The 72,089-nt window shown below is 41.0% G+C and overlaps 2 protein-coding genes across 3 annotated transcripts; one reads left to right on the top strand and one right to left on the bottom strand.

The window, feature by feature from the left end:
* Nucleotides 1-8,852: 8,852 nt before the first annotated feature.
* Nucleotides 8,853-26,892, bottom strand: LOC115109260 (ATP synthase subunit delta, mitochondrial-like). 2 transcript variants are annotated; one of them, XM_029633985.2, is made up of 5 exons: nucleotides 26,663-26,892; nucleotides 25,535-25,688; nucleotides 16,281-16,369; nucleotides 10,354-10,497; nucleotides 8,853-8,992 (listed from the first exon to the last, which is right to left on the bottom strand). In XM_029633985.2, the coding sequence occupies exons 1-4, from the start codon at nucleotides 26,777-26,779 to the stop codon at nucleotides 10,375-10,377; spliced, it is 483 nt and encodes a 160-aa protein (XP_029489845.1). In that variant the 5' UTR covers nucleotides 26,780-26,892; the 3' UTR covers nucleotides 8,853-8,992; nucleotides 10,354-10,374. The 2 variants fall into 2 exon arrangements, with proteins under 2 accessions (XP_029489845.1, XP_029489846.1); XM_029633986.2 differs by having other exon boundaries at nucleotides 8,853-9,011.
* Nucleotides 26,893-28,897: 2,005 nt separating this feature from the next.
* On the top strand, nucleotides 28,898-50,337 carry LOC115109261 (voltage-dependent calcium channel beta subunit-associated regulatory protein-like). The gene is given in 11 exon segments (XM_029633987.2): nucleotides 28,898-28,917; nucleotides 29,605-29,677; nucleotides 31,389-31,537; nucleotides 34,455-34,516; nucleotides 38,160-38,331; nucleotides 43,084-43,255; nucleotides 43,614-43,784; nucleotides 44,609-44,843; nucleotides 45,563-45,764; nucleotides 46,753-47,419; nucleotides 47,422-50,337. Coding segments are annotated over 10 exon segments (2,709 nt in total). The 5' UTR covers nucleotides 28,898-28,917; nucleotides 29,605-29,629; the 3' UTR covers nucleotides 48,253-50,337.
* The last annotated feature ends 21,752 nt before the right edge of the window (nucleotides 50,338-72,089 follow it).

Genomic DNA, 72,089 nt, shown 5'->3' on the forward strand with positions numbered 1-72,089 from the left:
CTTGACTAGAATACAGTATATACGTGTAAAGGGGGTAAAACAGTATGTAAACATTATTAAAGTGACCAGTGTTCAATGACTATGTACATAAGGCAGCAGTCTCTAAGGTGCAGGGTAGAGTACTGGGTGGTAGCCGGCTAGTAACAGTGACTAAGGTTCAGGGCTGAATTAGGCAGTATCAAGGCAGATGCAGATACTGTGCACAGATATACTGTGTACAGTACACAATGATCAGTACAAGATACACCCATTTCCTATCTTGGTCCAAACAAGTTGAGAAACCACCCACTCACCCTCCTCCCACACACATACATGAACACATCCACACCTACATGCCTGGACTCTGCAGAATCCCCTGGCCACTAATCCTTGCTTATCCTGGGCTTATCGTTGGACGAGCTAGGCTAATTTAATCAGCACTGGACGGGCACTCCTCCTCCCCCTTTTTTCTCTCGCTCTCTTCATGCAGTCTTTATTTACTCCATTTCTCCTCACAATCTCTCTTTCTCTGCATCTCCTACTCTCATGGTTCTCTCTCAGAGCAGGGGCTCTGCTCTGCAGTGACTGGCTGCAGACCTGCAGCAAACTGACATTTCCCCTGTATCCTCTCCTCTCTCCTGGCTGCAGTAATCCAATCATTGATACAGAAGGTCATTATCAGTCACAGCCTGCCCAGCCAGTCAAGGCTAGCAGAGCAGCCTGATTTCATCTATGACGTCAGGGGAGTAGAGCGCGCTGGCTGCGGCCTTCTCCCTATCACACGCTTCAAATAGCACTCAATCGTCACTGGAGAGAGACGTCATTCACTCCTGTCTCCTTCTGGTTCGGTCCCGGGCGCCCCCTCTTCTCCCCGACTTTCCTCTCTCCCTCTGCCAGATCCTTTCTCTCTCCCCCTTCTCTGATAAACAGTGGAAAGCTTCAAGTTCCTCGGCGTACACGTCAATGACGATCTGAAATGGTCCACCCACACAGACAGTGTGGTGAAGAAGGTGCAACAGCTCCTCTTCAACCTCAGGAGGCTGAAGAAATTTGGCTTGGCCCCTAAGCCCCTCACAAACGTTTACAGATGCTCAATTGAGAGCATCCTGTCGGGCTGTATCACTGCCTGGTACGGCAACTGCACCGCCCACAACCGCAGGGCTCTCCAGAGGGTGGTACTGTCTGCCCAACGCATCACCGGGGGCACACTGCCTGCCCTCCAGGACACCTACAGCACCCGATGTCACAGACTGTTAAATAGCCATCACTAGCCAGCTACCACCCAGTTACTCAACCCTGCACATTAGAGGCTGCTGCCCCATATACATAGACTTGGAATCACTTTAATAATGGAACACTAGTCACTTTAATAATGTTTACATACTGCTTTACTCATTTCATATGTATATACAGTGGGGGGGAAAAGTATTTAGTCAGCCACCAATTGTGCAAGTTCTCCCACTTAAAAAGATGAGAGAGGTCTGTAATTTTCACCATAGGTACACTTCAACTATGAGAGACAAATTGAGAAAAAAAATCCAGAAAATCACATTGTAGGATTTTTAATGAATTTATTTGCAAATTATGGTGGAAAATAAGTATTTGGTCAATAACAAAAGTTTATCTCAATACTTTGTTATATTCCTCTTTGTTGGCAATGACAGATGTCAAACGTCTTCTGTAAGTCTTCACAAGGTTTTCACACACTGTTGCTGATATTTTGGCCCATTCCTCCATGCAGATCTCCTCTAGAGCAGTGATGTTTTGGGGCTGTTCCTGGGCAACACAGACTTTCAATTCCCTCCAAAGATTTTCTATGGGGTTGAGATCTGGAGACTGGCTAGGCCACTCCAGGACCTTGAAATGCTTCTTACGAAGCCACTCCTTCGTTGCCCGGGCAGTGTGTTTGGGATCATTGTCATGCTGAAAAACCCAGCCACGTTTCATCTTCAATGCCCTTGCTGATGGAAGGAGGTTTTCACTCAAAATCTCACGATACATGGCCCCATTCATGTATCGGGCTTCCACTAGATGTCAACAGTCTTTAGAAATTGGTTGATATTTTTCTTTAGAGAAATGAAGAAGTACAGCTATTCAGAATGAGGGTCCAGCCTAGTGTACTCTTTTGTTTGGGGCACGTGACCTAAAGCTTGCTCCACTTTCATTTTAGCCGCAATTGAACACAGTGTATTCTGTCTTAAATTTTATCGATTATGTACGTTTTAAAATCCCTAAAAATGGATTAGGAAAGTTGTTTGAAAAAGTTGGACCAAGATTACAGGTAACTTATTTAGTAAATGGTAGTCATGTTGGGCGAGTTGGAACCGGTGTTTTTCTGAATCAAACACGCCAAATAAATTGACATTTTGGGGATATAACGACGGAATTAATCGAACAAAAGGACCATTTGTGATGTTTATTGGACATATTGGAGTGCCAACAGAAGAAGATCTTCAAAGGTAAGTTATGAATTATATCGTTATTTCTGAGTTTTGTGTCGTGCCTGGAGGATTGAATTATGATTGTCATGTGTTTGTTTGATGGTGTGCTGTCCTCAGATAATAGCATGGTTTGCTTTCGCCGTAAAGCCTTTTTGAAATCTGACATGGTGGCTGGATTAACAAGAAGTTAAGCTGTATTTTGGTGTATTGCACTTGTGATTGTATGAAAGTTAAATATTTCTAATAATTTATTTTGAATTTCACGCTCTGCAATTTCACCGGATGTTGTCGAAACCCCTAGCCATAAAAGTTTTTTTAGTGCTCTCAATGGATCATTTCTGACTTCAAACTTACCGTCTATATCTACACTATTATATCATATGACTAATGTAGGGGAGACTTGAGAGATCAAAAGGACAGAGTTGAGTTCATAAGCAGCCGAAAAGGAATTTGTGGCTCGACTTCTTAACTACCCACTGCCAGAGAAAAGCATCCCGTAGCTATAAAACTTGTGAGGGGAGAATTCTCCGCACCAGAGACACTTCTAAATGTTTTATTTCAAGGATTGCATTATTCTCTGAATAATTTATATTAATAGATATTTTGTTGCACAAAATCCTCACACTGTCTAGAATAATCTGGGGGAAAAAGACCCTAGTCAAGGTTAATACTGCAAACTAAGTCCAGCGAGATAGCTATCTGGCTATGTTTAGTCAGGTTGGTGTACTATTTCTGTTGACGTTACTTGATACAGCGAGTCAGCCAACAAAAACTTCAGAGTTAATTAGTCAGATGTGTCTATTTTTACCGTCCAGTTGACATCTGACATTAACTGCTTGTTAAGGATGTGTTTATCATGCAGACCTAATATTAGCCAAATGAATTATTTAAGAAAATACTTGGCAAGGGAGTCAGACACCTAATAATGGATAATGCAATAGTCCTGGCCTAACAGTTATGTTCTCATAGATGCAACACTACATTATTTACTTTAACTGTCAATGAATGATAAGTACCAAGTACCACTTCAAACACACATTTCCATCTTTCAGAACATTTCGGAAAAATCCCCTGAGAATCTATTTGTAGGGAGTTCTGGAATTACCTCCGTCCTTTCCTAACACATGTGGGGCATTGACAAATGACGGCATATTGTGGATGCCTGACCGCCCTGGCCGGGGCTGAACGCACTCATAACCACTGAAATACAATATGTCCTCTGACAAACATAGCTGCAATGGAAAGGGGCAAATTGGACCATATCTGACCCTGTAGCCCTGTTTGGTCTGACATATTAGGTCGCTAGGGCACAGGACATAATATGCAGAGATACGCAGTGAATGTGGTTTTCAAGACCATGAGGGTGGAAAATCCTAAATGGGCTGACGTGGGGGGGGGGGGGGGGTGAGCCGAGCCAGGGTATAGGAGGTTGACGCAGGACGGATATCCTTGGGAATCCTCTATGGAACATTCCCCCTTTTGAAAGGGATACATTCTGAAGGACAAGCTGGTGGTGGTCTCTAAGCCTATACCAATCTACACGTGTCTATCTTTGGGGAGTCCTGCAGTCCAAACAGGTTCACTGCTATCAATTGAGATATTGCCAAACCCCTGCATGGGCGTCCCTGTCATCGTTGTTTTTGTCATTTCCCACAAAGTGTTACTGGCCAATCAGCACGTGATAACTGTATTCCTCTGTGCCCTTAGTGCCGGGCCACAGCCACACGACAGGCCTTCGGAGCTGACATTGGTGCCTGCGCCACTGTGCCCTGGACTGGAAGTTGTCGGACGGAGGTTGCATGCAGGCGTGAGGAGGACAGAGCTGGAATCTGGGCCCTGCCAGAGCTGGTCTAAGCGTTTTAAAGGAGTTATGCCTGCTTGCCTGCCTTGGTTGTCCTCGGTGGAAACTAGCTCAATGACATATTTTCCAAGTGCTTCAGCAGAGAGGCATGTGATTAGGGAACCACTGAGCACTCAGTCACACAGGGAGAGGAGAGTCACCTAGCGAGCCAAGGAGAGGGGAGGAGGTGACGTGAGTGACAGACCACGCATTGTGGGTAAATTCTGTTTTAAAGTCCACTGAACTTCACTGCTTGTCAAAAGTTTCCAAATAACTCATGAGCCAGAAAAGAGAAACAAGATACCCAAAAAGGTGTTCCCCTTGGTATCCGTTCCCTCTGGCACTACCCCCCAATAAAAGTTCCTTCCAATCATATAACCACGTTATACTTGTCTGGACCTACCAGTACGCTGACATGCCTGAGCCATCACTTGACTGTCTTGAGTCCTAGATGTCTGTCTGTGCGTGACGCACGCTTGGGTGTGTGTAACAAATGCATTCCTTTGTGGTGCTCTGTGTTACAGAAAGAGAGAGAGCAACCAGCTTAGTACTGTAACCTTGATACAGAGGAAAATGGACAGCTCATATAGGAGTGACTGATGGAGAGTTGGAGGAGGAAGAGCCAAGGAGGAGAGGGATGTAACTGGACAGGAAAGCTCCACACAGCCAAAATATATTACTAAGACAAAGGCTAGTGAACTCAGGTGCACTGAACCAGCATGGCTACAACAGCAATCTGCAGTGATACGCCATCCCATCTGGTTTGCGCTTAGTGGGACTATCATTTGTTTTTCAACAGGACAATGACCCAACACACCTCCAGGCTGTGTAAGGGCTATTGAACCAAGAAGGAGAGTGATGGAGTTCTGCATTAGATGACCTGGCCTCCACAATCACCCAACCTCAACCCAATTGAGATGGTTAGGGATGACTTGGACTGAAGGAAAAGCAGCCAACAAGTGCACAGCATATGTGGGAACTCCTTCAAGACTGTTGGAAAAGCATTCTAGGTGAATCTGGTTGAGAGAATGACACGAGTGTGCAAAGCTGTCATCAAGGCAAAAGGTGGCTAGTTTGAAGAATCTAAAATATATTTAGATTTGTTTAACACTTTTTGGGTTACTACATGATTCCATGTGTTATTTCATAGTGATAATAGTGAAGACATCAAAACTATTATTCTACAATGTAGAAAACAGTACAGTGGCTTGCGAAAGAATTCACCCCTCTTGACATTTTTCCTATTTTGTTGCCTTACAACTTGGAATAAAAATATATTTTTTGAGGGGGGGGTTGCACGCATCACTATTCTGTTTTTATTTTTTAGAATTTCTTGGAACAAGTTATGTCTTTCATTTCACTTCACCAATTTGGAATATTTTGTGTATGTCCATTACATGAAATCCAAATAATCTATTTAAATTACAGGCTGTAATGCAACTAAATAGGAAAAATGCCAAGGGAGATTAATACTTTTGCAAGGCACAGTGAAAAAGAAAAACCCTGGAATGAGTAGATATTTCCAAAACTTTGACTGGTACTCTCTCTCTCTCTCTGTGTGTTTTATTGTAACATACACTGGATTGGTGCAGTGAAATTTGTTGTTTTACAGGGTCAGCCATAGTAGTACGACGCCCCTGTAGCAAATTAGGGTTAGTGCCTTGCTCAAGGGCACATTGGCAAATGTTTTACCTTGTCGGCTCAGGTATTCGAACCAGCAACCTTTCGGTTACTGGCCCAATGCTCTAACTGCTAGGCTACCTGTCGCCCTAGAAGAGGCTCTTCCAATGGGCCAGGCCGCCATGCAGTATAATGGTAGTAATACGCTGTGAATAACACCTAGAATTGACTGTGCGTGATCAGTAATGACAATACATCACAGGATGAAAAGGTTACTATGACATACAAAAACATAAAAGTGTTCGTCCTTCGCAAAGTCCCCTCTCCCTCCCAACATGATTACATCACTGGCCAATTGGACATGAATGGCTTGGCAAATTAACAACGTTGGTGCAACGTTATATTTTTACCGCTGCTGCAAAGTCATTTTCGACCAACCTATTTATTGACTAAATCTAAATGTACATAGGCCTACAATTTTAGTGGGAGCATGAAAGCACATGCTGCTTGCTCGATGAGTGCTTGCCCCCACTTACACAGTGAATCACACAAGTGTTAGTAAGTGGAGGGGGTTAACACACTTCTAGACCCATGTGCCCACAGCCTCAACCTGGCACTCCCCAAATCCCTCTAGAATGTGACACCCCTCCTATTGGAATGAAACACTGAAACAAAAACATTGTCAGCAGTCCCAGGAAGAGCCGTGGATATTTTACACATCGACCCCAGCCAAGTCACAACCACGCCTAGACCCAGAGAGAGACACACCCTTTCAGCCATTTTGTACTGCACAACGTCAGAGAGGATTCATTAAGGCCCAAATCTATGGATTTCACGTGACTGGGAATACAGAAATATCTGTTGGTTTAAGATACCTTAAAAAAATGGGCCTCAGTGCCTCGTCACGGTATCGCTGTGCATTCAAATTGCAATTGATTAAATGCAATTATGTTCATTGTCCGTAGTTTATGCATGCCCATACCATAACCCTACCATGGTGCATTCTGTTCGCAACGTTGACATAAGCAAACCACTCGACCACACGCGGTCCGCGGTTGTGAGGCCGGTAGACGTACTGCCAAACTCTAAAACGATGTTGGTGGCTTATGGTAGAGAAATTAACATTCAACAGCTCTGGTGGACATTCCTACAGTGAGCATGCCAATTGCACGCCCCCTCATGACTTGAGACATTTGTGGCATTGTGTTATGACAAAAATGCATAATTTAGTGGCCTTTTGTCCCCAGCAAAAGGTGCACCTGTGTAATGATAATTCCATTTAATACGATTCTTGATATGCCAAATCTATCAGATGGATGGTTTATCTTGGAGAAAATGCTCTACTGCACAAAATGGAGAGAAATAAGCTTCGGGTGTATGGACAATTTATGGGATCTTGTATTTCAGCTCATAAAATATGGGACCAACTCTTGTTACATTGATGTTTTTGTTAAATGTACATTGCTTTTATACCATTAAAGAAGTCTTTACAAACAAGTATCCAGTGCGCCCTTTATACCCAAAAGACACGAGTGGCTGTAGGGCTGAAGTTTGTCATCTCATGAACAGACATATCTACTATATAAACATCATTTGGTCATAACTACGGTACCATTTATGCAAGATTTTAGTTTTGGGTTAAATTAGATTAGTAAATGAGTCACCATCTGTCAGCATAGACTGAAATAGAAGTTCAATAAGCCTGGTGCAGTTAAGGGGGACTGACAAAACGTTTAACCAGCATATGGCATCATGTTATGACATATTGTTGAGCAATGCCATTGCAAAACCGCTCAGCGATGAAGCCACTGCTCCAAAACCGCCATAAAAAAAGCCAGACTACGGTTTACAACTGCACATGGGGAGAAACTGGAGAAATGTCCGCTGGTCTGATGAAACAAAAAAATAACTGTTTGGCTATAATGACCATTATGTTTGGAGGAAAAGGGGGGATGCTTGCAAGCCGAAGAACACCATCCCAACCGTGAAGCACGGGAGTGGCAGAATCATGTGGGTTGCTTTGCTGCAGGAGGGACTGGTGCACTTCAAAATAGATGGCATCATGAGGGAAAACGGACAATATTGAAGCAACGTCTCAAGACAGTCAGGAAGTTAAAGCTTGGTCGCAAATGGGTCTTCAAAACGGACAATGACCCCAAGCATACTTCCAAAGTTGTGGCAAAATGGCTTAAGGACAAATAAGTCAAGGTATTGGAGTGGCCATCACAAAGCCCTGACCTCAATCCTATAGAAAATTTGTGGGCAGAACTGAAAAAGTGTGTGAGCAAGGAGGCCTGCAAACCCGACTCCGTTACACCAGCTCTGTCAGGAGGAATGGGCCAAAAGTCACCCAACTTATTGTGGGAAGCTTGTGGAAGGCAACCAGAAACATTTGTCCCAAGTTAGATTTAAAGGCAATGCTACCAAATACTAATTGAGTGTATGTAAACCTCTGACCCACTGGGAATGTGATGAGAGAAATCAAATCTGAATAAATAATTCTCTATGATTATTCTGACATTTCACATTAAAATAAAGTGGTGATCCTAACTGACCTAAGACCAGGAATTTTTACTTGGATTAAAATGTCAGGAATTGTGAAAAACTGAGTTTAAATGTATTTAGCTAAAGTGTATGTAAACTTCCGACTTCAACTGTACTTGCACACAATAATAATGAGGCCTGGTGAGAGTAAACATTAATAAAACCGGTTGTGGTTGGAGGACTGAAAGTCTTGAGTCAGAACATGATTAGAACTCTGGAGTGCTTTTTAACACTAATTGCGGTTTTAAAATGGACAGCACCACAAAAACCTGAGGTAACCATATTGACTCAAAGAACTTTCCCACACCGAGAGACAAAGATGGAATGATGAGATCTTTACATGGTCAACATGGTATTTTTTCCCTTACAAAATTTAGCACACAATACCAGTCATTGAATCCTACATAAAAAGGAACAAAAATACAGAATTATTGGCAGATAAATCCAAATAAATTTATTGGTCATTTCATTCCACTGTACAAAGCAAGCATGAGATCTTGCAGTTACTGACTCGACTGGTCCGGGAAACAGTTGGAGAATTTTCATTTCCTTTATACCAACACGACACCTGGAACAAAGGCGAAAATCTGATTACGGTAAGTACACAGTCATCCAGAAATAAAAACAGTCAGACATAACATTGGGGTGTGCTAAAGACCCAACAATCCATACAAATACTTACTGAACCATAGAGATAAAATGGAAGGCTCAGCTTGAACCCCTCGGTCAAGGACACTTGGACCTTTGATATTTTCAGTGGTATTGTTAACAAAACACACCCCCATAAAGAAAACACAAATGTTAAAAAAACAGGTCCAGCCCCTGTCTGTGATCTGGCAGTTACTCCACTTCTGTTGGTCTAACCCCAAGTGGTTCTGGAAAACAGTTAAAGAAAATAAACCCTCCTCACAGCTGCCCATGCCCCTTAAAGTTTAAGTGTTTTTTACTGACAAGAAGCACATGGCTGAGCTCGAATCACCACTATTAATTCAGGATTCCTATGCCTCCTTGCCCGTCCAATATTTCCTCATCTCCCACCCCTTCTAATGCAACTATACCTGATGCTTCACTCTTTTCCCCTGCCCCTCTACAAAGTTTCCCTCTGCAGGCAGTCACCTAGTCCGAGGTGCTAAAGGAGCTCCTGAAACTTGACACAAAAAAACTATTTTTATTGACTTGGCCAAAGTTTTTGATAGGGTGATACCTACTGCAGCCCTCGTCCTCCACATACAACACCCGTTCTGCCAGTCACATTCTGTTAAAGGTCCCCAAAGCACACATATCCATGGGTCACTCTTTTCAGTTCGCTGAAAATTGATTGTCCGATCCCTCCTGATGACCCAATTGGACATGACTCCAACAGGGTCACCAGGATGGATCAGCCAATGAAGTAGAAAGTCCAACCCAGTTGACTATATTAAAACGTTATAAGCCCTCAATGGCGCTACCCATGCCATTAAAGCCTTTTGGCTACCAGAGGCCTCTATCATTCTCTAGGGTCCCACCTAGTTGACTACTAAAACGGTGAATGTACTCAATAGCGCTGCCCATGCTGAAACACCCTCTAAACTCACTTGCGTGATATCAGTGATCAAGTCATGGAAATCTCTCCTTCAAACAGAGCGCATGCTGGCAATTCTGTTAGCCAACGTCAAAGCTTGGTAACAAGATCTACCCTGCACCTAGTGGCTGAAATGTGCATAACTCGTCATTCATTAAGTCACTGTGCTGTCTGCTTTCAAAAAAAATTGCTGGTAGGCGATTAGCTCGGCAAATGTAAGCCTTTAAAATACACTGATCGCTTCAAGGAGGATATGAGCGAGGATTGGATGCATTTTAAAGATTTTCCAACAGCATCTAGGTCAGATGTGAAGCTCATATGCTCTACACTTCTACCACCTGACAGAGGTACATGGTTGCAATACGTACCACAAAGACCAGTCGCGCGGCCTACTCCAGGGCTTTGACGATTGCCTCGTTGGCGTCTATGTTGATCTGGACCTCGGCCCTGGCAGCCTCGTCAGACGCAGACGCCATTTCAGACTGGGCCTTCTCCAAGTTGACCTTGGCAGCCTAAAGAGCAGAGAGGTCAAATACAGAACCATAACCCAATATCCATACTACAAAGTGCTGGACATCATGCATACTAAATATGCTAGCACAGTACCAGTCTTTTTTTCTTCATTCAACTGAATAACCAATTAAGGCTAATAGTTTTTGGGATGCATTTACACAGGAAGCCGAATTTACATTTACATTTAAGTCATTTAGCAGACGCTCTTATCCAGAGCGACTTACAAATTGGTGCGTTCACCTTAAGACATCCAGTGGAACAGCCACTTTACAATAGTGCATCTAAATCTTTTAAGGGGGGTGAGAAGGATTACTTTATCCTATCCTAGGTATTCCTGAAAGAGGTGGGGTTTCAGGTGTCTCCGGAAGGTGGTGATTGACTCCGCTGTCCTGGCGTCGTGAGGGAGTTTGTTCCACCATTGGGGGGCCAGAGTAGCGAACAGTTTTGACTGGGCTGCGCGGGAACTGTACTTCCTCAGTGGTAGGGAGGCGAGCAGGCCAGAGGTGGATGAACGCAGTGCCCTTGTTTGGGTGTAGGGCCTGATCAGAGCCTGAGGTACTGAGGTGCCGTTCCCCTCACAGCTCCGTAGGCAAGCACCATGGTCTTGTAGCGGATGCGAGCTTCAACTGGAAGCCAGTGGAGAGAGCGGAGGAGCGGGGTGACGTGAGAGAACTTGGGAAGGTTGAACACCAGACGGGCTGCGGCGTTCTGGATGAGTTGTAGGGGTTTAATGGCACAGGCAGGGAGCCCAGCCAACAGCGAGTTGCAGTAATCCAGACGGGAGATGACAAGTGCCTGGATTAGGACCTGCGCTGCTTCCTGTGTGAGGCAGGGTCGTACTCTGCGGATGTTGTAGAGCATGAACCTACAAGAACGGGCCACCGCCTTGATGTTAGTTGAGAACGACAGGGTGTTGTCCAGGATCACGCCAAGGTTCTTAGCGCTCTGGGAGGAGGACACAATGGAGTTGTCAACCGTGATGGCGAGATCATGGAACGGGCAGTCCTTCCCCGGGAGGAAGAGCAGCTCAGTCTTGCCGAGGTTCAGCTTGAGGTGGTGATCCGTCATCCACACTGATATGTCTGCCAGACATGCAGAGATGCGATTCGCCACCTGGTCATCAGAAGGGGGAAAGGAGAAGATTAATTGTGTGTCTGCATAGCAATGATAGGAGAGACCATGTGAGGTTATGACAGAGCCCATGTGAGGTTATGACAGAGCCAAGTGACTTGGTGTATAGCGAGAATAGGAGAGGGCCTAGAACAGAGCCCTGGGGGACGCCAGTGGTGAGAGCGCGTGGTGAGGAGACAGATTCTCGCCACGCCACCTGGTAGGAGCGACCTGTCAGGTAGGACGCAATCCAAGCGTGGGCCGCGCCGGAGATGCCCAACTCGGAGAGGGTGGAGAGGAGGATCTGATGGTTCACAGTATCACGAATTCTGAAATATTTCACCATGTGTCTTTATTTTAGTTTTTTTTTTTTTTACCCCTTTTTCTCCCCAATTTCGTGGTATCCAATTGTTTTAGTAGCTACTATCTTGTCTCATCACTACAACTCCCAAACGGGCTCGGGAGAGACGAAGGTTGAAAGTCATGTGTCCTCCGATACACAACCCAACCAAGCCACACTGCTTCTTAACACAGCGCGCATCCAACCCGGAAGCCAGCCGCACCAATGTGTCGGAGGAAACACTGCACCTGGCAACCTTGGTTAGCGTGCACTGCGCCCGGCCCGCCACATGAGTCGCTGGTGCGCGATGAGACAAGGATATCCCTACCGGCCAAGCCCTCACCAACCCGGACGATGCTAGGCCAACTGTGCGTCGCCCCACGGACCTCCCGGTCACGGCCGGTTACGACAGAGCCTGGGCGCGAACCCAGGGTCTCTGGTGGCACAGCTGGCGCTGCAGTACAGCGCCCTTAACCACTGCACCACCCGGGAGGCCTCACCATTGGTCTTTTGACCAATCAATTCAACTCTAATGCCAATAACTGGGCAAAAGAACTGGGCTGCATGAGTAACAGCCTTAGACAAGGGTCAGAGCTAGGCAGCGGGTCCCTGTAAGCATAGTTTGGGGAAATACTGCTTCAGCGATGCTAAAGCTGCATAATCCAATCCTGTGCGGATATATCTTTGTGAGCATAGAACATATTTCAAAAAAATGACATCCTGTTCTTTATGCTTCTGCCAGGCAAATAAACTCTTTTCAGTGGGTTTTATCCTAAATTAAATTGAGGTGGTATCAATAACTCATTGTTCTAGGTGAAATGTAGGGGTAATGATTATTCTAATAATTAAATTACTGGATGCAATGTAGTAGTCTAGCTTACTGTTGCCAATTTGGACTATGAAACTGAACTAGGCCTATGGGCTTGTTCCAGATCTCCATCTCTGACCTAATCCATCAAGTTAGGTGTGATTACTACCATTCATTCAACCATTCATTCAACATGCCTTGTCATTGATGAACTGACTATTATCACGTCATTAGTAGCCCATTGTAGACATTTGCCAATATTCCAAAAACATGCTCCCTGTTTACAACAAGGCACTATAGTAATATTGCATAAAAAAATTAAAGCAATTCACTTTTTTTCTTCTTCCATGAACACCAAACATTACTGGATTTTCCCCAAAAATACAACATTACTGAGTACTACTCCATATTTTAAGGCACAGTGTTGACTTCATCAATCTTATGGGTATGCTTGTAATCGTTAAGGACTAGGGAATTTATCCAGGACAAAAAAAAAGAAATGGAGCCAAGCACATGCAAAATCCTAAAGGAAAACCTGGTTCGGTCTGATTTCCACCAGAAACTAGATCAAATTCACCTTTCAGCAAGACAATAACCAAAAACACAAGAACAAATCTATACTGGAGTTGCTTATCAAGAAGACAGGGAATGTTTCCAAGTGGCTGAGTTACAGTTGAGACTTAAATCTATGGCAAGACCTGAAAATGGTTGTCTAGCAATGACCAACAACCAATTTGACAGTGTGTTGAGTACCAAGCAGTTAAGTAGGCTACTAATGACCATCAGAAGCATCAGAGCTTGGAGAAGCCTAGTTACCGTGACCAAACAGTCACAGGCAATTTGACTGCTGTCACGACTTGTGACCGCCGGTAATATGGTCAGCGTAACAGCCCTAGGCCTAACATGTCCTCTCCTTGCAAGATAGACTAATTGAATAGGAAGTTTAAACAAACCTGGTACATTTCTGCTTTACTAGATCAACTTGACAGCCTATGGAATTTCTGAAGGCACAATATATTTTTCCTACACTTTGAAGTAAACATACCTTTGACAAGATACAATTATAAATTAATATTTAGAATATTGTCAACATTTTTATTTAGGTCCTTGAACTGCACAACAGGCAATAGGAATGAACAAAAAATACATTAATAGAATCTAAGCCATGGGGGTATCTACTAAGAAAATATGGAATTGTTTTAAGATAGTCATACCATGGATCATTTAGCTATTGGAATTGGAATTTTAGGACCCCTTAAAAATGATCAGAACTGATTTTAATTGATGAAACATTGAATTTGGCCTTAGTGCTATTCGCCCATAGAAACATTTAATAACAGCTTCATACATGGATAAAAACTAAAAAAAATTGGAAATAGGAAGTTTGTTCTGAAGTGTATGTCCTATAGCTGACAGATAAGGATCACTATGTATTTATTTTGACAAGCATTTAACACATTTTAGGGATTAAAATATCTCCATATATAAACTCAGCAACTAAAGAAATATCCTCACTGTCAACTGCGTTAATTTTCAGCAAACTTAACGTGTGCCCACTACATAGAGGACGGCAGATCGGCTGTACCGACTACAAAACGAGTCCCATGATGCTTGTGGGTCATAGAGCACTATCGTGAGGCTCTCAGACATGTTCGTGGGAGCCAAATCTTTCCATAGTGGGGTCATAGTTTTGTAGGCCAAACCGTTTGGGCACCAGACTTTGAGAGAACACCGCTCTAGTTCGTCACCTTTCACAGCAGACGCGGAAGGGCAACGTTGGCAGATGTGGTGGATTGAGACGCAGCCCATGCAAAACATATTTTAAACTGACAAGATTGATGGGGATTCTTTTATTATGCTAATTAGATTCCCCACGGGGAGCAGACAGCGACTCTAGAGGGCTAATATTCTTTTTTTTAAAGGTAGGCAAATTAGATTTTTTTGTGAAGGATGGTATCAGCAGAACAGCTCTCTGCCATGTCTGTCTCCATCCATGCAGAAACGCACACTGAACTATCGCAACACCACATTTCCTTTCTCGCCAATGCGCTAGCACCTACAGTTGTGGAGATTAAGTGCTCACAAGAAAGTATTCTCTTAGTCGACTAAATGCTGTAGCTAACTACTTTCGTCGTAATGATGCCTTTTCTCCTCGCCCAAGTCTTCAGATTGGATCAGTTCCAACTTCAGACAGTTGGGTCAAAAACCAATGTGCCAACGAGAAGCCTATTTTAGGGCATCTTTTCATTCCAGCATACTTTAACCTAAAATTGTGTGCATGTTGGTAGGTCTGGAAGAGAGAGACTAGCATTGCAAATTCACATTGCCTCTTTCCTGTGAAAGGCCCATTTGTTACAGTAGCGATTACAGTGTAGAAATGCCAAACATAGCTGGGAGTTAAAGGTCTCCCAGTGGGAACTTGGCACATCTGCTATAACTCAACAGTGACTGACCTTTCCTGCCTTATTAACAGCAGGGTTTCTCCTGTGCATTGTTCTCAGAGAAAAAAAAAGGAAAAGTTATCAATTTCTTTGGAGTCAACTTGACAGTATGTGCCCTTCTTAGGACAGGGTCAAAGAGAAAGAGGGAGCTCCTTTACAATGAACGGGTTTAGTCGGCTGATGGGGCTGTGAAAAGTAAAGAGCAACATGGCCTTAGGGACATCACACACAAATACATATTTTGACTGACATTTGAGCCAATGCTGTGCGGAATTCTGTTGAGTAAGGGATTTGGTCATTTCATAGGTTTCCTTTTGCAAAACTATGGCTAAGGTCTGACTGAGCAGAGCTGCACACAGTTAACATCTTTATAAAAGGGTTTGGGTTTCAATCAATGACTGACTGCATGGGCTGAATGACGCCAATCACAACTCTAGCCTAGCTTTTCAGAGAACAAAGCAATCCTAATGTAGAGGATGGGAAATATTCATGCAATTGTTATTGCTCTGATGAAGAGCATCTTGTGATTGCTCTGGTTCAATGATTTAAGGACATTCTGCTCCCATTGGCAAAGGAAACGCAAGGTATCCCTCTGCGGCCAGTCTTCCTGCTCAGCTCTAACACACTACACCAGGTGTGTAACCATTAGCCAAACAGTTGAAAAAGAACAACAAATTCAGGTAGGTCCATCAGTTGTTTGCTTCAATTAAATAAATGTTTCGCAACAGAATTGTATCCACCCCAGGGGTGTAATCATTCCGCCGATGCTTTGCAAAATATTTTGTCTGTTGCAAAACGTTTAACAGAAACAGTTTACCCCAAAAGGAAAACAAAAATTAATTTATATTTGATAAATTCAGGTAGGAACCTCCGTTTGTTTTTTTTCTTCAAATGGTAAACGGTTCCCGTAACGAATACACCCCAGGCCAACTATACAACTATGATTAGTTGATTACTAGAATCAGTTGTGATGCGGTGGCCTGGAAGACAAGCCTGCCCACCCTGTGGCCTGCAGGACAAGAGTTGCCCACTCGTTGCCATAGAGATAATAAATAGGTCTATGAGTGGGTGCTGGGTACTTACAGCCACATCCAGCTGGTCCAGGGGGAAAGCCTCTTCAGCCAGTAGTTGCACCGAGGAGTCTGCGTTCACTGTGATTGACCCGCTGCTCACTGAAACAGACAGAATCTGAGTAAAGCAACCTAATCCATTCAGCCACCCACCCATCATACCGGGCAGACTCTTCTCTGTATACATCAATGATGTCGCTCTTGCTGCTGGTGATTCTCAGATCCACCTCTAAGCAGACATGGTACTTCTGGCCATTCTTTGGACACTTAACTAATCTTCAGATGAGCTTCAATGCCATACAACTCTCCTTCCGTTGCCTCCAACTGCTCTTAAATGCATGCTCTTCAACCGATCGCTGCCCGCCTGTCCAGCATCACTACTCTGGACAGTTCTGACTTAGGTATTTGTAGTTGTCCACATATTCTAAGTGTCTGGTTAGACTAAACTCTCCTTCCATACTCACATTAAGCATCTCCAATCCAAAATTAAATCTAGAATCAGCTTCCTATTTCGCAAAACAAAGCATCCTTCACTCATGCTCCCAACATACCCTCGTAAAACTGACCACCCTACCGATCCTCAATTATGTTATTTACAAAATAGCCTCCAACACTCTACTCAACAAATTGGATGCAGTCTGTCACAGTGCCATCCGTTTTGTCAAAGCCCCATATACTACCCACCGCAACCTGTACACTCTCGTTGGCTGGCCCTCGCTTCATACTCGACCTGGAGCCAGTGGGTTTGGTGACATCAAGTCTCTGCTAGGTAAAGCCCTGCCTTAGCTCACTGGTCACCATAGCAGCACCAACCCATAGCACGCGCTCCAGCAGGTATATCTCACTAGTCACCCCCAAAGCCAATTCCTCCTTTGTTCCAGTCATTGGCAGCAGAGAACTGGAAGGAAACTGCATTTTTTTTTTTAAATGGGTGATTATTATTTAACTGAAACTAGAAACACTTCTCCTTCACTAGCTTTAAGCACCAGCTGTCAGAGCAGCTCTCAGATAACTGCACCTGTAAATAGTCCATCTTACTACCTCATCCACATACTGTATTTCATTATTTATTTATCTTGCTCCTTTGCACCCCGGTATCTCTACTTGCACATTCATCTTCTGCACATCAATCACTTCAGTGTTTAATTGGTATATTGTAATTACTTCGGCACCATGGCCTATTTATTGCCTTAACTCCCTTATCTTAACTCATTTGCACACACTGTATATTTTTCTACTGTGTTTGTTTATTCCATGTGTAACTCTGTGGTATGTGTCGAACTGCTTTGCTTTATTCTTGGCCAGGTAGCAGTTGTAAATGAGAATGTTCTCAATTAGCCTACCTGGTTAAATAAATCAAATATACCTCCCAGCCCCATGTAGACAACTTAACCTATTGAAATTAAATAAATGCATTGCCTTCATGCACAGACTGCAACAGTCTCTTAAAGTTCAGTACAGTCACTAACATAACATTTTATTTGAGCTGATTTCAATCCAGGGAAGTAAACTATGATTTGAAAGTGTTACGCCAAGTGTGATTTCTCCAGGTCTAGGATGCAGTCATCCCCACAATTCAAGATAGGCCTGACCCCTGCTGGAGGTTCCATGTTAAAAGAGGTCCAATGAAGCAATTCTCAATATCAAATCATTTCTGGGTGACAATTAAGGGTCTTTGTGATTAATTGAAAACAAATTGTAAAAAATAGCAAAGAACAATCAAGCAATAATGTTGCTAGGACTGGGTTTGAGTGGAGAAAAGTGAAAAGGAGCCGTTATTAGTAGATGGGTTTGAACTGTTATGTCTATTAAATAATTTACCACCTGGTGATATCACCAGACATGCCAAAACTCCAGCCCACCAAAACAGGCTGAAATTTTTTAAATATAATTTTTTTACAAACAGCTCTTACACTAAAAAGGGGCATTATAAATTTTCAGAAATCCACTGTATTATTCCAACATCACCGTGGATGGAGAGGTGTATCTCTATATAAATAAAACTGGAAAATACAAGTTAGACTGCACTGGGACTTTAAAGTAAGGATGGGCAATGTGTAGTGTTAAGGTATGGATCCACATAACGACATACAATATTCATACTACCATCTATTTCTACTCCCTAACCTCGTTTCACATACACCCATTAAAAATGTTCAGTGCAGCCACTTCTGCAAATGTGCCATTTTGTTCTATTCTAGTGGATTTCAAAGCAGGGGGAAGTAGGGTAACACTTTCAAATGTAGGCTAAGTTATATTTCTCCAGGTCTAGGATGCAGTCATCGTCCTCCCCACAATTCGAGATAGACTAACCCCTGCTGTATGGTCCACATTCAAGTGGCCAGTTATTGATATGGAACTTACTATTGCGATCACCTAGAAAACACAGAAGGCATGCGCAAGCACTGTCCCCATTTAAGTAGCTTAAATATCTGATTAATAAAAGCAATGATTTCTAAGTTGATATCACAAGGTCATTAAAAATGTAATCAAAGTGTCCAAAATGATGTACCGGCCTACCACATACACTGGTATTTGTACACATATGGGTGTCAGAGGAAAAATCTAGCCATAGTGAATCAAATAGATTTTAGGTGATACCACTAGTCGCCTCATGCCATAAACGTCAGAGGTCAGAGACTCACCCACCATTTCATAAAGGGTTAAGAAGAGGAATTCCCACCATGTTGCTACACCTATTGAACTAACCCTTTTAGTTAGAGCTCATGCAAGGGACTAGAGGTTAGGGACAGAGCCTATGGGTCGTTTTGTGCGATCCTGGAAAGCATCCTGTCTCACAGCATAGACTTGTGTGGTAAGAGATTTTACACACTATGAAACAGACAAGACAGACGCACACAAACAACGACGTCACCCCTGCCCAGACCCACATGCTCCCAGCACCTGCGAGACTATTGCATATGACCTCGAAACTGCTCCACTGCCTTGGTTACCCACACCCTTTTCAATATTCAAATAATAATGCATTTGATTCTTCCACTGTCGCAACAATGGAGGATCACTTGATTTCCAGTTAAGCAAAAGTTTTGAAATGATTGAGGAGAAAAGTACAGTCCAACCCATTTCCTATCTCAAACCACCCTCATATGCAATCTCTTGAAACAGAGCACTTACATTTTTGTTAACTGTAATTTTGTTAATTATATTCAAACACTCCATCTTCAGTTGGATTGGCTTTCTGCAAAGTTTTGTACATATCTGACCCATCATTTTAGTATTGTTTTACCTCTACATTGCTCTGTCCAAAAGATATCAGCTCGAACTTGTGATAAAAGTTGCATGTACAGTTGAAGTCAGAAGTTTACATACTTTTCAACCACTCCAAAAAATCTCTTGTTCAACAATTGTTTACAGAGATTATTTCACTATATCACAATTGCAGTGGGTCAGAAGTTAACTGTGCCTTTAAACATCTTAGAAAATTATATCATGGCTTTAGAAACTTCTGATAAATTATGTCAATTAGCCTGAGTCAATTGGAGGTGTACCTGTGGATGTATTTCAAGGCCTACCTTCAAACTCATTGCCTCTTTGCTTGACATCATGAGAAAATCAAAAGAAATCAGCCAAGACCTCAGAAAAAAATTGTAGACCTCCACAAAAGTCTGGTTCATCCTTGGGAGCAATTTCCAAACGCCTGAAGGTACCACGTTCACCTGTACAAATAATAGTACACAAGTATAAACACTATGGGAACTGTTTGGCCATAATAACCATTATGTTCGGAGGAAAAAGGGGGAGGCCTGCAAAGAACACCATCCCGTGAAGCACGGGGGGGGTGGCAGTATCATGTTGTGCTTTGCTGCAGGAGGGACTGGTGCACTTCACAAAATAGATGACATCATGAGCATGGAAAATAATGTGGATATATTGAAGCAACATCTCAAGACATCAGTCAGGAAGTTAAAGCTTGGTCACAAATGGGTCTTCCAAATGGACAATGACCCCAAGCATACGTCCAAAGTTGTGGCAAAATGGCTTAAGGACAACAAAGTCAAGGTATTAGAGTGGCCATCACAAAGCCCTGACCTCAATCCATAGAAAATAAATGTTTACTAAGATTAAATGTCAGGAATTCTGAAAAACTGAGTTTAAATGTATTTGGCTAAGGTGTGTGTAAACTTACGACTTCAGCTGTATTTGTAAATGTCAACATTGGTCAGTCCAAATTTCCTTTTTAATTCTGTCATTGAAATGTTATTTCAATGCTAGGTTTTCCATGTGGGCGAATTTCAGAAATACTATGGATCGTTATGCCATTTGATTCTTTAGAGATCACGTGCTGTAGATTGTTGGTACCCATCCAGGCGCTAGTGTGTCACACTCCTCGCTGAATGACAAATGGATGAACAGGTGATAATTGTGCACCTTACTTCACAATTCAATTTAAAATTAGGCCTAACTGAATGATGAGGGTGAAGAGGTTGATTTAAACTTAGAAGGACAAATTGTGTAAGGAGTGTGTTATGCCTATTAAAATCAGCAACAAATTATTTGACAGTGCGCCTTGCGGGTTGACACGGTTCTCTTTTACATTTAACTTTGTAAAAATAAGCAGTTACAGGATAGTTTTATTTAATGTAACCATTACTAATCAAATGTGTTAATAGAAATGAAAACATACTGTGTTGCAGTAGGCCTTCACAATAATGCAAGACATATCCTTGACTATCAAACTTGAGCGGGAATCAAAATATGCCAGTCAGCATGCACATCGAAACTAATTTCACACAATAAGAGCCTATAGACAAGATTAAATTGACAATCTGATGGGTGACAATATTAGGCTTAACAGCTGTCAGATTGTACATAAAGAGATGGGCGCACCGTTAAATTTAAAGATGAAGGAAAGGATCATCCCGATCAAATCCTCCTTCAGTCACATGCAGGTAAAACATTGATTTCTATACCGTATTAGAAAGCATAATCTGGTGTTTCGATGAATCTTACCTTTGTCATAATTCAAGAGGTGCAGCTCTATTTCCAAATGTCACTTTTTGCAAGAATATGCGAGCTGTCCATGGCTTCAGCACGACCGCACACACAGCAGCGTTGCTCTGGCTACTAACCAAAAATATGCCATTTATGTAATTCATCCCTTACAATTGTTCATCCACTGGTGCTTTTGTTTAACTTTAGCACCTGTCTGGTTATATTAATACATTATTTGTTTCTACCATGTCAAAAGAAGCTGTAACTTGACTTAACTAATCAAATCAACAAATAAAGTTGATCAAATGGATTGCACTAATGTTATTGTAAGGGAAACTAAAATAAGTTATAGGCATTGTTTTTCTAGGACTGTGGAATTATACTAAACATATCCTTCACTAACAAATAACTTCTTTCAAACATATATTCCCACTAATAAACTCAGCAATCAAAGACATCCTCTCACTGTCAACTGCGTTTATTTTCCAACTTAATGTGTAAATATTTGTAAGAACATAAGATTCAACAACTGAGAAACTGAACAAGTGGAATAATGTGTCCCAGAACAAAGGGGAAGGCAAAATCAAAAGTCAGTCAGTATCTGGTGTGGCCAACAGCTGCATTAAGTACTGCAGTGCATCTCCTCCTCATGGACTGCACCAGATATGCCAGTTCTTGCTGTGAGATGTTACCCCACTCTTCTACCAAGGCACCTGCAAGTTCCCGGACATTTCTGTGTGTGTGTGTGGGGGGGGGGGCCTCAATCCAATAGGTCCCAGGTGTGCTCAATGTGATTGAGATCCAGGCTCTTTGCTGACCATGGCAGAACACTGACATTCCTGTCTTGCAGGAAATCATCCATACGGCTCATTCTGTGCGTGGTGGCATTGTCATGCTGGAGGGTCATGTCAGGATAAGCCTGCAGGACCGGTACCACATGAGGGAGGATGTCTTCCCTGTAGCATAGTGTTGAGATTGCCTGTAATGACAAGCTCAGTCTGATGATGCTGTGACATACCGCCCCAGACAATGGCGGACCCTACACCTCGATCCCGCTCCCGAGTACAGGCATCGGTGTAACACTCATTCCTTCGACGATAAACGTGAATCCGACAATCACTCCTGGTGAGACAAAAACCGCCAATCGTCAGTGAAGAGCACTTTTTGCCATTCCTGTCTGGTCCAGCACGGTGGATTTGTGCCCATAGGCGACGTTGTTGACGGTGATGTCTGGTGAGGAATTGCCTTACAACAGTCCAGCCTCTATCAGCCTCCTGATGGAGGGATTGTGCGTTTCTGGTGCAACTCAGGCAGTTGTTGCCATCCTGTACCTGTCCCGCAGGTGTGATGTTCGGATGTACCGATCCTGTGCAGGTGTTGTTACACGTGGTCTGCCACTGCGAGGACAATCAGCTGTTTGTCCCGTCTCCCTGTAGCGCTGTCTTAGGCGTCTCAGTACGGACATTGCAATTTATTGCCCTGGCCACATCTGCAGTCCTCATGCCTCCTTGCAGCATGCCTAAGGCACGTTCACGCAGATGAGCAGGGACCCTGGGCATCTTTCTTTGTGTTTTTCAGAGTAGAAAGGCTCTTTAGTGTTCTAAGTTTTCATAACTGTGACCGTAACAGCTTACAGATGGTAGGCAATTAAAACACTAACAACCGTTCCACAGGTGCATGTTCATTAATTGTTTATGGTTCATTGAACAAGCATGGGAAACAGTGTTAAAACCCTTTACAATGAAGATCTGTGAAGTTTGACTTTTACAAATTATATTTGGAAGACATGGTCCTGAAAAAGGGACATTTCTTTTTTTGCAAAGTTTATTTATTCATGCAATTAATCCTTTATTTATTAAGCATTGGCGCTTATGATTCCTGCACCTTTCAGGATAATATGCATCTGATGCATATGCTTAAGTAGACGGCCAGCAATGTTCTCTAGCAGGTACTTATAGCCTGAAAGGCCAGGCAGTTCTAGTGTTGAAGGATTTCTGTAGACCCTGAAGTTGTCTTTTTCCCTATAGTTTTTTTTTTTTTTTTTTCCCATCTCAGGATATAAAATTATTTTCAAAATTTTAAAGGGGGCATTTAGTTTAATAACAGTCAGTTATATCGTTGGCAAATAAGCTTAGTTTATATTCATCTTTACCAATACCTGCTACTTTTGGGTCCTGTCTAATTCTTTCTGCAAGTGGTTCAATTGCTAGTGCAAACAGGATGAGGGAGGGAGGGCATTCCTGTCTCGTGCCCATTTCTAAAGCAGTTTAAAATCAGATAGTGTATTTAAGAAATTATCATTTGAGCTGAAAAGTTGAAGATTTGAATAGAAAAGGCTATTCAAGACTTTCGACAACAGCCATTATTGATATATCTACATTCATTTTGTTAGTGTATTATATTGAAACATGTTCTTGTATGGTAAGACTTGCCATTCTGCTTATGAGTTACATTCTTTTCGTTGCCACTTATGGGTCTGAAAGCTGCAGAGGACTCCAGATTTTCCTGGATTTTATATAACGGTTTGATACATGGAACTCTGAAGCACCGACTTGAGTGATGTGTGACATCATTTGAGTAAATAGGGGCGCTTCTTCTGTCCCAGAATGTCAACTCAAAATTCTACGGGAAAGCCGTCCATACTTTTTGCCTTGAGAACTTTGTAACAGCACCTATTTATTTATTTTTGGGTGATATTTATTTTTAGATTCTTGGTCTGCTGATAAATCTTAACTATAGAAGCTTTTAAAATTGTTATGTTCAGAGAATATATTTTCATTACCTTATTAAAACTTACCAAGACTTATTTGTAAGTCGCTCTGGATAAGAGCGTCTGCTAAATGACTTAAATGTAAATGTAAAACAAATTTACAGTCTTCAAAGAGCCATGATATAGGATCATTCTCCTGTATCATGCAGAATTACACCAACAGAAAAGTCTGTTGAAAATGCACTTAGCGAAGGAATATGGAGAACAAACAGAGCTAAATTTCTTAAATGCGTAAACGTAAAAATAAAGACCTTTTAGCATTACAAATGTAGACAGAGGAAAGCAGACAGATGACATAATTTGGGATCCTTTTTATGCATTCTTTAGGGTAATGATAATCTCATACTCAGTTCAAGTTAAATATGAGTAAAGTTTTTAAAAAAACACTAAATGTTAGAAAAGCCCATAAAGTATTTACAAGATAAAAAAATAACATTTCTGAACATAGGCCAGAATATGATATGTTAATTTTGAAGAGAGCCAAACTACAGGTTAAACAAAAATAAAACACTGCAAATAAACCTGGTAACACCTCAGACATCCCAGATTTCATTGTCATTCAGATGTCAACTCTGGAGTTCAGATAGCAATAGAAATCATGCTATATTAGAGCAAACCCAAAATAGATTATTTTGGAAGGTGACCTAAATCAGTCATCTCGTTTGACATAGCAATAAAGGAAAATAAAATGTTTATAGATAAATCCTTCTTGCCTGCTTTCACAAGCCAAAAATGTCCCTCTCCAGCCCAGTTCTTTCCTCCATAGCAGACAGGTCCTGGACAAATCAAATAGTCTGGCCTTGGATTGACCAACTTCCCCCTTGACTTTGGTCTGAAAGTTCCATAGTTTGATGATACCCATGAGTGGGTATTTAGCATTGTTCTGTTTCACTCCGATCCAGTGGTATCGTTCCAGATCCTCTGGTGATATACCCATGACAAGTTCCTCTGATAACAGCTTGACCACATTGCTGGAATTTCTCCTTTTTCGTAATCTTCTGGTCAGGACAATACTCTCATGTTACATCGGATTGTGTTTTCTTGCTGGTCCAATTCACAACCTTGTTCCCAAAAGGCTAATTTTGTTAATTCATGCGCACGTCTTGTTTGTGCGTATCTGACACAATATCCTCTGTCTGAGCGAATCTGCTATTTTTTTTCTTCAACAATTGTAGCAGTTTTGGTGTGCATTGAGAGTATTAAAGCTATGTTTTCCTGGACAGCATTTAACTTTTCATAACTTTTGTTTACGTCTCCAAGTTGCCATTTCCTTCGAAGGCGGCAATGGTCTGTTGGATTCATGTCGCGGCGCTGTTTAACAAACGGATTGCTCACTCTCCCAGTTTCTTGGAGACTTGATTAATCAAGGGGCTTGCTTTAACTTTATCTGGTTTCTACATATAACCACAGTTGACCGTACAAAACAGAGCTACTCACACCTCATGCGTCCAACCGGTACACTCATGAGCCTCTTTGCCCTTTATGTTTGAATTATAAAATCACATGAGGTTATCAGACCACTGAGCCATCAAGCAAAATCTCACCAAAGAACTTTGCTGCGGAGCCATCATCGTTGAACACGGTGACCACTCCGGGCCGGAGAACCTGCAGCGTGGGGACATGGGCAGGGAGGATACCGAAAGCACCAGTCAGCGTGGGCACGTCAACCTGTTTCACACTGGCCTCCTTGAAGTACACCTGGGAGAAGGAGAAACATGCATTACATTGACTATTATTGATTTTCTTAGAATTGAAGTTGAATATTATCTGTGGAAATATACAGTATCTGCATGCAGTACTAGATAATTGTTCTAATGGATAAAGTCCATGCATATTTACTGAGATGTTACTATATTTTAGTTGTCAATGAGGTTCTGGTAAGGTACATTGCAGTTATGTTATCATACGTGATATAATATGCCATTAGTGTCTGACAGGTTGAAAAGCAAACATAATTATCTTATTTAATGTTGACTTATGTAACTAGGTAAGACTGTTTCCAACTAGCTAGCAAATTACCGTCAAATGCACTTCAGTGAAATCTAGCTAGCTTTAACGCTAACTTGTACCTAGCTAACTAACAGAATAGCTAGCTAGTTGTGTGGGTGACAAAGAAGGTGGAGTCAGCACACTCCTGAAGATTTAGCCAATCTAATTATTAAATCAGAAATGGTTGCTAACAATTGAAGAGTACTGTAATCCATTTATAGTCCCAAGGTGAAATCATAAGAAAGTGCAAGGGCCTGTGATCCATTGAGGTAACTAGCTTTGACAAACAGGTTATTTATTGAAATCTAACGTTAGCTAGCAAGTGGCAACACAGGGACACATTGTTGCACAGAACAATTTAGGCATGCCAAACTGATTTGGCGAGGCTTGGTTGGAAGAATATACACGCGCGAGCGTCAATTTCAAACTAACTGTTACATGCACAGGTAAAAAGTAGGTACGCTAACTCGCTAACGTTACCAAGTTAAACTAGGTAGCTATTGAGCGGTGTGCACGCCACAGGGATTTGTCGCTAGCTAACTACATGCGTATGGTTGGATAATGTGTCTTTATTATTAAGAGAGTGACGTTATATCTGTCTTTGGTTATATCAATGGAGATAGCTAGCTAGGACTCTACCGTAGGCCAATCGCATAAGCCTTGTCAACCCCGGACTATATTACCTGCGTTGGCGAGGCAAATGTGAATGACATCTGGGCAGAACCTGAAGGTGCGTCGGCGTAGCATCTTGCTTGCCTCAATACAGGGAGAGAGCAACGGAGAAACCTTGCTGCCATCATTTTGTTTGAATGAATATAATTCAAGTACAAACAAATCCCCAAGCCTTTGCGCGAAGTCAGTCAAACAGTGTGCGTCTGATAGGACAAGGACATTGAACCGAACAACAATGCCTTTTGAGCGTTCAAAGGATGACGGGAAATGTAGTTATTTTCTAAAGGCAACACATTCAACCCAAGGATTCGTATCCCTCAGTGTTCAATCTGAAAATGTGTCTCGTTCGGTGTGATCTTTAACACTGAATATTTCATATTTTGGTTTTATCTGCCGTTGTAAATAGACAGATTTATTGAAAAAGTGAAGGCATATGTGGCAGTGTGCAACATTTCACAGCCAGGGGGTGGCGCCGTTAGAATGTCAAACAGGATCCACTGATGAGATGATTGATAAGATCATCACTGACCCATCAAGGTGAACAGAATCAAAGTTAAAGTGTTATTCTGTTTTACCAAAAGCTGCAAAATAATACAGAGCCTCATACTACAATATCCACTATGGTTGCTCAGATAATAATGTTTAATATAAAGTATAGTCTATATAATAAAATATTAGAGCTCTATATATAATATTATAAATAATAAGGAATATTAGGTATATCCTACAAATTCAGAACGGAAACGTATCAACCATTATTCTAGCCCTATTAGAATTCTTTATTCGGAAAATAACGTGAATTTACATATACACCAGAAGCGTGTTCATAAGGTCTCCTACCCTCCCCCCAAACAGCCTACCTTTGAAGGGATGGATGCTGATGATCTTCAGTGCACGCCTCCTCCAGCTCTTCAATCACTTACGTCACGTGGTGCGTCCCGGGTGGTGGGTGTGGCTTCAGCCATAGGGTTTCATTCATAAATAGTTTTTGCTTTTAAATCAGACTTTAAGTGTTCGGCGAAGGTTTTGGCGCTATTGGCTTCTGCCTAAGTTCCCTCACATGGACCACCTCAATTTTAATTAGGTGAGTGGCATTTCTTTATTTTTTTTTGCAAATTCACGTTTGTGATGGACATCAAACCTTAGCCTATCGGTTCCACATTAAAATCAGGAGATTTTAGTATTCTATTTAATCGATTACTGTCCGCATGAAGATTTCAAAATCCATCTCACTATATTCATTGAATACCAGTTTAAATCGGTGATATTGCAGACAGTCCATGTAGAAAGAATGGAAACAGCTGGCAGCGCAAGGGCCATTTTTCTAAAATGATTTGACATAAATATAATCAAATATAGAATAGAATAGGCTGTAGATTATCAGGCACGCACAGAGACGCGTTCTTGCTGTAGGAATATACAGTCGATACGCTATTAGCGATCGCTATACTTTTATGTTGATCAAAACCAATTCATCCCAACGTCATGGACTGTACAAAGGAAATATCAGAAAGAGACGATCAATTCAGATGTTATGTGCTCTTTATAACAACAAAGGCAAACAACATAAGGTAACATTTGGGATTCAAGGTATTTTGAAATGTCTATTGCGTAGCAGTTTATGAGGAATGCAGCAGATCCAGGGAGAGAAGAGAAGGCTGATTTGAGGTGTAAAAGACTAGTGGAGAATTATCAATAATAATTTTCAGTTTACTACCACCAAAGCAGTCAATTGAGCAGTCACACTGTAAATCATAGACATCGTGGATTATTATGCATGTAACAGCATTCAGACAGGTGGTGAACTATAAATAATGAGTGACTTATTTGCATGCATGGTTTTACAGTAGGCTACTTAACATACAGGCAGAATATAAAAGTAACATGCAACAATTTCAACGATTTTACTGAGTTACAGTTCATGTAAGGAAATCAGTCAATTTTAATACATTCTTTAGGCCCTAATCTATGAAACATGACTGGGCAGAGGCACAGCCATGGGTGGGCCTGGGAGGGCATAGGCCCACCTACTTGGGAACCAGGCCCATGTCTGATTGCCGATGCCTTGTTGTTGTTGCTTCCTAAGCAGCTGAGCTTCTGGTCAGAGTCTAGGCAAGCCTATGCTGAGAGGACAAAATAGCCCTGAGGAGGCTGGCCAGCCAGGTGGGTGGGCAGAGGCAGGCTGAGAATGCAGCTAGGGAGCTGAGGAAGATCTGAGCAGGGAGACACCAACATCCAGAGCTGCTGCACACAGCCCTCCATCAGGGTAAGACACTCCGACAGGCAGCTCCAGCACATGTCAGGTGTGTGTGTGTGTGTGTGTGTGCGTGTGTGTGTGTGTACACTGTATGCAGTGTGGTCGGAAGCAGTAATGGCTATGATCTGCTGTGTGTGAGGGAACGCATCAGGCCTCAGCTGTTGGACCACCACAGCTATCTCACAGTAATGTGATGAGAGAGAGAGAGGAGAGAGAGAGAGATAAATTTACATGGATGCTAGGCTGCCTGGCTAATGACTCTTTTACCATTCAGCAGGCACAAGCTAGTTTTGGTTCTGCTCTCATGCCTGGAAATGTTGACATTTATAGTCATTCATGTATGGACAAATATGTGAAGTTACAGTATATGTACATATATATTGGTATATGTTCTTTACTGTGTTTGTTCAGTTTAAAAGGCACTTTTCTAACAGGTTGATAAAGTTGGCCTATGACTGGGTTGAATTATTATGTTTGCTTTTCTGCATATTCATAAATTATTTTAAAGAGGAACAAGTATCTGCAGATATATTTACAGTAGATATCTGCGATATCAAACAAAAATTTCTACCCAGCTGCCTGTGTTCTGATTGCATGTCTGTCAGTGAGGAGAGCAGAACCGGTATCCAAATCTCTGTGGAGTGTTTTGTGGTGTGTTCTGGGAGCTTCCTAACTTCCTGTTGTCTGTTGTCTCAGGGGGACGCTCACGCTCGCCTGGACCATGAGCAATGAGTCTACCGTCTGGATCAACCTCACCGAGAACTCCACCGTAAGTCATTGCCAAGACCCCCTCCTCATCCTCCTTCCGTTGTATGTGAGCCGTGTGTGCGTGCCTGTGTGTTTGTGTGTGCTCTGCTAACTGCTCGAGGTGACTGTGTTCTCCTTCTATACAGCCTGACTGGCTAATAGAGAGAACATCCTGGTCTGTGCCTGAAATAATTGAATCCCTGATCTAATCTCGAGTTTAATATCCCCTTTTAGAGAATTTACAATCTGACATCAGTGTCAGCGGTCATTAATGCTGGGGTATGGTACAGTTGTTAATCTTGGTTACTATGTGTCTGTGGTATTAAACAGATGTACATGAGCAGCATACCACTGTATAACAGCTGTGTACTGCTGCTTCTCTTGAGCAGTTTGCATCTAACAATGCAATGGATCAAAGAAGCTGCAGAAATTAGTTTCTGATTGAACTAGCTAGTTTCCAAGCCTTTCTTTTGATAGTAGGGCATCAACAGAGCAGATGCCAATGCTCAGCCATATTAACTTTTCAATTACCCACACACAGCACACGCCCTAGGGCCAGAGTGACTTGATGTGCTGTTGGCAAGGTAAAATTTTACTATCTGGCCAGTGGAAAAGTCGTTCTGCCTTGGCTGATCCAAAAGCTTTTAGATAGACTACACGTAATTATATCGAGTCCAACCTCATTCAGAGTCTGACATTTTTGATAAACCCTAAACTGTGTCTTTGTCAGACAGCTAGACACCCTAAAATCTTCTCCCTTTTGTATTCAGTCAGTTCTAGCCCACCCATCAGAGCATTTTTTTCCTGTCTTAGGTGCAGATGGGTTAATAGCACATGCCCCAATGGATTAATACCTCTGTAGCGTTTATAGATTCATGGTGCACAAACCAGTGGGGGTAAATCAATGGCTTTAAGCTGCATGCTGTAATTGGTAAAGTAATGCCTCTGCCCAGTGGGCTGTTTAGGGAGGCATTTCTCATAGCATTGTGTGTTTTTCACATCCGAACACTTCCTGACTGAGATGTGGCTTTTTTTGTCATCAGTCTAACCATTCCTGGTCTTACTCAATAGGTAGAAAAAAGTATGTATGGAGTGTAATAATTGCTCTCTAACAAGATAAAGCAATTAAAAGAAAAGCTGTTACAGAGGGAAGTGTAGAGAAGTGCAGTGTTGCTTTTTTCTTCCATTTAGTGCTCCTGCTGCCTTGTCTCACCTGAATAGCCTGCTCGCAAAGGGACCAGGGGAACAGTTAGCCAAGAGGCCCTTCTACAAGTGGCTTCTCTCTGGGCTTTGATGTTCATGGGGAAGATGCATGGCTCTGAGTTTTTTTCTCTTTTCCCTCCACACACACACACACAGTCTTAGTGACTCAGGTTTCCGGCCCCATCTCCCTCTCAGTAAACCCCCATACCTCTCAGGATCTTATAGCTGTGCACTTATCATCTCAACCCCAGAACAATGAGCACACCTGTGTATACTCTCCCTCCACCCACTCACCGCAAACCTCAATCTGAAACAATAGATTGAATAATATATGGAGATTAAATGTAATTGTCTGAAGGGGGGCATGTTTTAAAGTTCCAAGGGTTCTTTTATTTTTTATCCCTGGTTTAACCACCTTGATTAGTTCTATTATATTCCATTCTTCCATCAGTCCTTCACATCCCTACAGCTTTGTCTCTAGTCTCTACAGTTCCTGCGTTCCCTCATCCTCTCTCCCATGTTTTTTCCAGGGGGTCCCATTTGAGCCTGGTAAACAACAGGATGGTTACGTCCTACTGCTGGTGCTCCTGTCCATCTTCCTGGGGGGAACACTGGTCCTGCTGTCTGTCCTGCTGATCATCTGCAGACGTTGCTGTGATGGAGACTGCCGCCATGCCAGGTCAGACCACTAGTCCAGTGGTTCCCAACCAGGGGTACTAGGACCCTGGGGGTACTTGGCCTATCCACACGGAGTACTTGAGAAGACTCATGAGACCATAGGCTTAGTGGTAAAATGCACATGAGAGGGTACTCCGGGCAGAGTAAAATTCCATTGGTGGTACAGTAACCACGGCACTAGTATGCATGGTTTAGTGACTATGCATGTCTATGAGTGAGATGGAGACCATTCCAATCCTGTATGCACATGTGTCCATCCCTCTGACATAAAGAGTGCATGCAGAGATGTAACAATGCATGTTGTAAGTATGGTAAAAAAAAGACTGTACAGTGCATTCCGTTATTATTGAGTTCTATTGTCTGTCTACAGACCATTGTTGATCTAACATGGAAACATCTTTATATTCATTTGTAAGTGATTTTTAATCGTCTTCATTTAGAAATAGCACCTTTGTTGTTATGTCTGAGAGATACAGACTTCTATTTGTATATGATATGTTTATTCCATTTCCATGCGCCCATCTTTTCAGTACACAGCAACAGAGTCAGGCAGTGGCAGGCTGCAGGCTGGCCGGGGTAGAGTAGTGCAGACTGGTACAAATGATGAGTGTAATGAGATTTCATAGCAGCCATCAACGCTGATTCATTTTGCGTCTCACACTGTCATAAGCTCTAGCTGCAGCACACACACACACACACACACACACACACACACACACAGAGGAAATGAAAGCACAGCGCCGGGCAGCCAGAGAAATCCCTCAAGTCATTCTCACACAGATATTATGAACTGGGTGGTTTGAGCCCTGAATGCTGATTGTATATCAGATCTTAAACCACAGGTATGACAAAACATTTATTTGTACTACTCTAATTACGTTGGTAACCAGTTTATAAAAGCAATAAGTCATCCGTGTTGCGTCGTACCTAAGAACAGCCCTTAGCCGTAGTATATTGGCCATATACCACACACCCTCGTGCCTTTTTACTGAAATTTCAAAACAAATGTTATTTGTCACATACACATGGTTAGCAGATGTTAATGCGAGTGTAATTAAATGCTTGTGCTTCTAGTTCTGACCATGCAGTAATATCTAACAAGTAATCTAACCTAACAATTTCACTACCTTATACACACAAGTGTAAAAGAATGAATAAGAATATGTACATAGAAATATATTAATGAGTGTTGTCCGAACGGCACAGGCAAGATGCAGTAGATGCTATAAAGTACAGTATATACATATGGGATGAGTAATGTAGGGTATGTAAACATTATATAAAGTGGCATTGTTTAAAGTGGCTAGTGATACATTTATTACATCAATTTTTTAATTATTAAAGTGGCTAGAGATGAGTCAGTATGTTGGCAGCAGCCACTCAATGTTAGTGATGGCTGTTTAACAGTCTGATGGCCTTGAGATAGAAGCTGTTTTTCTGTCTCTCGGTCCCCGCTTTGATGCACCTGTACTGACCTCGCCTTCTGGATGATAGCGTGGTGAACAGGCAGTGGCTCGGGTGGTTGTTGTCCTGGAGGGCAGGTAGTTTTCCCCCGGTGATACGTTGTGCAGACCTCACTACCCTCTGGAGAGCCTTACAGTTGTGGGCGGAGCAGTTGCCGTACCAGGCAATGATACCCGACAGGATGCTCTCGATTGTGCATCTGTAAAAGTTTGAGTGTTTTTGGTGACAAGCCAAATCTTTTCAGCCTCCTGAGGTTGAAGAGGTGTTGCTGCGCCTTCTTCACCATGCTGTCTGTGTGGGTGGACCATTCCAGTTTGTCTGTGATGCGTACGCCGAGGAACTTAAAACTTTCCACCTTCTCCACTACTGTCCCGTCGATGTGGATAGGGGGCTGCTCCCTCTGCTGTTTCCTGAAGTCCGCGATCATCGCCTTTGTTTTGTTGACATTGATTGTGAGGTTATTTTCCTGACACCACACTCCGAGGGCCCTCACCTCCTCTCTGTAGGCTGTCTCATCGGTGTTGGTAATCAAGTCTACCACTGTAGTGTCGTCTGCAAACTCAATGATTGAGTTGGAGGCGTGCATGGCCACGCAGTCGTGGGTGAACAGGGAGTACAGGAGGGGGCTGAGAACACACCCTTGTGGGGCCCCAGTGTTGAGAATCATCAAGGTTGAGATGTTGTTACCTACCCTCATCACCTGGGGCAGGAAGTCCAGGACCCAGTTGCACAGGGCGGGGTCGAGACCCAGGGTCTCGAGCTTGATGACGAGTTTGGAGGGTACTATGGTGTTAAATGCTGAGCTGTAGTCTATGATCAGCATTCTAATATAGCCTAAAGGAACCACAGACACTCTGACAGAGAAGAGATCTCAGCTGCTCTACTGCTCCAGAATAAGGCTCTGGTGGGAGTCAAAAACACAGTGCATCAGTGAGTTTAGGGCAATTACAGATAATATAATAGGGAGAATTCCTCCACTTAGAGAAGTTATAACGAAGAGAACTGCATATATTTCATTTGCATCATAGTAGGCATTTGTAATATGTATTTGTCAAAATAATACTCTATATTAGTATTAGAAAGAAAACCCATAGTATAGAACTGACATCCCATTCTCTACTGAAGAGGTCAAGAGGCCCATTTTCCCTGAAGGTTTCCATGTCACCTGACATGATTTACATGTGCATTGATTATGCTGCTACTAGTCAGATTGACCTTGCTGTGAGAGTATGTTTGTCCTCTCTGTGTTCTCCTGTCAGCTCACCTACAGTCTAGGGCTAAGCATATGGCTATATTTCAAATGTCACCTTATTCTAGATGTAGGGCACAACCTTTGATGCGACTCTGGTCAGAAGTTATGTACTACTTACAAAATAGGGTGTGATTTGAGACGTAGCTACAGACTTCAGGGGTAAAGATGTATGTGCATTGATCGGTTCTCCTCTGTGCTGCAGGGCCAGCGATGACCCTGAGAAAACCAACACCAGCTACATGGAGGAGTCTCAGCCAGTACATGGTAAATTAAAAACCCCTGTTCCTCATTTGTCAGCACTTGTAAAAAATAATGTATAGAAGCTGAATAAAATACTCTTGCTTCAATGCAAATTATTGATTTAAAGTCACAAATGTTTCGGCTTGCCTCCATCAGGGTTTCTTTGTCGTCTCCAGTAAACACCCATGGGCATTGGCCATATTGCCATGTACTGTACTAACCCAAGAACAAAAGCTTCTGTCAAAGTGAAGCCATGCTCCTCTGCTACAGTACACAGTCATGCCATGTACAGTGCATTTGGAAAGTATTCAGAGCCCTTGACTTTCTCCACATTTTGTTACGTTACAGCCTTATTCTAAAATTCATTCAATTTTTTCCCCTCATCAATCTACACACAATAGCCTTATATAGACAGGTATGTGCCTTTCCAAATCATGTCCAATCATGATTTGGAAAGGCACATACCTGTCTATATAAGGTCCCACATTTGACTGTGCATGTCAGAGAAAAAAACAAGCCATGAGGTCAAAGGAATTGTCTGTAGAGCGCCAAGACAGGATTGAGTCGAGGCACAGATCTGGGGAAGGGTACCAAAACAATTATGCATCATTGAAGGTCCCCAAGAACACAGTAGCCTCCATCATTCTTAAATGGATGAAGCTTGGAACCACCAAGACTCTTCCTAGAGCTGGCCGCCCGGCCTAACTGAGAAATCGGGGGAGAAGGACCTTGGTCAGGGAGGTGACCAAGAACCCGATGGTAACTCTGACAGAGTTCCAGAGTTCCTCTGTGGAGATGGGAGAACCTTCCAGAAGGACAACCATCTCTGCAGCATTCCACCAATCAAGCCTTTATGGTTGAGTGGCCAGACGGAATCCACTCCTCAGGAAAAGGCACATGACAGGCCGCTTGGAGTTTGCTAAAAGGAACCTAAAAGATCTGATGAAACCAAGATTGAGCTCTTTGGCCTGAATGCCAAGCGTCATGTCTGGAGGAAACCTGGCACCATCCCTACGGTGAAGCATGGTGGCGGCGGCATCATGCTGTGGGGATGTCTTCAGTGGCAGGGACTGGGAAGGTAGCAAAGTACAGAGATCCTTGATGAAAACCTTCTTCAGAGCGCTCAGGACCTCAGACAGGGGCGAAGGTTCACCTTCCAACAGGACAATGACCCTAAGCACACAGCCAAGACAGCGCAGAAGTGGCTTCGGGACAAGTCTCTGAATACACTTGAGTGGCCCAGCCAGAGCCAGGACTTGAACCCAATCGAACATCTCTGGAGAGACCTAAAAAAATAGCCGTGCAGTGACGCTCCCCATCCAACTTGACAGAGCTTGAGAGTATCTGCAGAAAATAATGGGAGAAACTCTCCAAATACAGGTATGCCAAGCTTGTAGCGTCATAAATCAAATCAAATCAAATGTATTTATATTGCCCTTCGTACATCAGCTGATATCTCAAATTGCTGTACAGAAACCCAGCCTAAAACCCCAAACAGCAAGCAATGCAGGTGTAGAAGCACGGTGGCTAGGAAAAACTCCTTAGAAAGGCCAAAACATAGGAAGAAACCTAGAGAGGAACCAGGCTATGTGGGGTGGCCAGTCCTCTTCTGGCTGTGCCGGGTGGAGATTATAACAGAACATGGCCAAGATGTTCAAATGTTCATAAATGACCAGCATGGTCAAATAATAATAATCACAGGCAGAACAGTTGAAACTGGAGCAGCAGCACGGCCAGGTGGACTAGGGACAGCAAGGAGTCATCATGTCAGGTAGTCCTGAGGCATGGTCCTAGGGCTCAGGTCCTCCGAGAGAGAAAGAGAGAATTTGAGAGGACATACTTAAATTCACACAGGACAACGGATAGTACAGGAGAAGTTAGATATAACAAACTGACCCTAGCCCCCCGACACATAAACTACTGCAGCATAAATACTGGAGGCTGAGACAGGAGGGGTCAGGAGACACTGTGGCCCCATCCGAGGACACCCCCGGTGGCCAAACAGGAAGGATATAACCCCACCCACTTTGCCAAAGCACAGCCCCCACACCACTAGAGGGATATCTTCAACCACCAACTTACCATACTGAGACAAGGCCGAGTATAGCCCACAAAGATCGGGGACGGTATGAAAGAGCCCTAGTAAGCCAGTGACTCAGCCCCTGTAATAGGGTTAGAGGCAGAGAATCCCAGTGGAAGGAGGGTAACCAGCCAGGCAGAGACAGCAAGGGCGGTTCGTTGCTCCAGAGCCTTTCCGTTCACCTTCCCACACCTGGGCCAGACTACACTCAATCATATGTCCCACTGAAGAGATGAGTCTTCAGTAAAGACTTAAAGGTTGAGACCGAGTTTGCGTCTCTCACATGGGTAGGCAGACCATTCCATAAAAATGGAGCTCTATAGAAGAAAGCCCTGCCTCCAGCTGTTTGCTTAAAAATTCTAGGGACAATTAGGAGGCCTGCGTCTTGTGACCGTAGCGTACATGTAGGTATGTACGGCAGGACTAAATCAGAGAGATAGGTAGGAACAAGCCCATGTAATGCTTTGTAGGTTAGCAGTAAAACCTTGAAATCAGCTCTTGCCTTGACAGGAAGCCAGTGTAGGGAGGCTAGCACTGGAGTAATATGATACATTTTTTGGGTTCTAGTCAGGATTCTAGCAGCCGTATTTAGCACTAACTGAAGTTTATTTAGTGCTTTATCCGGGTAGCCGGAAAGTAGAGCATTGCAGTAGTATAACCTAGAAAGCATGGATTAGCATGGACAAAAGCATGGATTACTTTTTCTGCATCAATTTTGGACAGAAAGTTTCTGATTTTTGCAATGTTACATAGATGGAAAAAAGCTGTCCTTGAAACAGTATTGATATGTTCTTCAAAAGAGAGCTCAGGGTCCAGAGTAACGCCGAGGTCCTTCACAGTTTTATTTGAGACGACTGTACAGCCATTAAGATTCATTGTCAGATTCAACAGAAGATCTCTTTGTTTCTTGGGAACTAGAACAAGCATCTCTGTTTTGTCTGAGTTTAAAAGTAGAAAGTTTGCAGCCATCCACTTCCTTATGTCTGAAACACATGCTTCTACCCAAGAAGACTTGAGGCTGTAATCATTGCCAAAGGTGCTTCAACATAGAACTGAGTAAAGGGTCTGAATACTTATGTAAATGTGATGTTTCAGTTTTTTTTTTAAATTTTTGGCTTCATTTGCAGACAACAAAATCAACTGTTTTTGCTTTCTCAGTATGAGATGTTGTGTGTAGATTGATGAGAAAAAAACAATTTAGTCGATTTTAGAATAAGGCTGTAACGTAACAATGTGGGAAAAGTCAAGGGCTCTGAATACTTTCCGAATGCACTGTACATACAGACATTTCAATGTGGTTTATCTGAGGATCTCAGCTCTTTCCTGGGTATGATAATTCGGGAGTACATTTACATTCATTAAGTGAGACAAAGTAATTACCTAAAGCAAGGGACACTTAGTACACAATATCAGATCTGCTTTTTCCTGAATATATTAGAACAAACAAAGTTCTATTTTGAAAAGTACATGTCATACATATATACATGCACACACTTAGCATGGTGCTTGCCTGGATCATAGGTTCGATTCTTCCTGGGACCAACCTTCCGCCAGACCCTGACCTCCCTCCCTCTCTCGCCCCCCCAGAACAGATCACCATCCGTGTAGACGAGTCAGACTGCCTATCGGCCGCCAGCTCCCACGTGGACATGGAGACAGAGCGCTTCCTGTCCACAGGCACCCACGGTGGCCGCCGCGTCTCTTTCAATGAGGTGGCACTCTTCGACCACGGCAAGAAGGCCCAGGAGAAAGGCCGTAGGTCAGACAGATTCCTCCGCCTGACACCCACTCACTCCCCCGCAGTTGACTACTCTGAATACACTCATATTCTACAATATAATACAACGACGGCCTTAGCAACAAGCTGGTTGTGTGTTTAAAACCCGTGAAAAGATTGGCTCTTACATTAGAAGACATTATGGAGACACTTTGTAAGAGCCATCTGTGTAATACATTATAAAGGCAGTTGGAAGAGCTGTTATGATGCTTTATAATAATAGGGACTGATGTACTGAAAATGCATCATAAACACATTATTCATAGAAAGGATTTCCAAAATGCAGACACTCGCATAACATAATTGTGCAGTGTAGCCTACTTTCATAATGTATTATGTATGGTATGGTAACAAAGCTCTGTATGATCCAATGACTGAATATATGAATGGACAAAGCCATCGATCACATGACACCATTCATTCCTATGTGAAGCCTCAATAGCGCATTGAAACCAAATGTCGTTTATGATGGCTTCTCAGGGAGACATAAAATCAGAGAGGAAGAGGTGAAGCGAGAGGTTTAAGCCCAAAATCTGTCCACGAAAATAAGCCCATGAAGTTTGGATTTTTTTTTATGGAGGTCAATGAGTGAGTGTTGAATTTGGTCCAAAAAAAATGCAATTGCTAATTTGCATGTAGAAGTTTCTTGTAGAAGTTTCGGAATGGTTAGGTTGTTAAGAATGCAACTTTGAAAAAAACCTTTTAATATTGGAGTTGTGCCTGTAGCATGGACATTGCCATTGAGGGCTTCCACCATTTTAAAGTAGGCAACTGCGTGGGGATTCCTATGACTTGGGAGCAATCAGCCAATGAAAAATAAGAAGGCCTAAATGGCACTGTCACAGATGCTATAATGGTACAGTTACAAAGATGACTCTTATATCTATCTCTATGGCCTGCTGTTCATACGCATAATTACCCTCTCAATGTTTAGAACGGTCTTACCTGATCTTGCCCACTCCTGCTTGCCTTCCATCTTTGAGCACATGTATTTCCATTCTTAGAGCGGTCACTTGACTATCTTGTCAATATAATTGACAATCTTTGATAACGTGCAGTTTGAGCTACTCCAGGAAGTGACGTTGCAGGCTAGAACAGTGCTACCCCCTCTCAATGAGTAAATCAAGTTGAAGGGTGACTGGAGTACTACAGGCTGCCATTAGCAAATCAATTATCCTTATTACTTTTTTTTAAATTAATTGGTTTAAGGACATACACTACATGACCAGAAGTATGTGGACACCTGCTCGTTAAACATCTCATTCCACAATTATGGGCATTAATATGGAGTTGGTCTCCCCTTTGCCTCCACACTTCTGGGAAGGCTTCCCACTAAATGTTGTAACATTGCTGTGCGGACTTGCTTCCAGTCAGCCACAAGCATTAGTGAGGAAGGACTCTGATGTTGGGCAATTAAGCCTGGCTCGCAGTCGGCGTTCCAATTCATCCCAAAGGTGTTCGATGGAGTTGAGGTCAGGGCTCTGTGCAGGCCAGTCAAATTCTTCCACACCGATCTCAACCAATCATTTTTTTTTATGGATCTCGCTTTGTGCACAGGGGGCATAGTCATGCTTAAACTGGAAAGGGCCTTCCTCAAACTGTTGCGAACAAGTTGGAAGCACAGAATTTTCTAGAATGTCATTGTATGCTGTAGCGTTAAGATTTCCCTTCACTGGAACTATGGGGCCTAGCCCGAACCATGAAAAACAGCCCCAGACCAATATTCCTCTTCCACCAAATTTTACAGTGTGGCACTATGCATTCGGGCAGGTAGCGTTCTCCTGGCATCCGCCAATTCCAGATTTGTCCATCGGACTGCCAGATGGTGAAGCGTGATTCATCACTCCAGAGAACGTGTTTCCACTGCTCCAGAGTCCAATGGCGGCAAGCTTTATACCACTCCAACCAATGCTTGGCATTGTGCATGGTGATCTTAGGATTGTGTGCGGCTGCTCGGCCATGGAAACCCATTTCACGGAGCTTGCAATGAACAGTTATTGTGTTGACGTTGCTTCCAGAGACAGTTTCAAATCGGTAGTGACTGCTGCAACCGAGGACAGACGATTTTTATACACTTCAGCACTCGTCTGTCCCGTTCTGTGAGCTTGTGTGGCCTATCACTTTGCGTTTGAGCCGTTGTTGCTCAATAACAGCACTTACAGTTGACCGGGGTAGCTCTAGCAGGGCAGAAATTTTTGAAACTTACTTGTTGGAAAGGTGGCATCCTATGACGGTGATATATTGAAAGTCACTGAGCTCTTCAGTAAGGCCATTCTACGGCCAATGTTGCTATGGAGATTGCATGGCAGTGTGCTTGATTTTATACACCTGTCAGCAACCGATGTGGCTGAAATAGCCAAATCCACTAATTTGAACGGGTGTCCGAGGTCAACCGATTAATCGGAAAGGCCGATTAACTAGGGCCGATTTCAAGTTTTCATAACAATCAGAAATCTGTATTTTTGGACGCCGATTTGTCAGATGTATTTTTTTTACACCTTTATTTAACTAGGCAAGTCAGTTAAGAACACATTCTTAATTTCAATGACGGCCTAGGAACAGTGGGTGAACTGCCTTGTTCAGGGGCAGAACGACAGATTTTTACCTTGTCAGCTCGAGGATTCAATCTTGCAACCTTACAGTTAACTAGCCCAACGCTCTAACCGCCTGCCTCACGAGGAGCCTGCCTGTTACGCAAATGCAGTAAGAAGCCAAGGGAAGTTGCTAGCTAGCATTAAACTTATCTTATAAAAAACAATCAATCAATCATAATCACTAGTTAACTACACATGGTTGATGATATTACTAGTTTATCTAGCGTGTCCTGCGTTGCATATAATCGATGCGGTGCACATTCGCAAAAAAGGACTGGCGTTGCTCCAATGTGTACCTAACCATAAACATCAATGCCTTTCTTAAAATCAATACACAGAAGTATCTTTTTTAAACCTTCATATTTAGCTAAAAGAAATCCAGGTTAGCAGGGAAAAATTAACCAGGTGAAATTGTGTCACTTCTCTTGTGTTCATTGCACGCAGAGTCAGGCAGGGGTATATGCAACAGTTTGGGCCGCCTGGCTCGTTGTGAACTAATTTGCCAGAATTTTACGTAATTATGACATAACATTGAAGGTTGTGCAATGTAACCGTAATATATAGACTTAGGGATGCCACTCGTTAGATAAAATAAGGAACGGTTCTGTATTTCACCGAAATAATAAACATTTTGTTTTCGAGATGATAGTTTCCGGATTCGACCATATTAATGACTTAAGGCTCGTATTTCTGTGTGTTATTATGTTATAATTAAGTCTATGATTTGATATTTGATAGAGCAGTCTGACTGAGCGGTGGTAGGCACCAGCAGGCTCGTAAGCATTCATTCAAACAGCACTTTCGTACGTTTTGCCAGCAGCTCTTCCCTGTGCTTCAAGCATGACTTCAAGCCTATCAACTCCCAAGATTAGGCTGGTGTAACCGATGTGAAATGGCAAGCTAGTTAGCGGGGTGCGCGCTAATAGCATTTCAGATGTCGCTAGCTCTGAGACATGAAGTGGTTGTTCCCCTTGCTCTGCATGGGTAACGCTGCTTCGAGGGTGGCTGTTGTCGATGTGTTCCTGGTTCGAGCCCAGGTAGGAGCGAGGAGAGGGACGGAAGCTATACTGTTACACTGGCAATACTAAAGTGCCTATAAGAACATCCAATAGTCAAAGGTATACGAAATACAGATCATATAGAGGGAAATAGTCCTATAATTCCTATAATAACTACAACCTAAAACCTCTTACCTGGGAATATTGAAGACTGAAGATGTTAAAAGGACCCACCAGCTTTCATATGTTCTCATGTTCTGAGCAAGAAACTTAAACGTTAGCTTTCTGACATGGCACATATTGCACTTTTACTTTCTTCTTTTGCATTATTTAAACCCAACTGAACATGTTTCATTATTTATTTGAGGCTAAATTGATTTTATTGATGTATTCTATTAAGTTAAAATAAGTGTTCATTCAGTATTGTTGTAATTGTCATTATTACAAATAAATAAATAAATAAAATCATCCGATTAATCGGTATCGGCTTTTTTTGGTCCTCCAATAATCTGTATAGGCGTTGAAAAATCATAATCGGTCGACCTCTAGTCCACATACTTGTGTATGTAGTTTATATCTGTTTTTTTAGAAGCAATTATTGGTACCATGATTGTCTTTGAATGTTTTTTTATTTACATAAACATTGACCATGAAGATTGCCATTTTTCCATTCACTATAATGGGGGATCCTGTTTTCTGCTAACCATGCCTGCGGTACCTAGGTCGGCCTTGAACATCCGTGGCTTCATTGAGAGGAGGCAGTCCTTCTCCACTCATGTGCTGTCTCTCTCTCTCACTCTCTCTCTGTCCTAATTCTTTGTTTGAGCCCCACCTCATTCTGACATGCAAATGAGGTTGAGACAAACTCTGTAGGGCAAAATACACAATACAGCTGAGCCTTGAGTTTGAAGTGAGAATTCCTCAGTGTGTTCCTGCCCAGTACTAAAAGGCTTGATCCAACAAATGAAACACTTGATGATTAGTGAAATCAGGTGTAGTGATAGTTGAGAAGAAAAGCCTTCACTCCCTGCAGGTCCCAAGGAGTAGGATAGAATAATATTCCTTGAAAGCAGCACTTCTATTGTGTCAGCCTCCAACTCTCTGAACTGTTTGTTATGTTTCTCAACCCCTTTCCACCTCAGATTTACGTTGACTGAGGGTGACTTCCACCACCTGAAGAATGCGCGGCTCACACACCTCCACATCCCGCCGCTGGCCCTCAAGATCGTCACCATCCACGAGTGTGAGTCATCTGAGAACAGCATCGCCATGATGACCTGCCCCGCCGCCAAGTCCAGCCTCTCCATCTTCCAGGTGACAGCCGGTCTACTGTGCTGCTATTAGCAATGATACATCATTAGTCATGACTGGGCCCATTAGGTCATCCATCAATGTGGGGCCCACAACATGTTTCAAGCCTATCAAATGCCCATAGATAATTCTGCTTCCTCATTCCAATGGGCCATACATTGATTTTGCAATTGTTTGAGGTTTCTCAGTCATTTTGCGATGGACTTGCTGGAACTTGATTTGTCACTAGCTAGTAGGCCAACGACCTCTCCCAGTCCCGATGTAGAATTCGGTCTGTGTATTTGTATCCTCCTGTATCCTCCTTGTATCCTGCCTTGATGGTGTGTATTCTGTCTATGTGTGTGTGTGTGTGTGTGTGTAGCCGCCTTTATGTGCCCGACGGCCACTGTGTCCCCTGCCCCAGACAGCATTGACCAGTCTGAGTGTCAGCCCCAGCTCAGCCCTCCCTGGGGACACCCTTAACTCGGTGGTGGACACCAGCTTCAGTGAGAGTCCCTTGGCACCGGGTCCCATGGAGCCCAGCACCAGCAGTGTGAGTCACTTACCCCTATTTGTCAATCAACCCAACAATCAACCATTCACATTTAAAATTATGTGCAATATTGAACACTACGTTAAGGGACTCGGTTAATTATTCATCATCACATACAAAGTGTCTACCTACATATGACCGGCTGAATGACAGCATTGTTGGGTTGAATCTAAACCTTTATGTTTTAATTAACATTTTACTATGGAATACAGTTAGCCACTAATCATGTGTATGATGGGTCTGAATAGAGAATATCATTTTTATTTTATTAATGTCTTGGATCAGCTTTGAAATGTGCATATACAATTGGAGTTAGATCATTTAAATAGAGATTTGACATGATTGCAAATATACAAATGTGTTGCACACACAGTAGCACACACTAAGCTTGAGTGAACATTGAAGCCAAGAGGTTATTATGAAGCCTCTGATGTGTGAGAGGAGAAGTAAGGAGTGTGCATCCACAGTGTCCCTAGTCTCTCTGTCTTAATGACAACAGTGGTGGAGGATGATGGATAAATCAGGGAGAGCCTCCGGAACAGCCTTGTCAGGGGAGATTACAGACAGCGCTGCTCTCCACATTTGCTCATCGTTCCTGGCTGCTCACCGGCCCCGCTCTCCCTCTCCGTGGTAGATAGGAGAAAGTTAACAGTTGCATGGAAAATTGTATCCTTTTTGTTTTTCTTAACCTCGGGAGGAAGGAGAGAGAGATTAAAATCACATATTTATATCAACTTCCATTTGTCCTTAGAGTATCTGTCATATTTTATTGTTGTCCACACAATATGGACAACTCCCTTTTATATCCCCTCTCTCTCCCCCAGATTGAGGTGATGGTGTCTGGCTCCAGGAATGGGGGAAGTCCGTCTTTGAGTGAAGGGGCGTCGGTGACATCTGTGACAGGTGCATCTCCTGGCGCAGGGGTGGGGCAGGGCCCGGTGCTGCAGTTCTTCACCAAGCTGAGGCGCCACGCCAGCCTGGAGGGAGCCAGCCCATACTTCAAGATCAAGAAGTGGAAGCTAGACAGCAGCCAGCGGGCCTCCAGTCTGGACACCAGAGGTACAGGACACTTGGCTTTTAATATCTATTATTATGTTATGATGATATGCTTATGTACAGATTGATGGAGCATCAGCTTGGATTTACATGATCGTTTGTTTTTTGGATTTAGTGTACAAATTCTATTTCTATCTGGGCCTGGTTTAACAAAAGCATCTTAAGGCTAAGTTCATCATTAGAATCACAATGAACTTAGCCTTAAGATGCTTTTGGGAAACCGGCTCCTGTTCCCTTGTGGAAAAAGACAATGCCTCTTAAGAATGAGGTCCCACTTTAAGAGGCTTCACCGGACTGGCAAGGTGCATAGTGCACAATAACACACAAACATGTACACAGGGCTCTCACACTGTGCTCACACTCTAACAGATGGCTTTATGACGTAGGGCTCTTCTCTTCCAAGGCATTGTGAGTCTAACTGAAGCCACCCCACAGATCCCCTCATACACAAACACACATACCACTCCCTTTCCCGCTTCCCCTATACTCAGGGAACAACAGAGCACACAGGACTAACACCCCCAAAATATCTCAAAGCCTGCTGGGATCTCTTCATGACATCATTGTGACACATATGTCACCTCCCAGATCAATTTTTTGATGCTGTCTTCAGATATGCTGAACATTCACTATGGTGAATGTTTGTGCCAACGTCATTTTCCATCCCATGTCCCTCTGTACCCTCGGACTAATGTCTAAGGTCCTCTGTCTCTGTGTGTCAGGGTCCCCTAAGAGGAGACAGTTCCAGCGGCAGCGCGCTGCCAGCGAGAGCATGGACCAGGAGGATAGCGATGCCCACCACATTGACCTCACCCAGTACATTGCCAGGACCCAGGACGCCACCTATCACCCCTGCCGCCCCTCCGCCTCGGCCTGCCTCCTGCCACACTCCTCCCCCTCCACGCCACCACCCTCCCTCGGCAGGTATCTTTAATTCCCTCGCCATCCTTCCACCCCACTGCTTTGCCTCCGTCATCACTACGGTAGAGAGTGCCTCTCTCCTTAACGGTAGAATTAGTCACAGTTGCCTCTAGATACTGATATAAGGTCAGTTTTGCATATTTTTTTTCCTGTTAAGGTCACGATTTGGGGAGAGTAAGCTGGTCCTAGATCTGTGCCTACCGGCAACTTTTACCCACAGCTGCTTAACAAGCTAGCCCATTCCATCACTGACACAGAGTGATGTCATGGACAGGAATAGTTGTCAGGGTCAATGACTACGTTTCAACTCATAAAAGACACACCCTCGTCTGCTTACCCTTACTTATGCCCTTGGGGGAATCCCCGCGGCCATATTTGTTGTCGGTCCAAATTATTAGCCAAACAAGGGAAGTTTGCAACGTAAGGCCCTCAGCCCTCGTTTTTAATGGAGTTTGCGAATGTACAATTACGTTCACTTTGGGGCCTGAAACGCCTCATAATTCAATTTGCGATGATTGTACATCCTCTATGAAAAGTCAGTCAAAACTTAAAACCTTAACGTCAATATGGAGTCAACATACAAGTGTAGGTAAAAACAAATGTAAATAAGTTAAATGGTGCTACTAATGCACATGACGGCACAAACACGTCTCGTAAAAGTAATGATGTTTTGTTTGGTTAGCTTTCGGAAATTATACGAATAAAACATTTTCCTCCTAAATAACCGTGACCAGTAAGATCACAATGTAAGGAAATTCAACACATTTGCAAAGCACATGACATTGGTGCATTGCAATTCAGTGGTTCGTGGAAAACATGCTAATACCATTTCAAGTCATGGTGACCACTTGTAATCACAGCGGCTGCAAACATCAGACATCAGATGTGTGTATGGGCATCATGAGAGTGCTCTGTGACTGACTCTTGTACTGTGTGTGTGTGTGTGTGTGTGTGTGCGCGCCTGTCTTCGTACTTGTGTGTGGCACCACAGGTTAGAGGTGGAGGTGGTGGTGGAACCCAGCTGCAGCAGGGGCCAGGGGCTGGAGGTGATCGGCTTGTCCCCGGAGCCCCAGGATGAGGCAGCGAGCCTGGGGGACTGTAGACCGGAAAACTCGGCATCAGACCACCAGGCCCTGTACAGAGACATCTGGACACTCCGGGCCTCCCTGGAGCAGTATGGCTCCTCAGACCAGATCAACGACAGGGACTCTGTCCGCAGCGATGCTGACAGTGTCTGCTCTCTGAGGGGGCTGACCAAGAGGGGGGGGCTAACCAGTTACCTCTCCCAGGACATCGGGGATGGGCCCGAGGGGGATGTGGAGCTGCCCATGGATGAAGGGATGGGAGAGAAGGAGAAAGGGGGGAAGCAGGACAGTGTGGAGTCAGAGAGGGGCAGTGACGGGGAGTCAGGGAACCGTAAGTTAATGCAGATGGACAGTGGCTATACGTCTATAGAGGCTCCATCACGGGCGCCAGAGGAGCTGAGACTGTTTGGCAGTAGTGGCAGCAGTGGCAGTACAGACAGGTCTGCCCTGGAGAAGAGACACTACTTCACCAGTGCAGGGGGCACTGGCACGGTGGTCGAGAGCTTCGAGGCCCGCATCTTCGAGGAAGAACCAGACGAGGAGACGCCGGCGGGTGCAATGGGCGGCATGACCATAGAAACGGCCAGGTCTCCCTGGGCTGGTCTCCGTACGGTCAGATGTTCACCCCGCGAGAGGCGCAGCCGCACCCCCACCCCCCCTTATCAATTCACCACCGTGACTACAGCATCGACGAAAAGACGGACGCGCTCTTCCACGAGTTCCTTCGCCACGACCCCCAGTTTGACCAGCAGGAGACGCCGAAGAAACATCGCTCGCGCATCCACCTCCGCAAGCAGTGGCAGCGCCACAAGCAGTACAGTGACCCAGGTGTTCGCTACCAGTACCACTCCTTTGAGAGGCAGCGGAACCCCCTCCGACGAGGCGATAGCGTCAACTACCCGCTGGACACAGGCTACCACAGCACGCTTCCACGCATCATCAGTGCGCCTGACGAGGAGGCCAGCGAGGGGATCCCCAGCACCCCCCAGACGCCCAAGGCTGAGGCGGTGGTGGCGGGAGGGGCAGAAGGTGCCGAGGTACAGGAAGGAGACAGGAGAGAGAGTCCCAGCAGTAGCTGTGGCAGTAGCACCGTGACCATCACAGACGACAAAGGGATGGCGTCCTGTTCCCCTCCCCCGGAGACAGAGGGTCTGCTATGGGAGCAGCCCGACCCCCAGGAGGACACTAGGCAGGCAGAACACCCCCCTGAGCCACCTGACGAGCCCCCCCAGCCCCCTGACAAGGGCTACGGCCCACAGACCATCACAGCCGAGCTGACGGACAAGCTGAGCGCCACCCTGGACGAGCGGCTGTACACAGGCCTGCGACGGACAAAGAACCCGGCGGCGGTAACTGAGTGTGTGGTGACAGTCACTCATGCCTCCCCCGACCACAGCCCAGTGTAGCATGTCTCCAGTCCTCCTCCACTCCTCCCTGATCTTTGTGTTTGATTTGATTTCAGTCTGCGCCAGGTAACTGCGATGTCTCTGTATCTGTCTGAATTAGCATGTTCCAGACCCGTAACATGAAAACAGGCTACACTATACAGTGTCATGTAGGCTAGCTGAAGAATCCACCCCTAGATAGTGTCTACAGTACCGTGGTGTCTCTGACTGCTATGATTCCTTTCTCCTCTGAGAGAAGTGACGATGTTAAAGGGAAACACCACTAAAACTATCCTTTGGTATTTTTTTCATTAGTCCACTGTTTTGCATGTCAGCAGTCCGGTTTCCAAGATATTGGACTTTCAAAAAGCAAAGTGTCACCGGCCACATCATCATGATGACGCTTTGCTTCTTGAAAGGCCAATAACATTTTGGGACTGTATCAACAGCCGATCAATGAAAAGAAAGTAGAATCATTGTGGATTTTCCCTTTAAGAGCCCGTATGCCCTCTGAACTAGTCTATCCACTGTGAAACCAGGTGCTATTAATCATCTAAAGATCTGGATACAAAGTTTATCTGGGCCCTATAGGCCAGTCCTGGCTGAATATCAAAATAGGTTTATCTATGTTTACATCACTTTTTCATCACTTCATTTCTTACATATGGCTCTGGATATCTGTTGTCTTTGGCCATTGACATATATCAAATTCTTTCTATGTGGCATTTTGACTCTTGAAGTCGTCATAATAGTTTTACAAATAATTAGGTATCCCTGATATTTTTTCAAAGCCAAATTTTACATTGTCCACATGTTTCTCGGGACATATGAATATAGTAATCTACTACTTCAGTACCGTATTGGTCATTAATTGAAGCAATCCTGTAAATTGTAATGTATGATCGAATGCTTTCGGACAGATTTCTGTTGAATCTTGATGTAATTGAATCAGAATCTATGGTACTAGGAACAGAAAACAGTCGACCATCGATTTGATGATGAAGATGAATTGTTTCTCATACGCTGTCATTAAATGGATATGACGAGGGCCGAGGCTCTCCTAATTTGGACACTGACTATATTACAGCATTTATATAATTACAGCCTCATCATGTCCACTTTGGATCAGAGCATTATCCTTCGTCAAATGTCCTTGTCGCTGAATGTCTGGACTCATGTTTCTATTCAAAGATGTTCTTAAAGGGGAAAATTGCTTTCCAGAAACGTTCTGGTTGTTAGGACATGTTGTTCAATGCCGTTGTATTTATTGTTGACAGATTTGATTTAAATGTGTCTATGCTCGTCTTATATTTCCTCTGCTTGTGACAATAAGTGGCTTACAGGAGGCCAGGGGGAGAGTTAAATTCCAGGTTTTTGCCTAATTTCTGTGCCAGAAAAACCTTGTCTGCAAATAGAGGGATCGCAATGGTGTTACTGACAACTCTGTTAGGAGCACATATCAAAGGCAGGCTCCTTTGGCCTCCCCCAACAGTGTTGGTTAGTGCAGGTCTATAGCTGTAACAGTTTCAATTAAGGCTTTGAATGAGGCCAATGTTGTTCTCGCAGACATTTGCGTTCATTGAATTTCTTCATACTTTCTCGTGCATGGGTTCACCGAACAGGCTTTTTTTGTTTGCTTATATTCTTGTTTCCCCCTCCTTCTCCTGTGAAAGTAGACAACGCAGCAGCGATCCCCCTGGGCTATAAGGACTGCACTTCCAAACCAGAACAAATTCCACATTTTCTCCTCTGACTTCCTCTGTGTAGACTTTGCCACCCAATGCTGCCATTCAAGTATAACCACATTATCAGATTATGTTTTATGGGCCAAAAGAAGGCAAGGAATGGCATGCCCATTCCAGAAGTACCTTGGAAACTATTTTGCACTTAGCTGTGTAATGGCTGGGAGTGTGCTGCATCTCCCACATGCTACAGTCAGCAGCTCCGGCTCCCAGCTCTCTGACCCAAACTGTAAAAATAATCCTGTTGTTTTTACGGAAACTTACTGGCAGCCAGTTACCTGTAAGTTACTGTAATAAAAGGTACTGTATGTTACTGTAAATTCAAAATAAACTTTGGTTTAACAGTACATTACTGTAAACTTTATCCCCAGTTTCCTCAGAAGCTAGTTATTGCTTTACGTTTAGAGGAAAGTGCTGCAGGAAAAGGTGCTGAATAGGGTCTCTGGCTGAGGGTGTAACACAATTAAGATTAAGATCACTTTATTGGTCACATGGTCCAACCAAAATTTGACTTCTGCTTTATCCCAACCCCCCTGAAAGACAAGCATACAGATAACTGCCAAAATGATGGATTCAATGTATATTGAAAGCAGGTGATTCCACACAGGTGTGGTTTCTGAGTTAAACGATTAACATCCAAGCATGCGTAGGGTCATTTATCAGACTTGCCTAGTTAAATAAAGGTTAAATAACAATTTAAAATAAATACATGTATAAAAGTGCTGGGGAGGCCATTATTTTGGCTACCATGGAAACGCTCCCATAGAATGACAATGCCCCCATCCACAGGGCACGAGTGGTGATTGAATGGTTTGATGAGCAGGAAAACGATGTGAACCATTTGCCATGGCCATCTCAGTCAGTAGATCTCAACCCAATTGAACTCTTACAGTATGGGAGATTCTGGAGCGGCGCGGGAGACAGTGTTTTCCACCACCATCAACAAAACACCAAATTATGGACTTTCTCATGGAAGAATGATGTGGCATCCCTCCAAGAGTTCCAGACCCTTGTAGAATCTATGACAAGGTGCATTGAAGCTGTTCTGCCTCATGGTGGCCCAACACCTTATTAAGACACTTTATGTTGGTGTTTCCTATATTTTGGCAGTTACCTGTACACACACACATACATACATATATATAGATATACAGTATATATATATATACACACACACAGGTTGGAGCAGGGGGCTGCCACACTGGGCACCTGTGGAGCAGTTGTTGTGGGGGAGTTAAGTCCCTTGCTCAAGGGCACAACAACAGGCAATGGCATCTAGGATTTGATATTAGCAACCCTCCGGTTGCCAGCTCCAGTCCTGACAGATTTTTCCCAGCAGACCTGGGACTCAAACTGGCAACCCTCCGGATGCTGGCTCGCCTCTCTAACTGCTAGGCTACCTGCCATTGCAATAAAGATAGACGTTTCTGTAATTGGGAAAGAGGGAGATATTTCTAGCTGTCATTTCCCTATGTTTGGGTGTGATTGTGCTACTTCACAGCCCTGGGGAATCAGATCTGTTTCCTCTAACATGGAGATCAGACAGCTCCTTGTTATAGCAGAGTGGACTCACAGGCAGAAGGCACCTTCCCTCATTAGACAAAGAATGGTCAAGATGAAAGGTGGTGGGAGGGCTTGAATTTGTCTTCTAGTGTGGAGAGGCTAGTGATATCCTTCCTTTCTGTCTCCTTCACTTAGCCCACACATCAGTGCACATTACGTCACCATGGGAAACCCAGGGGCTTCACATGTTTCAGCACCATTTTGTGTTATTACCAGGTGCCTTTATGGAGGTGTTGGAAGATCATCAAGGAAGGAAAAAGACCGATCCTTCAGCCAGTCATCTTAGGAACAAACAAGATCAGATGCCTTTGAGGTTACTGGTTACTTAACATTTTCTTATTATTGTCAGAAATTAGAGGAATAGTGCATCATTTCTGCCATTTAGTTGAATTGATGGAAGAAAGGGGGTGATAACACCAACTTAATGAAAAAGACTAGAGGGGCGAACAAATTAGTACATTTGTACAAAACGTTACTTTGTTGTGAGATACAAGCACAATGTTGGAGGAGCTAATGTAGTCTATGTCTTTTATTAGGTGTAGACGTAACTGGGGACACTAGTCAAATACTTTTTGTATATGAACAAGTAGCCTGTCCAATGCATTGATGCATTACGGTGCATAGGTTTGCATGACAATTAACAATTTTAATACGTATCTCCATGTTTCTCAGAACTACTGTACCAAATGATTCCATGGTTGTTGGTCGACACTTTTGAGGCAGAACATAGACATTTAAATCAGCACTGGTACTTCTAGAGGTTTTGTATTCTAAGACATTTACCTTTGTTTAGGAGTCATGCAATGCTAACTGATATGCTATGATTGTGAGATTTATTTCCATGAAAGAAAAAAATATATATTTCTGTATTCCTGCTTGTTAGTTATTACTGCTCAATTTCTCAAAGAACTAGTTCAAAAAAGTAGAGCTTTATAAACAACTTAGCCTTTGTTGACCCCTACCTATTTGAGCCTTGAGGGACCAAACAATTGAAAATGTTATTTTGGGGTTTTCCAATCAGTAAATAAATGAATGAAGCATTAATGATTGTGGTTTGTCTCATTTCAACCTTTAATGGTACTCAGAGGAAAAAGAGGATGAGGATGAGAAGAGGAGAAAGGCACGGTGACTACAAGTCTTTCCTCCGACCTCCCTCACTTCTCTCTCCTATCTTTCCTTCCCACTCCAGTGTGTTGTTCCCTCCAGGTGTTGAGGGTCGACACATGTTGTTACGTTACATTCTAAAATGGATTCAATTATCATGTTCTCATCAGTCTACACACAATACCCCATAATAACAAAGAGAAAACAGGTTTAGAGAAATTTCAGGTAATTTAAAAAACAGAAATACCTTATTTATGTAAGTATTCAGACCCTTTGCTATGAGTCTTGAGCTCAGGTGGATCCTGTTTCCATTGATCATCCATTGAGATATTTCTACAACTTGGGAGTCCACCTGTGGTAAATTCAATTGATTTGACATGATTTGGAAAGGCACACACCTGTCTATATAAGGTCCCACAGTTGACAGTGTGTGTCAGAGCGAAAACCAAGCCATGAGGTCGAATTGTCCATAGAGCTCCGAGACAGGACTGTGTCGAGGTACAGATCTGGGTCCCCAAGAACACAGGTACAGATCTGCAACGTTCAAGGTCCCCAAGAACACAGTGGCCTCCATCATTCTTAAATGGAAGGAGTTTGGAACCACCAAGACTCTTCCTAGAGCTGGCCGCCCGGCCTAACTGAGAAATCGGGGGAGAAGGACCTTGGTCAGGGAGGTGACCAAGAACCCGATGGTCACTCTGATAGAACTCCAGAGTTCCTCTGTGGAGATGGGAGAACCTTCCAGAAGGACAACCATCTCTGCAGCATTCCAACAATCAGGCCTTTATGGTAGAGTTGCCAGACAGAAGCCACTCCTCAGTAAAAGCCACATGACAGCCTGCTTGGAGGTTGCCAAAAGGCACCTAAAGGACTCTCAGACCATGAGAAATAAGATTCTCTGGTCTGATGAAACCATGATACAGAGTACAGAAATCCTTGATGAGAACCTATTCCAGAGTGCTCAGGACCTCAGACTGAGGCGAAGGTTCACCGTCCAACAGGACAATGACCCTAAGCACACAGCCAAGACAATGCAGAAGTGGATTCAGGACAAGTCACTGAATGTCCTTGAGTGGCCCAGCCAGAGCCTGGACTTCAACCCGACCGAACATCTCTGGAGAGACCTTAAAATAGCTGTGCAGCGACGCTCCCCATCCAACCTTCCAGAGCTTGAGAGGATCTGCAGAGAACAATGGGAGAAACTCCCCAAATGTTTTATTTTTATTTAGTTCACCTTTATTTAACCAGGTAGGCTAGTTGAGAACAAGTTCTCATTTGCAACTGCGACCTGGCCAAGATAAAGCATAGCAGTGTGAACAGACAACACAGAGTTACACATGGAGTAAACAATTAACAAGTCAATAACACAGTAGAAAAAAAATACAGGTTGCCAAGCTTAATAAGAGTAACTGTATGATAAACAATGATCACCTAGCCAACATCAGCAAATATGACAGAATGAATGCCAGCATTCCATCAGATTCCCTGATAGGTTATTTTAATCATTGGAGTAAATCTTAGTCACATTATCACTATAATAAATAATAAACCACTAGCACTGGGGTTGCTAAACTACTGGTAATTTACCAAATGTTACCGTAATCTTCAGTAATTAATAGAATCTATGGTAACTTTTAAAACATGTATTCATGTATACTATTCATTTATTATATCTGTTTATATTGTCCATGTGTTTCTAGTAGATAAACCATACTGTATGATTTAAGAAAAATAGCCAAATTAATTTAAAAAGCATCTAATCAACAATGGCATTATTTAAAATTAACTCTGGAACTCTGGCAACAATTGACTTTTTTCACAACTGCCACCAATTTGGCGCCAAAACATTTCAAACAAAGACATATTTCTATAAATAAATAAAAGTGCACAAAAAAAGGATATTTCATGCTGAGAGACCCTCATATTTAAACACCAATGGTATTCACTAAGTTGATGATTTATATTTAGGATCATATTTTACAGCTTTGTCATTCTATGTTTTATTTTAGAATAATTTTATAAGATTATTTTATATAGTCTGCTAGAGCCACAGAAGACCAGAGATAGTTACACCACACCTGTTATAATCTGAAGAACCCAAAAAGACCACTAGATGTCATCTGATAAAATTCCCCAAAAACTTTAAAGTTACCAAAATGATGGTCATTTACTGCTAAACTTAGAAAGATTTTAGTAATAAACCCTCCCTTTGCAACCCTAGATTAGCACTAATGTGTGGATTTACTTACCACCCTACAGCAAAGCTATAACTTCTGTTCTTTCTATTTTGCTCTTGGTTTTGTGAAAAATCTACTGTTGCATAGTTTGAGAAGCATGTTGGGTCTGGTGTGAAGATTCCTCTTTTGCGCTCCAGTTCAGGATAAAGTAACACCCTGGATCAATACCTTGGCCAGGCCAGCTCTACTAAAACAAGCCCGTCACAGCAGGAGCCACATATTATCTTATCAAAGTAGGCTGCAGCAAACCCTCCCACCAGCCAATAGACCAGTAAGAATAATACATCAAAGTCAAGGTAAAGAGATCTGCAGTACAGTGCTGTGGCTCTAAAGCAGCCTGCAGGGTTGACTGCAACAGAAACCCATGTAACCAATTACAGCTGTTCTTTAAAGAAGCTGGAGAAGTGAAAAGCAGACCAAATGAATTTATGTCAGTGAAAGGTTTGTAATCTCACCCATCAGTCAGCTCTCTTTCTCTCTCTCTGAACCTAGAAATTGAGCCTGGGGACGAGGTTCTAAAGTTTGAAACTGCCTATTGTTTGATTGACCAGATACATTATATAATACAGCCACAAATAAAGAGAAATCACTGAAGAAACACAGCTGGTGAGGTTGGGGTGCGTTTTATATAAATAATAATGAAAAACATATTGTGGGGAATAAAACCCTGAAACAAAACCCAGACCCAAAATTAAAAACCAAGCCAAGACATTCCTGAATAGTTATGTATGCTTGGCTTATCTATAGACCCCTTTCTTTTAGCCTGCATGGCATGCAGTTTATGCATTTTATATAAATGATCATTATTCTTACCAATATTGTAATTTATTGAAATTATCAATGTCATTCAATACACACCACGATGTGCACTTTAATACAGAATAACTGTATGATAAACAGTGTAGTAGTCTAAAACGAGCTACATTAATACAGAGTAACTGTAGGATAAACAGTGTAGTAGTCTAAAACGAGCTACATTAATACAGAGTAACTGTAGGATAAACAGTGTAGTAGTCTAAAACGAGCTACATTAATACAGAGTAACTGTAGGATAAACAGTGTAGTAGTCTAAAACGAGCTACATTAATACAGAGTAACTGTAGGATAAACAGTGTAGTAGTCTAAAACGAGCTACATTAATACAGAGTAACTGTAGGATAAACAGTGTAGTAGTCTAAAACGAGCTACATTAATACAGAGTAACTGTAGGATAAACAGTGTAGTAGTCTAAAACGAGCTACATTAATACAGAATAACTGTAGGATAAACAGTGTAGTAGTCTAAAACGAGCTACATTAATACAGAATAACTGTAGGATAAACAGTGTAGTAGTCTAAAACGAGCTACATTAATACAGAATAACTGTAGGATAAACAGTGTAGTAGTCTAAAACGAGCTACATTAATACAGAGTAACTGTAGGATAAACAGTGTAGTAGTCTAAAACGAGCTACATTAATACAGAGTAACTGTAGGATAAACAGTGTAGTAGTCTAAAACGAGCTACATTAATACAGAATAACTGTAGGATAAACAGTGTAGTAGTCTAAAACGAGCTACATTAATACAGAGTAACTGTAGGATAAACAGTGTAGTAGTCTAAAACGAGCTACATTAATACAGAGTAACTGTAGGATAAACAGTGTAGTAGTCTAAAACGAGCTACATTAATACAGAGTAACTGTAGGATAAACAGTGTAGTAGTCTAAAACGAGCTACATTAATACAGAGTAACTGTAGGATAAACAGTGTAGTAGTCTAAAACGAGCTACATTAATACAGAGTAACTGTAGGATAAACAGTGTAGTAGTCTAAACAAAGCTACATTAATACAGAGTAACTGTAGGATAAACAGTGTAGTAGTCTAAAACGAGCTACATTAATACAGAGTAACTGTAGGATAAACAGTGTAGTAGTCTAAAACGAGCTACATTAATACAGAGTAACTGTAGGATAAACAGTGTAGTAGTCTAAAACGAGCTACATTAATACAGAGTAACTGTAGGATAAACAGTGTAGTAGTCTAAAACGAGCTACATTAATACAGAGTAACTGTAGGATAAACAGTGTAGTAGTCTAAAACGAGCTACATTAATACAGAGTAACTGTAGGATAAACAGTGTAGTAGTCTAAAACGAGCTACATTAATACAGAGTAACTGTAGGATAAACAGTGTAGTAGTCTAAAACGAGCTACATTAATACAGAGTAACTGTAGGATAAACAGTGTAGTAGTCTAAAACGAGCTACATTAATACAGAGTAACTGTAGGATAAACAGTGTAGTAGTCTAAAACGAGCTACAGAGTAATTAGGATAAACAGAGTAACTGTAAGGATAAACAGTGTAGTAGTCTAAAACGAGCTACATTAATACAGAGTAACTGTAGGATAAACAGTGTAGTAGTCTAAAACGAGCTACATTAATACAGAGTAACTGTAGGATAAACAGTGTAGTAGTCTAAAACGAGCTACATTAATAACAGAGTAACTGTAGGATAAACAGTGTAGTAGTCTAAAACGAGCTACATTAATACAGAGTAACTGTAGGATAAACAGTGTAGTAGTCTAAAACGAGCTACATTAATACAGAGTAACTGTAGGATAAACAGTGTAGTAGTCTAAAACGAGCTACATTAATACAGAGTAACTGTAGGATAAACAGTGTAGTAGTCTAAAACGAGCTACATTAATACAGAGTAACTGTAGGATAAACAGTGTAGTAGTCTAAAACGAGCTACATTAATACAGAGTAACTGTAGGATAAACAGTGTAGTAGTCTAAAACGAGCTACATTAATACAGAGTAACTGTAGGATAAACAGTGTAGTAGTCTAAAACGAGCTACATTAATACAGAGTAACTGTAGGATAAACAGTGTAGTAGTCTAAAACGAGCTACATTAATACAGAGTAACTGTAGGATAAACAGTGTAGTAGTCTAAAACGAGCTACATTAATACAGAGTAACTGTAGGATAAACAGTGTAAGTAGGATAAACAGTGTAGTAAAACGAGCTACATTAATACAGAGTAACTGTAGGATAAACAGTGTAGTAGTCTAAAACGAGCTACATTAATACAGAGTAACTGTAGGATAAACAGTGTAGTAGTCTAAAACGAGCTACATTAATACAGAGTAACTGTAGGATAAACAGTGTAGTAGTCTAAAACGAGCTACATTAATACAGAGTAACTGAGGATAAACAGTGTAGTAGTCTAAAAGGATTAATACAGAGTAACTGTAGGATAAACAGTAGTCTAAAACGAGCTACATTAATACAGAGTAACTGTAGGATAAACAGTGTAGTAGTCTAAAACGAGCTACATTAATACAGAGTAACTGTAGGATAAACAGTGTAGTAGTCTAAAACGAGCTACATTAATACAGAGTAACTGTAGGATAAACAGTGTAGTAGTCTAAAACGAGCTACATTAATACAGAGTAACTGTAGGATAAACAGTGTAGTAGTCTAAAACGAGCTACATTAATACAGAGTAACTGTAGGATAAACAGTGTAGTAGTCTAAAACGAGCTACATTAATACAGAGTAACTGTAGGATAAACAGTGTAGTAGTCTAAAACGAGCTACATTAATACAGAGATAACTGTAGGATAAACAGTGTAGTAGTCTAAAACGAGCTACATTAATACAGAGTAACTGTAGGATAAACAGTGTAGTAGTCTAAAACGAGCTACATTAATACAGAGTAACTGTAGGATAAACAGTGTAGTAGTCTAAAACGAGCTACATTAATACAGAGTAACTGTAGGATAAACAGTGTAGTAGTCTAAAACGAGCTACATTAATACAGAGTAACTGTAGGATAAACAGTGTAGTAGTCTAAAACGAGCTACATTAATACAGAGTAACTGTAGGATAAACAGTGTAGTAGTCTAAAACGAGCTACATTAATACAGAATAACTGTAGGATAAACAGTGTAGTAGTCTAAAACGAGCTACATTAATACAGAGTAACTGATAAACAGGATAAACAGTGTAGTAGATCTAAAACGAGCTACATTAATACAGAGTAACTGTAGGATAAACAGTGTAGTAGTCTAAAACGAGCTACATTAATACAGAGTAACTGTAGGATAAACAGTGTAGTAGTCTAAAACGAGCTACATTAATACAGAGTAACTAGGATAAACAGGATAAACAGTGTAGTAAGATAAACAGTGTAAAAAACGAGCTACATTAATACAGAGTAACTGTAGGATAAACAGTGTAGTAGTCTAAAACGAGCTACATTAATACAGAGTAACTGTAGGATAAACAGTGTAGTAGTCTAAAACGAGCTACATTAATACAGAGTAACTGTAGGATAAACAGTGTAGTAGTAGTCTAGGATAAACAGTGTAGTAGAGCTACATTAATACAGAGTAACTGTAGGATAAACAGTGTAGTAGTCTAAAACGAGCTACATTAATACAGAGTAACTGTAGGATAAACAGTGTAGTAGTCTAAAACGAGCTACATTAATACAGAGTAACTGTAGGATAAACAGTGTAGTAGTCTAAAACGAGCTACATTAATACAGAGTAACTGTAGGATAAACAGTGTAGTAGTCTAAAACGAGCTACATTAATACAGAGTAACTGTAGGATAAACAGTGTAGTAGTCTAAAACGAGCTACATTAATACAGAGTAACTGTAGGATAAACAGTGTAGTAGTCTAAAACGAGCTACATTAATACAGAGTAACTGTAGGATAAACAGTGTAGTAGTCTACATTAAACAGAGAGCTACATTAATACAGAGTAACTGTAGGATAAACAGTGTAGTAGTCTAAAACGAGCTACATTAATACAGAGTAACTGTAGGATAAACAGTGTAGTAGTCTAAAACGAGCTACATTAATACAGAGTAACTGTAGGATAAACAGTGTAGTAGTCTAAAACGAGCTACATTAATACAGAGTAACTGTAGGATAAACAGTGTAGTAGTCTAAAACGAGCTACATTAATACAGAGTAACTGTAGGATAAACAGTGTAGTAGTCTAAAACGAGCTACATTAATACAGAGTAACTGTAGGATAAACAGTGTAGTAGTCTAAAACGAGCTACATTAATACAGAGTAACTGTAGGATAAACAGTGTAGTAGTCTAGGATAAACAGTGTAGTAGTCTAAAAGCTACATTAATACAGAGTAACTGTAGGATAAACAGTGTAGTAGTCTAAAACGAGCATTAATACAGAGTAATAGGATAAACAGTGTAGTACTAAAAGAGCTACATTAATAACTGTAGGATAAACAGTGTAGTAGTCTAAAACGAGCTACATTAATACAGAGTAACTGTAGGATAAACAGTGTAGTAGTCTAAAACGAGCTACATTAATACAGAGTAACTGTAGGATAAACAGTGTAGTAGTCTAAAACGAGCTACATTAATACAGAGTAACTGTAGGATAAACAGTGTAGTAGTCTAAAACGAGCTACATTAATACAGAGTAACTGTAGGATAAACAGTGTAGTAGTCTAAAACGAGCTACATTAATACAGAGTAACTGTAGGATAAACAGTGTAGTAGTCTAAAACGAGCTACATTAATACAGAGTAACTGTAGGATAAACAGTGTAGTAGTCTAAAACGAGCTACATTAATACAGAGTAACTGTAGGATAAACAGTGTAGTAGTCTAAAACGAGCTACATTAATACAGAGTAACTGTAGGATAAACAGTGTAGTATAAAACGAGCTACATTAATACAGAGTAACTGTAGGATAAACAGTGTAGTAGTCTAAAACGAGCTACATTAATACAGAGTAACTGTAGGATAAACAGTGTAGTAGTCTAAAACGAGCTACATTAATACAGAGTAACTGTAGGATAAACAGTGTAGTAGTCTAAAACGAGCTACATTAATACAGAGTAACTGTAGGATAAACAGTGTAGTAGTCTAAAACGAGCTACATTAATACAGAGTAACTGTAGGATAAACAGTGTAGTAGTCTAAAACGAGCTACATTAATACAGAGTAACTGTAGGATAAACAGTGTAGTAGTCTAAAACGAGCTACATTAATACAGAGTAACTGTAGGATAAACAGTGTAGTAGTCTAAAACGAGCTACATTAATACAGAGTAACTGTAGGATAAACAGTGTAGTAGTCTAAAACGAGCTACATTAATACAGAGTAACTGTAGGATAAACAGTGTAGTAGTCTAAAACGAGCTACATTAATACAGAGTAACTGTAGGATAAACAGTGTAGTAGTCTAAAACGAGCTACATTAATACAGAGTACTGTAGGATAATACAGAGTAACTGTAGGATAAACAGTGTAGTAGTCTAAAACGAGCTACATTAATACAGAGTAACTGTAGGATAAACAGTGTAGTAGTCTAAAACGAGCTACATTAATACAGAGTAACTGTAGGATAAACAGTGTAGTAGTCTAAAACGAGCTACATTAATACAGAGTAACTGTAGGATAAACAGTGTAGTAGTCTAAAACGAGCTACATTAATACAGAGTAACTGTAGGATAAACAGTGTAGTAGTCTAAAACGAGCTACATTAATACAGAGTAACTGTAGGATAAACAGTGTAGTAGTCTAAAACGAGCTACATTAATACAGAGTAACTGTAGGATAAACAGTGTAGTAGTCTAAAACGAGCTACATTAATACAGAGTAACTGTAGGATAAACAGTGTAACTGTAGGATAAACAGTGTAGTAAAACGAGCTACATTAATACAGAGTAACTGTAGGATAAACAGTGTAGTAGTCTAAAACGAGCTACATTAATACAGAGTAACTGTAGGATAAACAGTGTAGTAGTCTAAAACGAGCTACATTAATACAGAGTAACTGTAGGATAAACAGTGTAGTAGTCTAAAACGAGCTACATTAATACAGAGTAACTGTAGGATAAACAGTGTAGTAGTCTAGGAAAACAGTGTAGCTACATTAATACAGAGTAACTGTAGGATAAACAGTGTAGTAGTCTAAAACGAGCTACATTAATACAGAGTAACTGTAGGATAAACAGTGTAGTAGTCTAAAACGAGCTACATTAATACAGAGTAACTGTAGGATAAACAGTGTAGTAGTCTAAAACGAGCTACATTAATACAGAGTAACTGTAGGATAAACAGTGTAGTAGTCTAAAACGAGCTACATTAATACAGAGTAACTGTAGGATAAACAGTGTAGTAGTCTAAAACGAGCTACATTAATACAGAGTAACTGTAGGATAAACAGTGTAGTAGTCTAAAACGAGCTACATTAATACAGAGTAACTGTAGGATAAACAGTGTAGTAGTCTAAAACGAGCTACATTAATACAGAGTAACTGTAGGATAAACAGTGTAGTAGTCTAAAACGAGCTACATTAATACAGAGTAACTGTAGGATAAACAGTGTAGTAGTCTAAAACGAGCTACATTAATACAGAGTAACTGTAGGATAAACAGTGTAGTAGTCTAAAACGAGCTACATTAATACAGAGTAATTAATACTAAAGAGTAACTGTAGGATAAACAGTGTAGTAGTCTAAAACGAGCTACATTAATACAGAGTAACTGTAGGATAAACAGTGTAGTAGTCTAAAACGAGCTACATTAATACAGAGTAACTGTAGGATAAACAGTGTAGTAGTCTAAAACGAGCTACATTAATACAGAGTAACTGTAGGATAAACAGTGTAGTAGTCTAAAACGAGCTACATTAATACAGAGTAACTGTAGGATAAACAGTGTAGTAGTCTAAAACGAGCTACATTAATACAGAGTAACTGTAGGATAAACAGTGTAGTAGTCTAAAACGAGCTACATTAATACAGAGTAACTGTAGGATAAACAGTGTAGTAGTCTAAAACGAGCTACATTAATACAGAGTAACTGTAGGATAAACAGTGTAGTAGTCTAAAACGAGCTACTTTAATACAGAGTAACTGTAGGATAAACAGTGTAGTAGTCTAAAACGAGCTACATTAATACAGAGTAACTGTAGGATAAACAGTGTAGTAGTCTAAAACGAGCTACATTAATACAGAGTAACTGTAGGATAAACAGTGTAGTAGTCTAAAACGAGCTACATTAATACAGAGTAACTGTAGGATAAACAGTGTAGTAGTCTAAAACGAGCTACATTAATACAGAGTAACTGTAGGATAAACAGTGTAGTAGTCTAGCTACATTAAACAGAGTAACTAGGATAAACAGTTAATACAGCTACATTAACTGTAGGATAAACAGTGTAGTAGTCTAAAACGAGCTACATTAATACAGAGTAACTGATAGGATAAACAGTGTAAGTAGTCTAAAACGAGCTACATTAATACAGAGTAACTGTAGGATAAACAGTGTAGTAGTCTAAAACGAGCTACATTAATACAGAGTAACTGTAGGATAAACAGTGTAGTAGTCTAAAACGAGCTACATTAATACAGAGTAACTGTAGGATAAACAGTGTAGTAGTCTAAAACGAGCTACATTAATACAGAGTAACTGTAGGATAAACAGTGTAGTAGTCTAAAACGAGCTACATTAATACAGAATAACTGTAGGATAAACAGTGTAGTAGTCTAAAACGAGCTACATTAATACAGAGTAACTGTAGGATAAACAGTGTAGTAGTCTAAAACGAGCTACATTAATACAGAGTAACTGTAGGATAAACAGTGTAGTAGTCTAAAACGAGCTACATTAATACAGAGTAACTGTAGGATAAACAGTGTAGTAGTCTAAAACGAGCTACATTAATACAGAGTAACTGTAGGATAAACAGTGTAGTAGTCTAAAACAGAGCTACATTAATACAGAGTAACTGTAGGATAAACAGTGTAGTAGTCTAAAACGAGCTACATTAATACAGAGTAACTGTAGGATAAACAGTGTAGTAGTCTAAAACGAGCTACATTAATACAGAGTAACTGTAGGATAAACAGTGTAGTAGTCTAAAACGAGCTACATTAATACAGAGTAACTGTAGGATAAACAGTGTAGTAGTCTAAAACGAGCTACATTAATACAGAGTAACTGTAGGATAAACAGTGTAGTAGTCTAAAACGAGCTACATTAATACAGAGTAACTGTAGGATAAACAGTGTAGTAGTCTAAAACGAGCTACATTAATACAGAGTAACTGTAGGATAAACAGTGTAGTAGTCTAAAAAACGAGCTACATTAATACAGAGTAACTGTAGGATAAACAGTGTAGTAGTCTAAAACGAGCTACATTAATACAGAGTAACTGTAGGATAAACAGTGTAGTAGTCTAAAACGAGCTACATTAATACAGAGTAACTGTAGGATAAACAGTGTAGTAGTCTAAAACGAGCTACATTAATACAGAGTAACTGTAGGATAAACAGTGTAGTAGTCTAAAACGAGCTACATTAATACAGAGTAACTGTAGGATAAACAGTGTAGTAGTCATTAAAACAGAGCTACATTAATACAGAGTAACATTAGGATAAAGGATAAGTGTAGTAGTCTAAAACGAGCTACATTAATACAGAGTAACTGTAGGATAAACAGTGTAGTAGTCTAAAACGAGCTACATTAATACAGAGTAACTGTAGGATAAACAGTGTAGTAGTCTAAAACGAGCTACATTAATACAGAGTAACTGTAGGATAAACAGTGTAGTAGTCTAAAAAACGAGCTACATTAATACAGAGTAACTGTAGGATAAACAGTGTAGTAGTCTAAAACGAGCTACATTAATACAGAGTAACTGTAGGATAAACAGTGTAGTAGTCTAAAACGAGCTACATTAATACAGAGTAACTGTAGGATAAACAGTGTAGTAGTCTAAAACGAGCTACATTAATACAGAGTAACTGTAGGATAAACAGTGTAGTAGCTACATTCAAAACTGTAGGATAAACAGTGTAGTAGCTACATTAATACAGAGTAACTGTAGGATAAACAGTGTAGTAGTAACTGTAGGATAAACAGTGTAGTAGTCTAAAACGAGCTACATTAATACAGAGTAACTGTAGGATAAACAGTGTAGTAGTCTAAAACGAGCTACATTAATACAGAGTAACTGTAGGATAAACAGTGTAGTAGTCTAAAACGAGCTAACTGTAGGATAAACAGTTAATACAGAGTAACTGTAGGATAAACAGTGTAGTAGTCTAAAACGAGCTACATTAATACAGAGTAACTGTAGGATAAACAGTGTAGTAGTCTAAAACGAGCTACATTAATACAGAGTAACTGTAGGATAAACAGTGTAGTAGTCTAAAACGAGCTACATTAATACAGAGTAACTGTAGGATAAACAGTGTAGTAGTCTAAAACGAGCTACATTAATACAGAGTAACTGTAGGATAAACAGTGTAGTAGTCTAAAACGAGCTACATTAATACAGAGTAACTGTAGGATAAACAGTGTAGTAGTCTAAAACGAGCTACATTAATACAGAGTAACTGTAGGATAAACAGTGTAGTAGTCTAAAACGAGCTACATTAATACAGAGTAACTGTAGGATAAACAGTGTAGTAGTCTAAAACGAGCTACATTAATACAGAGTAACTGTAGGATAAACAGTGTAGTAGTCTAAAACGAGCTACATTAATACAGAGTAACTGTAGGATAAACAGTGTAGTAGTCTAAAACGAGCTACATTAATACAGAGCTACATTAATACACATTAATACAGTAACTGTAGGATAAACAGTGTAGTAGTCTAAAACGAGCTACATTAATACAGAGTAACTGTAGGATAAACAGTGTAGTAGTCTAAAACGAGCTACATTAATACAGAGTAACTGTAGGATAAACAGTGTAGTAGTCTAAAACGAGCTACATTAATAACAGAGATAACTGTAGGATAAACAGTGTAGTAGTCTAAAACGAGCTACATTAATACAGAGTAACTGTAGGATAAACAGTGTAGTAGTCTAAAACGAGCTACTTTAATACAGAGTAACTGTAGGATAAACAGTGTAGTAGTCTAAAACGAGCTACATTAATACAGAGTAACTGTAGGATAAACAGTGTAGTAGTCTAAAACGAGCTACATTAATACAGAGTAACTGTAGGATAAACAGTGTAGTAGTCTAAAACAGAGCTACATTAATACAGAGTAACTGTAGGATAAACAGTGTAGTAGTCTAAAACGAGCTACATTAATACAGAGTAACTGTAGGATAAACAGTGTAGTAGTCTAAAACGAGCTACATTAATACAGAGTAACTGTAGGATAAACAGTGTAGTAGTCTAAAACGAGCTACATTAATACAGAGTAACTGTAGGATAAACAGTGTAGTAGTCTAAAACGAGCTACATTAATACAGAGTAACTGTAGGATAAACAGTGTAGTAGTCTAAAACTAGCTACATTAATACAGAGTAACTGTAGGATAAACAGTGTAGTAGTCTAAAACGAGCTACATTAATACAGAGTAACTGTAGGATAAACAGTGTAGTAGTCTAAAACGAGCTACATTAATACAGAGTAACTGTAGGATAAACAGTGTAGTAGTCTAAAACGAGCTACATTAATACAGAGTAACTGTAGGATAAACAGTGTAGTAGTCTAAAACGAGCTACATTAATACAGAGTAACTGTAGGATAAACAGTGTAGTAGTCTAAAACGAGCTACATTAATACAGAGTAACTGTAGGATAAACAGTGTAGTAGTCTAAAACGAGCTACATTATTAATACAGAGTAACTGTAGGATAAACAGTGTAGTAGTCTAAAACGAGCTACATTAATACAGAGTAACTGTAGGATAAACAGTGTAGTAGTCTAAAACGAGCTACATTAATACAGAGTAACTGTAGGATAAACAGTGTAGTAGTCTAAAACGAGCTACATTAATACAGAGTAACTGTAGGATAAACAGTGTAGTAGTCTAAAACGAGCTACATTAATACAGAGTAACTGTAGGATAAACAGTGTAGTAGTCTAAAACGAGCTACATTAATACAGAGTAACTGTAGGATAAACAGTGTAGTAGTCTAAACGAGCTACATTAATACAGAGTAACTGTAGGATAAACAGTGTAGTAGTCTAAAACGAGCTACATTAATACAGAGTAACTGTAGGATAAACAGTGTAGTAGTCTAAAACGAGCTACATTAATACAGAGTAACTGTAGGATAAACAGTGTAGTAGTCTAAAACGAGCTACATTAATACAGAGTAACTGTAGGATAAACAGTGTAGTAGTCTAAAACGAGCTACATTAATACAGAGTAACTGTAGGATAAACAGTTAATAAAACAGAGTAACTGTAGGATAAACAGTGTAGTAGTCTAAAACGAGCTACATTAATACAGAGTAACTGTAGGATAAACAGTGTAGTAGTCTAAAACGAGCTACATTAATACAGAGTAACTGTAGGATAAACAGTGTAGTAGTCTAAAACGAGCTACATTAATACAGAGTAACTGTAGGATAAACAGTGTAGTAGTCTAAAACGAGCTACATTAATACAGAGTAACTGTAGGATAAACAGTGTAGTAGTCTAAAACGAGCTACATTAATACAGAGTAACTGTAGGATAAACAGTGTAGTAGTCTAAAACGAGCTACATTAATACAGAGTAACAGGATAAACAGTGTAGTAGTCTAAAACGAGCTACATTAATACAGAGTAACTGTAGGATAAACAGTGTAGTAGTCTAAAACGAGCTACATTAATACAGAGTAACTGTAGGATAAACAGTGTAGTAGTCTAAAACGAGCTACATTAATACAGAGTAACTGTAGGATAAACAGTGTAGTAGTCTAAAACGAGCTACATTAATACAGAGTAACTGTAGGATAAACAGTGTAGTAGTCTAAAACGAGCTACATTAATACAGAGTAACTGTAGGATAAACAGTGTAGTAGTCTAAAACGAGCTACATTAATACAGAGTAACTGTAGGATAAACAGTGTAGTAGTCTAAAACGAGCTACATTAATACAGAGTAACTGTAGGATAAACAGTGTAGTAGTCTAAAACGAGCTACATTAATACAGAGTAACTGTAGGATAAACAGTGTAGTAGTCTAAAACGAGCTACATTAATACAGAGTAACTGTAGGATAAACAGTGTAGTAGTCTAAAACGAGCTACATTAATACAGAGTAACTGTAGGATAAACAGTGTAGTAGTCTAAAACGAGCTACATTAATACAGAGTAACTGTAGGATAAACAGTGTAGTAGTCTAAAAACGAGCTACATTAATACAGAGTAACTGTAGGATAAACAGTGTAGTAGTCTAAAACGAGCTACATTAATACAGAGTAACTGTAGGATAAACAGTGTAGTAGTCTAAAACGAGCTACATTAATACAGAGATAACTGTAGGATAAACAGTGTAGTAGTCTAAAACGAGCTACATTAATACAGAGTAACTGTAGGATAAACAGTGTAGTAGTCTAAAACGAGCTACATTAATACAGAGTAACTGTAGGATAAACAGTGTAGTAGTCTAAAACGAGCTACATTAATACAGAGTAACTGTAGGATAAACAGTGTAGTAGTCTAAAACGAGCTACATTAATACAGAGTAACTGTAGGATAAACAGTGTAGTAGTCTAAAACGAGCTACATTAATACAGAGTAACTGTAGGATAAACAGTGTAGTAGTCTAAAACGAGCTACATTAATACAGAGTAACTGTAGGATAAACAGTGTAGTAGTCTAAAACGAGCTACATTAATACAGAGTAACTGTAGGATAAACAGTGTAGTAGTCTAAAACGAGCTACATTAATACAGAGTAACTGTAGGATAAACAGTGTAGTAGTCTAAAACGAGCTACATTAATACAGAGTAAGAGGATAAACTAGTAGGATAAACAGTGTAGTAGTCTAAAACGAGCTACATTAATACAGAGTAACTGTAGGATAAACAGTGTAGTAGTCTAAAACGAGCTACATTAATACAGAGTAACTGTAGGATAAACAGTGTAGTAGTCTAAAACGAGCTAGCTACATTAATACAGAGTAACTGTAGGATAAACAGTGTAGTAGTCTAAAACGAGCTACATTAATACAGAGTAACTGTAGGATAAACAGTGTAGTAGTCTAAAACGAGCTACATTAATACAGAGTAACTGTAGGATAAACAGTGTAGTAGTCTAAAACGAGCTACATTAATACAGAGTAACTGTAGGATAAACAGTGTAGTAGTCTAAAACGAGCTACATTAATACAGAGTAACTGTAGGATAAACAGTGTAGTAGTCTAAAACGAGCTACATTAATACAGAGTAACTGTAGGATAAACAGTGTAGTAGTCTAAAACGAGCTACATTAATACAGAGTAACTGTAGGATAAACAGTGTAGTAGTCTAAAACGAGCTAACATTAATACAGAGTAACTGTAGGATAAACAGTGTAGTAGTCTAAAACGAGCTACATTAATACAGAGTAACTGTAGGATAAACAGTGTAGTAGTCTAAAACGAGCTACATTAATACAGAGTAACTGTAGGATAAACAGTGTAGTAGTCTAAAACGAGCTACATTAATACAGAGTAACTGTAGGATAAACAGTGTAGTAGTCTAAAACGAGCTACATTAATACAGAGTAACTGTAGGATAAACAGTGTAGTAGTCTAAAACGAGCTAAAACGAGCTACATTAATACAGAGTAACTGTAGGATAAACAGTGTAGTAGTCTAAAACGAGCTACATTAATACAGAGTAACTGTAGGATAAACAGTGTAGTAGTCTAAAACGAGCTACATTAATACAGAGTAACTGTAGGATAAACAGTGTAGTAGTCTAAAACGAGCTACATTAATACAGAGTAACTGTAGGATAAACAGTGTAGTAGTCTAAAACGAGCTACATTAATACAGAGTAACTGTAGGATAAACAGTGTAGTAGTCTAAAACGAGCTACATTAATACAGAGTAACTGTAGGATAAACAGTGTAGTAGTCTAAAACGAGCTACATTAATACAGAGTAACTGTAGGATAAACAGTGTAGTAGTCTAAAACGAGCTACATTAATACAGAGTAACTGTAGGATAAACAGTGTAGTAGTCTAAAACGAGCTACATTAATACAGAGTAACTGTAGGATAAACAGTGTAGTAGTCTAAAACGAGCTACATTAATACAGAGTAACTGTAGGATAAACAGTGTAGTAACTACAGAGTAAGTAGGATAAACAGTGTAGTAGTCTAAAACGAGCTACATTAATACAGAGTAACTGTAGGATAAACAGTGTAGTAGTCATTAATACAAACTGTAGGATAAAGCTACATTAATACAGAGTAACTGTAGGATAAACAGTGTAGTAGTCTAAAACGAGCTACATTAATACAGAGTAACTGTAGGATAAACAGTGTAGTAGTCTAAAACGAGCTACATTAATACAGAGTAACTGTAGGATAAACAGTGTAGTAGTCTAAAACGAGCTACATTAATACAGAGTAACTGTAGGATAAACAGTGTAGTAGTCTAAAACGAGCTACATTAATACAGAGTAACTGTAGGATAAACAGTGTAGTAGTCTAAAACGAGCTACATTAATACAGAGTAACTGTAGGATAAACAGTGTAGTAGTCTAAAACGAGCTACATTAATACAGAGTAACTGTAGGATAAACAGTGTAGTAGTCTAAAACGAGCTACATTAATAACAGGATAACTGTAGGATAAACAGTGTAACTGTAGATAAACAGTGTAAGTCTAAAGCGAGCTACATTAATACAGAGATAACTGTAGGATAAACAGTGTAGTAGTCTAAAACGAGCTACATTAATACAGAGTAACTGTAGGATAAACAGTGTAGTAGTCTAAAACGAGCTACATTAATACAGAGTAACTGTAGGATAAACAGTGTAGTAGTCTAAAACGAGCTACATTAATACAGAGTAACTGTAGGATAAACAGTGTAGTAGTCTAAAACGAGCTACATTAATACAGAGTAACTGTAGGATAAACAGTGTAGTAGTCTAAAACGAGCTACATTAATACAGAGTAACTGTAGGATAAACAGTGTAGTAGTCTAAAACGAGCTACATTAATACAGAGATAACTGTAGGATAAACAGTGTAGTAGTCTAAAACGAGCTACATTAATACAGAGTAACTGTAGGATAAACAGTGTAGTAGTCTAAAACGAGCTACATTAATACAGAGTAACTGTAGGATAAACAGTGTAGTAGTCTAAAACGAGCTACATTAATACAGAGTAACTGTAGGATAAACAGTGTAGTAGTCTAAAACGAGCTACATTAATACAGAGTAACTGTAGGATAAACAGTGTAGTAGTCTAAAACGAGCTACATTAATACAGAGTAACTGTAGGATAAACAGTGTAGTAGTCTAAAACGAGCTACATTAATACAGAGTAACTGTAGGATAAACAGTGTAAACAGTGTAACTGTAGATAAACAGTGTAGTAGTCTAAAACGAGCTACATTAATACAGAGTAACTGTAGGATAAACAGTGTAGTAGTCTAAAACGAGCTACATTAATACAGAGTAACTGTAGGATAAACAGTGTAGTAGTCTAAAACGAGCTACATTAATACAGAGTAACTGTAGGATAAACAGTGTAGTAGTCTAAAACGAGCTACATTAATACAGAGTAACTGTAGGATAAACAGTGTAGTAGTCTAAAACGAGCTACATTAATACAGAGTAACTGTAGGATAAACAGTGTAGTAGTCTAAAACGAGCTACATTAATACAGAGTAACTGTAGGATAAACAGTGTAGTAGTCTAAAACGAGCTACATTAATACAGAGTAACTGTAGGATAAACAGTGTAGTAGTCTAAAACGAGCTACATTAATACAGAGTAACTGTAGGATAAACAGTGTAGTAGTCTAAAACGAGCTACATTAATACAGAGTAACTGTAGGATAAACAGTGTAGTAGTCTAAAACGAGCTACATTAATACAGAGTAACTGTAGGATAAACAGTGTAGTAGTCTAAAACGAGCTACATTAATACAGAGTAACTGTAGGATAAACAGTGTAGTAGTCTAAAACGAGCTACATTAATACAGAGTAACTGTAGGATAAACAGTGTAGTAGTAGCTACATTAATAGTAACTGTAGGATAAACAGTGTAGTAGCTACATTAATACAGAGTAACTGTAGGATAAACAGTGTAGTAGTCTAAAACGAGCTACATTAATACAGAGTAACTGTAGGATAAACAGTGTAGTAGTCTAAAACGAGCTACATTAATACAGAGTAACTGTAGGATAAACAGTGTAGTAGTCTAAAACGAGCTACATTAATACAAGAGTAACTGTAGGATAAACAGTGTAGTAGTCTAAAACGAGCTACATTAATACA

The sequence above is a fragment of the Oncorhynchus nerka genome, linkage group LG25 (assembly GCF_034236695.1).
Source record: "Oncorhynchus nerka isolate Pitt River linkage group LG25, Oner_Uvic_2.0, whole genome shotgun sequence".
In the NCBI taxonomy this organism is placed as follows: domain Eukaryota; kingdom Metazoa; phylum Chordata; class Actinopteri; order Salmoniformes; family Salmonidae; genus Oncorhynchus; species Oncorhynchus nerka.

What these genes read in the sequence shown, in the direction of transcription:
- LOC115109260 (XM_029633985.2), bottom strand. Translation starts at nt 26,779, where the DNA reads ATGATGGCAGCAAGGTTTCTCCGTTGCTCTCTCCCTGTATTGAGGCAA. An exon ending in CATTTGCCTCGCCAACGCAG is followed by an intron (nt 25,689 to 26,662) that starts GTAATATAGTCC and finishes TCCTTCTCCCAG; the next exon opens with GTGTACTTCAAGGAGGCCAG. An exon ending in TGGACCAGCTGGATGTGGCT is followed by an intron (nt 10,498 to 16,280) that starts GTAAGTACCCAG and finishes TCTGCTCTTTAG; the next exon opens with GCTGCCAAGGTCAACTTGGA.